The following is a 70,477-nucleotide window of genomic DNA, read 5'->3' as shown; positions in this document are numbered from 1 at the left end:
CATGTGCTGCTTTGTTTTCAAGGTCATACATGTAATCCTTGTCCTGAGAAGTGGCTACAGTATGGAAACAACTGCTACTATTTTTCAAAGGAAAGGAAAACTTGGCAAGAAAGCAAGGCTCAGTGGTCTGATCTGGAGTCTAAATTTCTTAAGGTAGAGAGTAAGGAAGAGCTGGTAAAGATTCTTTTTTTTCTCTTTCTTTAACTATATGCTCTGCAATGTACTATGGCCTGAGCAGCCACTCCTTTTTTTCATGATATGGCATGTGTGCACTAGGCCAAGTGCCAAAAACCATCCATGCCCCATTGAAACCCTTCAGCCTGTATTGTAGCTTCACTTATCCCTGATGTATATTTACTGACTTCAGTGGAGTTAGACTGAGACACGCCAGCTTGGGCCTACATCTAGATCCTCACCCCATGTCAGGTCAAAAATACTCAAGCTAATTCTGGTTGGCATCCCCTTTGTTGTCTTGCTGGAACAAACGATCCAGCAACCTACAGAAGCCTGGATTTCAGTTTCCTGCCTTCTAGAATTAACAAGATAGCCAGCCTGGCCTGTTCCCTGACCTCTTATTCCACAAGATCGTAAGAGAAGTATTATCTTTTTCTGACTCCTAAATTGCAAATGAAGCAGTAGATAAAGCACTCAGAAGAGCTCTTCACTGTGAAGGACTATCTTCACAGGCCTGTAATGGCAATGAGGTTAAGTTTTGAAGTCTGTGGTTTTGTTGCCTGTATTTTGAATTGCCTGTGTGCAAATGATGCAAAAGACTTCCTGCCTGACTTATGTAACCAGAGTGTTAGAAAGAAGCGATTCTCTGACTCTCTGTTACACACAGTCTGTTACACACAGGTGTGAACAGCTCCCTTTCATTTGCTTCTGTTCTTTTCCAAATCATAACCCATAATGAAGCACAGGTATGATGCAGAGCTTTGCATTTATTTCCCTGCAGGACTTCAAAATGTGATCTACACAGTCTTACAGTTCTTACTCTTTCTGGACTGGGCTGTCTTGTGCTTGAGCTGAAGGGCCCTGGCTATGGGGAGGTGAATCAGCTTTCTCCTCTGACCTGTAAGTGAGTGCACAGATAGAAAGAGTTCAAGTACATGCATATTTCTTATGAGCCAGAAGCAGAAACCTTTGACCACCATCCCATTTACTTACCTTCCTTCTGCCCATTTGCCAGCAGACAAACCCATCACTCCCTCACTTATCAATGTAGACAAGCCTCCATCAGAGAGCTTATATGCTGTTATGGGTTAAATGCGTAGCAGTGGTTAGGAATTATTGTATTAGCTTATTGTACAAGCTTCATTTGACAATCTCTGCTTGGTTTTTTACAGGTTTTGTATTCAAGAAGCCTGCTCCAGTCCTTTCCTAGTCTGCGTGTGGCTTCAGGATGCAAATGTAAACACTGCAGGGTCTGGTGAGTATAGATGTTGCATTTGTGAGAAAATAGTGAATCCTGGGGTGATGGAGCAAGTGAGCTACCAGGCAGACAGTAGTGTGCAGAACTCTGAAGATATCCACATCCTGGAATATTCCACTACGTATGCTAGTTCTGTCCCAGGGCTTGTGATATGGAAAATGAGTCTGAATTCAGGATAAGGTATTGTTAGGGATCATCTAAGTTTAACTTGCTCTCTAGCGGCACACATAAGCCAGACTCATTCCTGTTTGTTTTGTTTTTTTTTTCAACAAATTAATTCTCTCATTTATCTTTCAGCCCTTGCATTCTTGTGTCACAACTTCTATCCACTTCTCATAAATTTCCTACTATATGAAACAAAATTAAGTATAGACTTTTAAAACTCCATTTTAAAGATTCATACATATTTCCTAGAAGCAGTAATTAATGACCATTAATGAAAGCAAGACATACTTGATTTCAAAATCCCTCCATTGGATATTCAGAGATGTCAGCTCCCTACTTACCATAAATTTCCAAATATTTGACTTAATTAATACCAATGACTGTTGGTATTTAGAAGGTGCAACAGAAGCTCAGCCTGCATTAAAAGACTAATAAAAAAGATTTCCAGTTCTCCTGGTTAGAAAGAAGAGCTTTCCAAAGGGATTGGATGTCGTGTAGGCTCAAAAAACAGAAGGCAAATACAGAACAGCCCTTTCTTAAGGAAAGTCACCAATTTGTAATGCCCAGGAGTGCCAGTCCAGCTGGTAGTAGGTTATTCTGCTGCATCTGGCCATTAGGGAGGGAGATGCATTCCTCTAAGACATCTCTCTTGATAACTAACCGTGCCATATCTGATCCAGTTCTTTGATTTCTCAGAACCATTTTCTATCCTGTTAAGGACTTTCAAATATTATATAATAATATTTATAATATATATAAAAATAATAATTATATAATAAAAATAAATATTTCTGCTGGTATTTCTTCTGTGTAGTGTCTCCTTAGTAGGGCCCTGTGCATAGTAGCCTCAGCAATCGGTAAATACAGGGCTTTTAGTGATGGAAAACCTACTGCCACTTGACTGCTGTTTAGAAGACTGTACAAAGATAAGATTGCATCATCAAATCTCTTTTCCATGGCACTAGCAGACAACAGAGATCTTTAAAATCTCTCAGGAAAAGGAAAGTTTATGGCACGGGACTTTTGTTCCTGTGTGTATTTCATACTATTTTGTGCCATTCAATGAAAACTAAACTGTAATTCAGGGGAAGTAGAACATAAATCTGTGTGTCAGAGCTCTACAGTAGCAGCAGCCAGCAAGCATGCTCCATCCCTCACTAAATGACTTTTTAGCCATATGGCAATTTTCTTAATTATGTGTATGAAGTGATTCAGAGGAGCAGGAACTACAGTGTCTTGCAGCACAGTTATCTCATAGCCTGTAAATGCTGCCAATTCTAAGCACGGTCCCTCAACAGCATTGGAGATACTACCTGGGATCCTACAGCTGACACAAGCATCCTGTGAATGATGGAAGGGGTAACCCATATGGGCCTGTTGTTCCAGCACATGGAGGACTTGGTGGGAGCCCCCATGTTACAACCCTTGCCAATAAAAGAGATTCTTAAGAATAACAGCATGAGGAAGCAGGAGAGCCCTCACCAAAGGGTCTAGCATGAGGAAGAGCCAGTGAAGGGCTCAGCCAGTGAGCAAAACTGATGTGATGGGCACTGGGAGGGCAGCAGTTTGAACTGGTGTGATGGGCATGGGGTCAGTGGGCCGGTAAGGGGAGCTCACGCAAATGTTTTCTGTCAGAGCAGTGGTTGATTGTAGAGGCCTGACTGAGGGAGAAGTGCAGCATGTGAAAAGCACTGGTATTATGGACTCTTGCTGGGAGTGAAATGCTGGAAAAAGTGAAGGAATGAAGTGCTGAGCAAAATGCTGTTCTGGACTGCACTGGTAAGGAGACTCCATTAATGTGTCTTATCCCCCTGTCTATGGCATGAAGACTGTTCCTGGTGTGGCCTGTTGCACAGCAGATTTCTACCTTGTGCAGAGGACTGCTCCCAGGCTTCCTGCCACACATGCCACACGTTGCCTCATAGTGCATCTGAGGCTGAGTAAACCCAGTGACTCCATGGCATACACACCATTTCCGCATGAACTCAAGAACAGCTATCCATGCGCCTGGATGGTGAGTTTTTGTAACTCAAGGAAAGTGTAAAAAAGAGGGATAAGTTGCTGATCTTCATTGCTGTCCAGCTTCTTTCGTGTTATACCACCTCTTTATGCCTTGATGTTTCATAATTGTAACAGCAACATTATGAGTCAAGCAGCACAAAAGAGAATATCACATGGTGTGCCAGTAATACAGTGCTGTGTGCCCTGAGATATACAGTGTACAACTTGTTGCTGTATTTATTTGAATAATGCATAATCCTGAATTTTGTTGATATATGGTATAAATCAATTCTTGAATTTTGACTTAAACCAGGAGAGAAAAATTTGCCCTTGTATGTAAAACAGTCACTCAACCATTATTTTAACAGATGTCAAGTCTTCACACTTGTTATATGCAGGAAAATACTCAGAACTTTCAAGCAATTTAGAATTAAGCAATTTCAAATACATATCTTCAGTGTCATGAAGCTGGCCATTCTGCACTTTCAGTCTTCCATATAGCCACCTTCACACATCAGATCATCGTCTGAATCATTGCATGCATTTTTCATGCAATACTTTTTACCTCTTATTGACATTTCCTCTTAAGAAATCTTTGTCAGATATTCCAGGATCCATTGAACTAATTGCCTCACAGAAGGTGTCTATTTCATGCTGCTGGGTAAACAGAATGATTTTAGTAAGCAATGAGTCAGAACAACAGTCTTTCAACTGAGCTTTGCAAATCCTGCTAACCACAGCATTTTGCACAGCTATCTGTGAAGACTTGTCCCTCAAAATTACCACAACAACAATCTTAATTTGCCTTAAGAGTGTTTTCATCTCTTCTGTCATTTCGCTGCAGAAAGCATCTAAAACTGACAAAGATCAAGAGGCAGCATCCAAACATACATTTAATCTACTGAACTGAGTCATTTCAAGTCTCATACAGTGCCCACAGGCAAGCCTTTAGGCTTTGCAGTATGTCGTGAAAAGACAAAGGGATGAAGATTTTTTTGATAGCCATCCCTGGAATATCAGTTGCTTGCTGTTTTGTGTTGCCATAAGGTTGTATTAGAACAGCCAGAGCCCCTGATTGGTCTGTATTCCTGATGTTATGTGGTTCATAATAATAATAATAATAATAATAATAATAATAAATCTTGAGTCTTTGTAGTTCAATACATTGTCTGTTAAAATCGAAATACGAGTATAGTACATGTCACATTGTCACAAAGCAAACCTTCAGCTCACAAGCCACTCTCAATGCTTCTTGGCAAATATTTTCTCTATTGCTCCCAACATAAGTTTCCATTTCAATAGATCTACCAAACTGATGAACATTTTTCTTCACAGTATCAATTCTTTTTAAGAAAATTATTTTGCTAATTCCATTTTCTTACATTGCTTTCAGTTGCTTCATATTGACGTACAGCAGCATAACTTTGATTCCTTGGCAAGCCTTAGAGGTGCAACCTTGAGGGTGGTGTCACAGCTTTACTTTTTACTGAGTTTTCTTCTCTGCACTGTCATTTACCCTTGGTGACAGGCAATTAATAAACCCTTTGCATCATAAAAATATAAACAAATCCAAATGGGAACAAATGTTCTTGCAGCAAGATCCCAGTACTCATGATTAGCCTAGAAACTGGATGTGTCTCTGATTTCATGCGCAGGTGGAAGCTGCTGTCTTTAAACAGCAGGCCCTACTGGATACAGTGTCATTTTCCAAATTGCACAGGAACGTAATATATAGAAAATGCTAATGAGGCATCTTTGATGAGGACTTCTGCAAAAACAAGGAATTAAGGAGAGAAGCACACAACTAATGCTCTATCCAGGCCTGAAACTCACAAACTTGTAACTGAGCTTGGTTCTTTGTGTCTTAACATGGGATGCAGAACTGCTTTTCTTTCTAGTTTTAAGGACTGGTATTTTAGTATTCTTGTGTCCAAGAAAAGCTTTTTTGATAGAGCTTATTTTTGCATTCCAAATAGAATTTTAAGTGTTATACGGAGAGCTTTGTATCTCGTATGTTTAAGTCATCTTTTAACACTGAAAACTACAAAAGCTAGCTTAATTATTTCCTGCTTCCCAGTGCAGACAAAGTTAGCCACCACTAAGTGATTTATTTAGGATAAGGACATGTAATGTGGAATATTACAGATAGTATGATATTCTGCCAATGCTTGATGATGCAGTAGGGAGTAAAAGTTTGTCATGGATTCGAAAGAGTATAAGAATAACTCAAGCATAAAAGGCTACTATTGCTAGCATTAATCATCTGAAAAAAACGAATAGATGATCCTCAAAGTCACTAAAATGAAGGCATCAGCCAGCTCAGCAAAAAAAAGACTAGACCTGGGAGAATTCAACAGAGATTTCTGGCTTCAATGGTTCATCAAATAACTAAAACATTCTGTATTTTTTCTATAAAGCTCATTTAACATTTTATTGAATGAAAGGACAACAATAATCCCTTGTAAAACAATCAGCATCTTTGACTACCCCTGACTGTTAGTCAGAAATTCTTGTGTGAACTAATATAGCCCAGCATTTTATTTTCCATCGGTCAGCTGGCATGAATCAGCCTAACTGCACAGACTTCTTTCAAAAGAATGGGAGGAGAAAGGAACTTAATTTTTAACCACAGAGATGATGGCACAGAGGAAGCAATACGTTTGTTAATGTTGGGTTAAAAGTTGGCTGGTTATAAACCAATCAACTTCTCTTGCAGTCAATGAAGCAAGGGTTCTGGCCTAGTACTTTTCAACCCTTTCTTGGTAAATATTGTGATTTTGATTCTCACTCAGTCAGTATGAATCAGATGTCACTATTCAGTTCACTGTCTTACACTAATAAAAAAACAAAATAAGATTTATATCAGGTCATATGAAGAGAAAACAAAATGTCTAATGTCTGATCCTCATAATTTTATCACTCACATTGTTTTCTCATTGGTAACTTGTACTTCTGTACTTCTGTACTTCTGATGTGCAGGAGTACAAGAAAAGTATGAGTAAATACAGTTGCAGTTGCAGCTGGTTGATTTTATTGTTCATTTGTTTCTATAGAAAACTCATTTTAGTGGAATTTTGAATGCTAAAATATTGGGTGCTCTGAGTAAAATATTTAAGTTTTCTGTTTCTGTTTAGAGTTACAAAATATCCTTTGGCAGAGAAAGACTATGCAAATCTGATTAAGCCAACAGCAGAAGAGGCAGCCTTTCCTCCCTGTCCAGAGTTCCTGTATTTTCTCTCTCTCTCAATCTTTAGATTTTTTTGACTTTTCCAGATGAGCATAGTGAGTAACAGCTGACACCCTAAACTAATAAACAGAAACACACAAATGGAACATGCAATTGGAGCACACAATTGGAACATGTTGAAATGCACAATGTGCACAATCAACCTTTTGTGGATAAGTGACCTCTCCTGGAGATGGCAGGTTAAATGTCCATGTTGAAATCATTCCAACTATTTGTTGCAATTTATAGTATCAGATTAAGTTGGAAGCTCATCACAGCACAAATTGTGGTGCAGCTATTTAATAGGAAATGTATAGCTGGAAAGAAGTATTTTGTAGGAGAAAGTAAATAGCTAACTGACATTAACATGCCCATATTGTGATGGAAGAAGTTTTCTGCACTTCAGAAGTCTGCATTTTGAAGAATGCTATTACAATTTGAGGGAAGAAAGCAGTTTCATCTGCTGTCCAGATAAGACTGTATCAGGATAATCACACATTCATAGAACAAGATGTGTCAAGCTGGTTGCAGCTGCATCCCTACACAATGTGGAAATGCACCAAATTCCTAGTGGACTTTGTGTATTAAGTGACATAAAAATACATCAAAATACTTCTTCCATCTCATCCAATCATCTCAATTTTCCAACATGAAGCAAAAATCTTAGAGTCACTTTCAAGCTTGGAGCACCAACAAAGGGAGTTCCATCATCAACGTTCCTACTCAAAAAATGCCATCACCAACAAACCCAGTTTAAATCTGTGCACTATTAAATTAAGCAACTCATTTGATCATAGTGATGTCAGTATCACACAGAGAGAGTATGAAGCTACATTCACTACTCTTTGCAAAATTTCAGCTCTTGAAAAAACACCAGATACAGTTATTTAGATTTAGAAAGCCATCCATCCCAACAGGCGGTTAAACAGAGTACCAAAAATATGTACAATTTCCCATACATTAGAAGACTCAGCTCCCGTTTCTCAGCAATTAATGGTTTTCTGAACCCCGCTCACATCATTCCAACTATTCATGCAGCCATTATTACAACATAACCTTTCATAAGATGCGATACATTAATTAAAAGGGTGGATATATTCTATGTTAGCTGAAGATTGATGGCATTTAGATGACATTCCTGGAAAAATGCAGTTATTATCCTCATTTTCCCTGTGTAACTGCAATAGTGATTGTGATAAGGAGAATAGTCTACTCTTACTTAAAACTCATTTAACACTGACTTCTATACCTTCTTGGAAGATCACATTACTGCATGCAAAGGGAAAGCATCATTATCTGGAAGTAAAATTTGAGTATATCTAAAATTCCTATACTATATCTGAGTCAAGAAGAGGACAAGGATGCTAAGAGATGCTTCACTGCTAAGCAGTGAACAAGGAAGCCACACATCTCTGATCAATAAACCTCCTCTTTGGAAAATCAAATATTCCTTATCCAGTCCTTCTTCTCATAATCTTCTTAGATCAGCTGAACTGCTGCCTTCTCATGGATCCAAGGATGCCTCTTATAACAATAGTAAATACAATTGTAAAGATATACAAAGTTTGATTAGATGACAAATCAATCCTAGAAAAAATTTCATCTTGTTACAACCTCTTACATACAAGTTTTCTAAGGAACTACTGGACTGTCATCCATTATTGTAAAAGTGGATTAGTTATGTTTATTTTTTTCTACAAAATCTTGAAGAACTTAGCAATTCATACAATTCAAGTCTAAAAGATCTTTCTCCCACTTGCCCTCAACCCAAAGATGGAAAAAAGAAAGCCTAGGTATGGAGCATCATCTAGGCAGAAAAGAACACTAATTCCTGCACCAATGATTATGTCACTCCAGCCTTTGCTTTATGCACTGGTAATTTGGGTGTGGAAACTGAAAGGCAGTGGCCTACCTGAACAGGAGACAGGTCATATTGTCCTATGTCTACTAGCCACAGGAAATGTAAGACTTTGCAAGGCAAAATGAATACACATTTCCAGTGAGGCACTGAAGAGTATGCACCCAAAGAACATTGGTCCTGCCTTCGGCAGCTCTCCAAAGCCTGAAGAGAATTCTCATATTAGTTACATCTAGTGATTACTTCAGAATAGAATGGGAATTCAGTGTTTTCCCCACAGTAAATTAAGGAGAAACACAGTAAGTAAGCTGATGATATTTTATAATATCATATATATATCACATATAAAAAGAAAACAGATTGTCTCTACTTAGGGTTGACTATTTTTTTTTGTGGTAAATCTTTCAAAATGTTGATGGAGGATAAAAGTGAATTTGGGACAATTGTGACTAAGTAGAAGAAGCAAGAGCAGGAGGGTTTTGCCCGAGGCATGTTATCTTGAATGAAGTGTGGATTACTTGTTATAGAATTGTGGGATGTTTTGTAAAATGAATGGGTCTAAACAGTGAGAGCAGTACTAGTTGGTTGTACTAGTTCATGGCCTCCTTCACTTTCTCTCAATTGCTCTAGTTTTCTGAGACCCTCTTTTTCTCTTTGCGGGGCCCATGCCTAAAAGCACATTTTAATTCCAAATATGTCTGGCTGTATTCTGCCTTGGTGCTTTGCCATTGCTGAGATTCTGGTCCCTTCCTCCCCCAGGACACAGGCAGGATGTTGTGCAAGAAGAAATTAAAAACTGCAAACACTCTAAGTTCAAAAAACTTACCAGTCTATTCTCTGTGCAGAAAGTTTTGTAACATCCACCTAAAACCAGCCATCAACTCCATATGATAATCCAGTCCAATGTGATTGTTTTTGTGATATTTGAGATAGGCTAATCTATGAAAAATACAAAACTTTTATCACCAAAGGAGTTTTGTTATCATTTATTTGTAACTGATACCTACTGTTGGGTGGAGCTAGTCAAAGAACCAAAGGAGGTAATTTAACAATGACTTTCCAAATGCCTCATCAGGACTTCATAACATAGTTTTCAAGAGGAAATATCTCTGCTTGTTTGACTTCCAAAGAGAAACGTTTTCTCTCTGGTCTCTCTACTAAATGTAAGATCAGTGCAACAATTGTCTCTAGAGCCCTTTCTATTAAAGTATTCAAAGATATTTCCTGAATGAAAGACTTGCTGCATATAACATTCACAGGATCCCAGACAGTCATGTATACTGTTTGTGTGAATAATATCCTGTGTTGCTAGCTTCCTCATTAGTACACGTTGATGATTAAATTCCATTCAGTCCTCATTCCCTCAGACCTTGGGGACAGTATGTCTATCAATAGCCTCAAGAGTTACTTGCTGACTGGTGAGAAGTTTTGAATAGCTGATACTAATGCAAAGCAGTACCAGTATGATAGGTACCATACCACCTTCTCTTTCCTTTTCAACATAAGGGAGAAATTCTGTGAGAAGCAAAACCCTTTACTTTTCTGCCATGTGACTTTCTCTTTTGAAAAGTAGAAATAGATGTTGCCTTCAACCTATTTAGAGTTTTTTGGGCAGAGCAAACATACTTGTCCTAGAATAGAAAGACCATTGGTCTCTTATTCTAAACAGCCAAGGAAGAGTAGAGAAGCCTACATCCATAAGCTTGAAAGGCAAAGAAATGTAGAGCTGAAATGTGTATGGCACTTTATGAGTCAAATCTACACTAATTCTTTTTTTTTTTTAACTCCTTATTTATTCCGATATAACCCATAGACTTCAGGCCACGTGAACAACAGTTCTATTTACCATTTTGCTTACTATTTGCATCTCCTCCAGGCACAGTATCTCTCTTAGTCCTCACAAGTTTTCAAGTGGTTCCACGGGTGTTTCAGAAACTCCTAAACTTAAAATTTATGACAATATTCTCCAGAGAGGCAAAGAAGTTATGATGCTACTGCATCGCATTTGCTTCATATATTGCAAAGTCATTTGTTGCAACTGCTTGCTCGTATGCAACTCTGATGCTACAATGTCATACATTGTGAGGAAATTAGCAGATGAGAAAAGGATAGATAAAAAGATTTACAATTTTTAGATGAAGCTTAATCACAGTGTAATTGCAGGTCACTTGGCAACTCAGTAACAAATGAAATCAACACAAAAGAATATGCCTACTAAGGAGTATCTCGAACTATTCATATCGGTTTTAAAGGAAGTCTTACAAGCCTTTAAAGAAATCTAAACTTCTGAACATAATTCAGGTTGTAAAACAATCTTTGATTCATAAAGGTTGGTAGAACTTCCCTGAAGAAAGTGGAAGGTTTTTTTTGTATCTTCCTCCAGAGTATTTAGATACTAGCTTTTGGTAGCAACAGGTCACAGTGACCATGCCCATGCTTTGTGATAGCAAGTTTAGATACAGCCATGTCATACATGATAAAAATGAATAAAAACATGGGAATCTTCAGTTCTCTTGCAAATCTCATATAAACTTGGATGACTGAGTGAAACAGAGCAGGTGAGATTTCCTCATGAATCTGAGTGCTAGAAGTATGTTCACATTTGACATATTAATGTGACCTAAATTAAGATAGTAGTCTACAAACATGAAAGTTTTATCAAAGGAAGGTGAAAGAGCTACTATTCCAATAGTAAAGAGAGACTTGAACAACAGGGAATGGGAGAAGGAAACACTAAACTGACTTCGGAAAGTCAATACTAGAATCACAGTGTAATTGCAGCTATGATTGTCCTTGTTGCAGTTAATCTGCCATCTTTTTTTCAATGATGTTATTCCCAAGGTGTTAATATTAACAAAGGAACACAGTACATACCAGAACTTACCTAGGACCATCACACCTACGATGATGGTGAGGCACAGTGCAAACAAAGTTAAGATAGTTGGCCACCATATACTAAATGGTAGAGATCACCCTTGGTGAAATCAATAATTTGATCCAAGTACTCTGTTCAGTAGTGGTCCCAGCCCTCCACCCCTGCATGAGGACCCATCTGGTGATTCTCAAAAGAGTTACTCTTCTTGTCTATAATGCATTTTAAGGATCAAGTCAAACACAGGTTGAGAAGAATATGTGGCTTCTGCTGGTGCTTGTGCTAAAGAGATTTGTTTGAAATAAGTCCCTGGAGTACATGGCTTAAACAGAACAGGTAGAGGTTTCCTAGCCTTTAACAAATGATGAAACTATGAAACTTTCTGACTTAGAAGGAGTAGGTAATGCTGCTGCTGTCCTTGGCAGTACCTTATCTTTCTGTTCTGTTGGAACAGAGAAGGGAAATACTTGCATATGATCGTACACTTTGCAGAGATTCTTTCTGATATCAGTGCACACAATTCACGGACTGCTTGCCAGCTACAAATTGAAGCCCAGTTCAGGAAAATTCTGGAGCTGAAAATACCCACTAAGGTTCTCATATGTTCAAAAGCTACTGGAAGTTAGCATCCCCTAATGGTCATTGTAATGCAGTATGATGGATCTTTCAGTAGCAGAAATATTTAACTCAAGATGAGGTCTTCCTGAAGTGCATGGTTTAGCTGAAAAAGAGCTATGGGACTTGAAGAAGTGTATCCAGGGAAATCACACAGACCCAGTTCTGCCTCATCCCTTCTGGCCTTAAAGCCAAGCTTAAGCACTTTCTGGAAAATGAAGCTTTACAGGGCAAAACATCAAAACTTTTTTCTATTATAGTCAAATTGTCCTGTCTCTGTGGCAATTCCCTGGGTGACAGTAACGAACAAAACTAATCACATCAGAGCTGATTCCTACGTGCCAGAGTTTGATCTTGAAACCACCCCTCTTTTTCTAGAGAGAAATAAGTTAGGGCAAGTTATGGCAGTAAATCCACTCTATATATTTTCACATCCACACATAATGACTTTTATCAGACAAGGCACTAGAAAGAAACATACAACCTGTAAGTACATATTTTATCATCTGCTGAACTGGACAAGAGAGGGTGTTCCTATTGTCATTGTGTACAGAAAGTTCAAATAGCAAGTACCAGTGGTATCTTCACTCATGTTCTGGGACATGATGTGGCTGGTTGGATGCTGTGGCCAGTGATTTAGAGTATCTGTCATCTTCCTCTGTATTGATATTCAGCATCTGAGAACTCATTCATGGTGCAATAATAAAAGAGAAAATGACAGGCTGAATATTTTGTGGAGGGGATGCAGAAAGAAAAGCAGAATGAAGGAAGAGATAGAAGAATGAATCAAAATTCAAATGCCCCAATAAAAGATTCATATTCAAGTAATATATGTGGCTCTTCCTTTTCCTCCCTTAGGGGAAGGACCCCCTTCTTCCCACTCATCCTGTCTCAGCCTGGGCCTTCATCCCCTAGTTTAGAGAGAAGCAGGGTGACATGAATTGTCAGAAACGTATGCTCCAGAAGGCCTGCTATTTTCCATTTAGCCTTTCCATGACTTTCATTTCCACTGAACTTTTCATATTTTAAAACAGAGCAAACATCTTTGATGATGGATTTCAAAGGAAGATTAACTTCATTTCTGTGTCTTTTTCATTATTCAGTGTGAAGGGCTAAAAATCTAGGTACATATATTCAATTCAGAGCAAAGTTCTCAGCTACAAAGAAGTGGAAGATCTGAGTTTGGAATAAAAGATACATGATTTAACAAATGGGAACAGTATGCTTTTGTGGCAAAGAAAACCAACCACATACTGGACTGAATTAGCAGGAGTAAATCTGGTAGGGCAAGGCAGGTGTTAATTCTTCTCTGTTCACCATTTGTGAATATGCAGTTGGACTACCATGCCCAGTTTTGGCCTACCCAGTACAAAACTACACTATAATTCTTAGGGGAGAATGTCCAAGGGAACAATAGTAGACCACCGGAAATAGCATCAGCTGTCCCCCTTTCTTACAGTTTGGAGAGAGGAAAAATTAGAAAGAGAGGAATGGGCTGGATACTACTTTCTTTATGTCTCAACTTCTCTGCACCATCCAACTTGTAGGAAGCCATTCCTCTCTTTGCAAAGGTGTGGCTAACTGTGTGCTGGCCCTTCTGCACAGTGCAGTGCACTCTCCACTTTTTTTCTCTAGAACTTCTCTTACCAAGGGGACAGGAAGTTGCTATAGGATGTATTGAAATCATGATGCCAAGAAAGAAGGTTCTGAAAGGTTGGGAACATTGCACCTCACCTACTAAAATGTCTCAGATCAGTAAAGGTTTATTTAATTTAATGCATAGCAAATGCCAAAGCTGACCAAGTGGAGGCAGGAACAGAGTTGAAAGACCCCGTTCCAGGAACAAGATGTTGACAGTTGTAAGACACTTTTAAGGAGAGAAGATGCTATGTGATAAATGAGGTGGGCTTAGAGCAATGTGGATCTGTAGGGTGCTAGTGAGATTCTGTAGCTGGAAACTTGACATGAGAGATGCATTAGCCAGAACACAGCCCTGTGCAGAGGAGTTTGGACACTGCCAGGAAAAGATGCACAATATTAAAAAATATAGATAGAATTACGAAGTCTTAAGTACCTTTAGTTGGAAGAAACCCCTGGAAGTTGTCTGGTTCAAGCTCCTTTTCAAAACTTGGCCAGCTTTGAACTCTGATTAAGTTGCTTAGGGACTTGTCTAGTCAAGTTTGTACAGTCTCCAAGGATGGAGATCACCCAGGCTGTCTGGATACCTGTTCCTGTATTTGGCCACCATCATAGTGAATAATTTTCTCCTTCTGTCTAACTGGAATTTGCCTTATTACAGTTTCTGTTAGTTGCTTCTTGTTGCAACTTGCCACTATGCACTTGGTATGTCACAGCAGGAGCAAGTATAGAGAGAGACTTGGAAAGAAATCATTGTAATGAGGTCATTCTGGGTACCAAACTCACTCATCTCAACTCAGTGGAAGTCTGTTTTTGCCCTTTGAGAGTCGAATTCAAAATCTAGTATATAATAATCCTCCTGAAATAGGCATAGGGTGGACTTCACATCTTTGGCACCATTCCACTCTGTTGCTTTGCTCCTGTTGGTCCATGCTACTTGACCACGTGACAAGACCTTTGGACTTCCCACTGCCGTGGAAGGTTTGCAGACCTTCCCTGTCTGTGCTGAGCAGCTGCTGTACAGCCTCTAGTCTTCTCATACAGAGAAATTAAAATATTTATGCTCATTATTGTGTGTACCACCACTGGCCTCTCAATTTCAATTTCTTATCAGTTGAATGACACTCAAACTGCATAGTTTTTTTTGGCAGGTTTGTTATTTCCCTCTGTGTCTGTGTATTGGCTGACACAGCAGATTTAACCTGCTATGACTGTGACACCTGGATGCTATAGCAACATAAATTAGAAACAAAATGAAAGCTAAAATTAAGGCTTATGAGGGCTAGAGCAATCTACCTAGGGGCATGGCAGATTCACTTTTTCTTCAGCTATATCTTGGACTCCATACATGTGTAGGCAGGAGAGGTGTGACAGACTGACATAGAAGCCAGACTGGATAATATAATGGCTCTGTTTGGATTTAAAATACAAGATACTGTAAATTCTTCCCTCTGAATCACACCACTTTTAAGAAGGGAAAAGGCCCTTTCCAAGCTCATGTGGCCAAGATTTGGTCTGGGACCAAATTAAATTTACCATGTGAAGGTATGGCAATAGTTTATAAAGGACACAGCATCCAGGTACAGAAACAAAAAAGTGTACTCCTCAAGTTATCACCACTGAACTGACCTTGCTGCATTGGTAGGGAATGCTCGCTTTAAAAGCCCCACCAAGCAGTTAGCAGGAAACCCAGAAGCTAACATCTGTTTGCACAAAGGAACCATCGAAGAGTTGCATATAGCAGATTACTAAAAAAAATGAAGAACTCTTCATAGATAGTTTATGGAAAGAAGAAGGGGTTAAATGTAGCAGCTCAATTGCCTGTTGTAAATAATATTTTTCAAGCTTAATGGATTGAAATATTTGAAGAGATGAAACACTCTAATTTACATTCACACACGCCCTTCCTACTGCAATAGTGAAGAATTCTAGATAGTTCTGCTAAGTAATTGTGCTGTTAAATAAAGCCTTGATTCTACTGAGTATTGTGAATCTATTCAGTTAACAAATATCTTTCAGTGCACGAAGGAAGTTTTTTGCTAAGGAACTGCTTCACTCTGAGATAATTTTCAAAGGAAATAATGAATACCACAGACATACAGAGTATTATTTTTAATTTATTTTAAGGAAAGACATGTTTTCAAGCATCAAGGCTTATACACATAAATACAAGGAACATATCTACAAGGACAGTATGCATGCACATCACAAAATGGGTGTCTATTGCCACATACAAAATTGCAAAGAATCCATGCAATGAAACTCCACCCAAAAATCTGGAGGTATGATTTTGTTCTAGGAAGTTTCTTTCTTTTCTTTTTGTTTTTTAATGACATCTACATTATTTGCACATGCAGCACCATATGTACCTTGGACTCCAGAGATCCCAGACAACGTCAATACAACCCAGGAACATAAGTAAGATATGGTAATAGATTCTGTGTTAGCTTGAGCAATTGCTGAGTGGAGCTCTGAATTTAGCACATTATTGCTATCCTCACTTTGCTTTGTGTAGCAATGGAAGTTATGATAGTACTGGAGTTAATCAGGTAATATTTTAATCCAGCCATGACATTCAACTCTACTTTTCACACAGATACCTTCCAGGGTTTCTCTGTACTCTTCTGACAAATGTTCTTTTGTTTCTATAAGTTCTTGTGTTCTTTCTGTATGCCCATACCTAGAACAGGGGGATAGCCGGAAGAATTATTTAGGAAAGAGGACATGACTAGGCAAACTGGCCTAAAAGAGGTGGACTGTATTTAGTATGTGCAGTGAGTAATCTGGTGAGTAAAATCGTAAAGGATGAAGTGGGACTGGTTTCTGACTGTGGCGGGTGTTAATGTAAAACACTGAGAAAAGGAGAAATTCTCACTGAAGCTCAAGAATTATCTTCCTAGAGATCTGTGAGACTATAGTTGTCTCCCCAGAGAGTCACTCGAGAATTGTTGCTTCACTGTAGCTAATTCTTCCAAGCTGCTTCTTAGGCTTGTGTTTCTTATTGTGAACCTAAGAGGGAAGATGGAGACAAAGAGGAGGTTTTAGTCTCTAATGACACATCCATTTCAATGAACATTTTGAGAAAGCTGCAAAGTAAACAAATAAAACTAAACATATATTTAAAACTTTTAACTGCTAAAGATTATATCTCACACTGACAGAGTCTGTGTCCTTTCTTGAAATACTTCTTCAGGTGAAATGAACAGTCGCTTTCTCACAGATCCAGAATTGCTTCATTGAACAGGAGTTACTGGTGTAAATTATCTGTCCATATAAGGAAGCACAGAAGATGTGTTCATATAACACAACCCTGGAAAATTAAAAGATACAACTTAATGATGTCCCAATGACATCATGTACTCTGAATTTAGGCCCTTTGTAATCAAAATGCTTTACCAATGAAACCTAGAGTCATTTACCCCTTGGAGCTATTTTATTTGTGCTAGGTGGTCCCTTATGTGCCTGTGATCCAGCTGTACTTTGCCACCTGTTGTTCCTTATACAGCACAGGAATTAGCAGCTGTCTAAAAGATACTATGACCTCAATCATAGCACAGGTAGCAAACATGGAAAAGTAAGCAGAATCATAAGTTTTATATGTTTTACTGGGGCCTATGGGATAAAACCACACTGGTCCTCAGTTACCAAGGCTTACCAAGTTGTGACTTCTCTCACAAGAGCTGTCCCATCCTCCCAGTACCAGCCATTCCTTTCAGAGATATATGATAATCCAATCCAGTAAAACTGCGGATCCCGTGGCAGAGAGACCTGTAGCTATGAGAAAATCATCACAATGATATTTAAAAATAAAACCCAGGTGTCTGTATCTCACAGCTGTGAAGGTTCAGCAACTAATGGAGGCAACTTGTAGAGAGTAGCCTATTGTCCATGCACGTGACAGTGATGACTGCTCTGATTATAGGATCATTCAAATGACGTTGCTTATTGAATGTCACAAGACAAATGTACTCCGGATCTACAAAAAAACTTTGGAGAGAGATTTATCTGGTCTACCTGTAGGTGTCTACATTTTGGTACATACATGGGAGCACTGCTTAAGCCCCACTTAGAGTTTGTGGACATCTGGCCAACAGAGCCCGTAGAGTCTGGAGTTTGATCACATCACCTACTGGCAATGCTGCTGAATAGTGAGCTGAATTGCTCCGGGGACTGACTTGGCTAGATTCCCATTGTCTGTAACAGAGCCTAAGCACCTCTGAAGTTGCTGACCACTTATACTGTGGATGCCCAAAGCTGAGTGAGATGAATCGCACCCTAGACAGCAGATTCAATTGCCTAAACATAGGCCTCTAGCACCATTTGAGATGCTCTGAGCTACCTGAGGCCTTCACGTATGTCTGGCAGACAAGAGCCAGGACCTATGGGAGAGCTGTGCCTTTCTGAAGCATTATTTGGAGGTCAAAAAAGGACACTCTAGGGCATCTCAGATGGCACTAGTCACGTATGCTTAGGCATCTGAACAATTCCCAGATATTTAAATGTAACCAAAGAGATCTTCACCCATTCAGATCTTCTATACATTCTGCTACTGCTTAGTAGCGTATTCAGAGATTCACACAAAATCTAAAACCCACAGGGTACTTAAACTGGTCTGGTCTCAGTGTACCTGCAGCTGCATATACCCAGCATGGAAGAATAAGCTATTACCCAGACATCTGGAATCAAACCATCCAGGGGTTTATACAGCATATTACAATCATCTCTTGAATTTGATATTGAAGGTGTGGTGTTCAGGTGTTGCTCAACAGTGCAAACTAGGATCCTGGTCTCAGGATGTTGTTATATATCCTGTGTATCTGTATGGAAAGTCAGTAATAAACCACTTCTCCACTTTCTCTCTTGTACCTGCCCATCTGATTTTCACTTTAAAAAATCCAAAGAACTAGCCTTTATGCCTTAAAATGAGAGATAATTGAGTACCCCTTTCTGAAACTAACTCCATTTGGTAAAATAGAGGTATTTTCAGGAATGTTTGTTTCCTTTTAAAGTTTTTGTGTAGCAAAAGGCAAATAAGGATGTCTGAGTTTTGTATATAAGCTTAATAGCTGTTGAAAAGGAGATTCCCAGGTATGTCTGTACAAAAAGGGAAAATATGTCTTTGCCAGCAAATCATAGATTATCATTAGTCTTAAAAAAAAATTAATAAGATAATTTAAAATTATTAGTTCCAAAAACCTTAATAAGTCGTCATAACATAACTGTCTGCTGTCTACCCTTTGTGCCATCATGAACAGCAGTTTATGAAGGCTATAACACAAGGTCAGAAAACAACCTTTGGCAGTCACTTGCCACTGCAGTCAGCATCTCCCAGGACCATGGTGAATGTGGTGCTCTCTAAATCTAGTGATCCAATATAAAAGCTAGGAACTTAGATGCTAGATTTGATGCTAGGAATCCTCAGTGAGAAAACTTGGGAAGAGAGGTAAGGCAAATATGCATTTCAGGTACTAAGTGTCTCCTCAGTGCTAATACTTGCAATTTATTGTTTCAAGACAAGCTGTTAAAACCGTACCATCTTTGTTCTGTCTTTTAGCACAAGCAGAGTGGAATTTCTCAAGGAACAGAACTCCTGGCTTTGCTCCCATGTTTTCTTCTGTTTTGAAATGTAGAAACAGTTGTCAGCTCCACTGTTTTGCCAGTTTGCTGGACAGAGAGCACATTTTGTTTCTAGAAATCAGAGAGACATTATTATGCAGATCAGCAAGGAATATAAGGGCTTTAGCTACTAGTTTGACTGAGAAAAGAAGATTAAGAGTAGCCATGAATCAGCTGAGATCTTCACAGGCCTGTGAGAAACAAGTCCCTGAATCACAGTTTGAGTGTTAGTGTACACATATCCACATCTTGAATACCACCACAGTTAAAAACAGGCAACAACTGATCAGACTTTTTCCCCATGGCTTTACAGTCTCTGTCAATGGGCTCTGAAGATGGGATGATTTGAGTTTATTTGCATAAACCATATTTACCATTAGTCTTATTGCTTTCCTTCCCTTCAAAACACAACATTTTCCTCATTTCTTGTAGCTTCTTTCCTTCCTCAGAATCCTTGGAAACCTGAAAAACTGAAACAAATGCTTAAAAACAAAAATGCTTATCAAAGTTCTTTTTCTTTTTAATAAATTTAAATTGTAGCTTTCAGGGTTCTTTAAATTTCTGTCTGCCTTATTTGCATGTCCAACACTGTGTGTACATCATCTGCATTTGGTTTTCTAAAAGGAACATCATGAAGAAGATAGATGGCTTTGGCAGGGGCAAATTAACTAGAATTAACCCTATCATCGTTGCCTGTCCTAATTCTGGAAATGGTGGAGAAGTGGAACAGCTGGTGGGTAGCCATCAGGGCTGCATTTATTCCTGCCATATAAGATGTCCAAACTAATCACATTCATGTTCTTGTGGCATATATGGATCTTTGTATTTGGGGGTGGTCAAAATCAGTTAATCAAAACTGGCTTTCAAAGAGACATTTGATTTTTGACCAGGTAGGATTTCTTACTGCAGTCTTCTTTCAATGCATGTGTCAGAAGGAGGGAAGGAGGGAAGGAAGGAAGGAGGAAGGAAGAAAGGAAACAATTCAGTCAAACACCAATTAATTGCAACTGGACTTTATAGCTGCCTACAACTGCTTAAAGGGCAGTTACAAAGATGAGGGAGCCAAACGCCTCTGAATTAGCAGCAGATGGTATAACAATGGGTGACAGCCACAGAGTGGGTTTGGGATATTCGGGTTGGACACTAGGAAAAGTTCCCCACTAGGAGGGTAGTGCAGCACTGGAAAAGGTCACCTAGGGCAGTAGTGGCGTCTACATCCCTGGAGATATCCACAACTCATCTAGACAAGGCTACAGGTGATTTTTATCTAGGGTCAGTGGCAGTCTCATTTTGCATGGGGTTGTGGTAGTGGTGTGAGGGATGTTGGATGAGAAGCCTGCAGAGCTGGCTTTGAGCTAACATTTCCGAGATGCTATGGATCTCCACCTGGTGTTCTTTCTGGTCGTTTGCAATTACTTCCGCCCTTCTCCATTCCCGAAAAAGAATAGGGACTCTTGTTATCTCTGCTTCCAGATGTAAAGTGGAATGATCTTCAACATACCAATTTTTAATTTGAAATGTTTCTAAGGAAAACATGCTGTAACAGATGGGAAAATGCACAAAGTACTATGATTTGATGCCAAGATTTCCCTCACTGTAGAAAAGGTTACAATCCAAGAAAAAGACCATATGTTGATGATGAAACATGCTAGTATCAGTCACAGTGGGGCACTGTTGGTCATGTAGCGTAGTTAACAAGTTGGCGCTCGTATACTTCTAACAGTGAAACAGGAATGTTTGAGAAATGTAATAGAGCTTTTCACTTCTCAGTTACTCCTGTAAGTGCAGCTTAAGTTGCTGGTAGGTGAATATTGTTACAATTGGTAGTTTATCTGATGCTGAATGTGGAATGGACTAGAGGCTGTAAATACAGATATAAGGGATCCAGAGTGACTCAGGCTGATGCACAATGAAAGGGGGTATTGCTTGTAGGAGGGCTGCACTGTTTGTATTCTTCCTGTATTATTTCCATAGGTATTTGCAGGGTCAGTCTGCAGGGGAAGATAAAGCAGCCATACTGCTGGAACTCACTGATATAAAATGAACTCAGAAGATCACAGTACTTACACAAGGCCAGCAGGGTTACTAGTCCCATTAGCAGCACCAGACACAAAGCAAGGAAAATGAAGGCCACTGGTCGCCATATGGAAGCTGAGGCAGAGACTCCTAGGACAAACAAAAAAAACCTGTTCAGCAATAAAGAGCACCACTCCTCACAATGCAGTGATATTAACTCCTCTTTGGCATCACCAGTCCACCTTTATCACATTCTGCAGAGCCTCTTTTTTTCTTTATTGAGAAGAGTTTGTTATCATTGTTCTGAATCTCCTGGAGGTTTTTTAGGGTAGAAGAAATATCAGTTTATCCACTGAGAATATTTATCAGCCGAGGCTCTGGTGTTTTAGAATCATCCCTCTGTTCATGAGACAGGCAACCAGATTAGATTTTGAAGTTCCCACATTCCTGGAAATAACAAAATAAAATTGAAGATTTCTCAGCCTCAAAGGGGAAAAATTGCTATCTAGTGTCAGAACACTCTTGACCATATATAAAATTAATTATTGACTCTGTGATTGGCATTTGTAAATGTTTACAGTGTTTGAACATTAAACTCTTCATCTTTCTTCAGGTTCCTTCTTCAAATTTCCATTGTCGTCCAATGTCTTATCAGGAATATAGTTCTCCAAAATTTCACAGCTGTCTATACCTAGTTAAAATATTTTCTTTCTTTTTTTTTCTTTTTTTCTTTTGTGGAGCAGTACTCTGCTGTAATTTCTGTAAAAGTATTTCTGTAATACTCTCTTATAGCTATCCTCCACTGTTCAGGTCAACTGAATATTATTATAGGCATCAAGTACTATTATACTATTACCTGAGTCAAGTGCCTCAGAGCAAACACCTCCAGAGGCCAAACCTTTTGTAAGGTACAAAGAATCACCCAGCAGAGGTGCCCCAGATTGCTCCAGACGGACTGGGCAGCTAAAACTTACATAACCAGAGTTAAGGGTGATGCCCCTAGCCCTTGTCACTTAAGGTAATTGCAAGGGAGTGCAAATGACACCACGCTGGGGAGTAATGATTTGATGTGCTGGAGCCTAAGACTGCCATGTAAAGGGACCGAAATATCTTAGGAATGAGCTGTAAGGGCAACAGAGCTCAAGAACAAAAAAATGCTAAGTCCTGCACTTGGAACAGTACGATTCCATACAGCAATACAAGTGAGGGCTGACTGACTAGAACTTCAGCGTCTTGATGGAGAAGTTGAACATGAGCCACCAGTGTGCCCTTGTGACAGTGAAGTCTAAGCAACACTGGGCTGCACTGGCAAGAGCATAGCCAGCAAGTTGAGAGGCTTGATTCCATTCTACTTGACAGTCATGAAAACACATCTGGAGTACCAGGTCCAATGCTGGGCATCCCAGTTGAAGAGAGATGTCAGCTAACTTGAGAGAGTCCAGCAGAGGGTCACTAAGGTGGCTGGGGCCTGGAGAGAGAGGCTGAAGGACCTGGGTTTGTTTAACCAGGGCAAGAGGAGGTTGAGGATCTATTTTCAGTCTTCCACTACCTAAAAGGAAATTATAGAGAAGATGGGACCAGACTCTTCTCAGAGACACACAGCAACAGGACACAATGTGACAGTCACAAGTTACATCCAGGGAACTTCTGGTAAGACATGGAATAGGTGAGGAGAAAAGAAATCTTTCTGCTGAGAGTGGTTCAGCACTGGAATGAGTGTCCAGAGAGGCTGTGGGTTCTCCATCCCCGGAGATTTCCAAAACTCACGTGGATAAAGTCCTGAACAACTGGATGATACTTTGAAGCTATCTCTTTTGAGAAAAAGTTTGGAATAGATTAACTCTAGAGGTCCCTTTCAACTTAAATTTTTCTGAGTTAATGAGTCTATCTACTTTGCCTGATCTCTGTGTATATCAAGAAACCATTCAAGAATTTCCCCAGAATACCACACTTTTTCTATCTGGGAGACTCTACTCTTAGGGTCTCAGTCTGTAATACTTCACCCTTGGTTTTCTGGCTGCTGCTTCTCAACAGCTTCCCTATCCTCCTTTTTGAGCCATCATTCTTCCTGGATAGCCCTAGATCTTTTTCAAACAACACCAGAGTGATGTGTTTGTCTACTTTAACCAAGCTGTGAATAGCAACAGTGGATACTTATTTCACACATAAGCAACCTGCTAAATTTCTGAGCAGCAGCAACAGTACTCAAGTCATCATTTTATAAGCTTAAGCATTCCACAGGCACAATCCAACACATTAGTTAACAGTCCATTTAAAGAAAAGCTTTGAGTATAAACAAATAAAAATATACTTCTGACAGAGTTTGAAGTCACTATTATGACTCATAACCAAGGCAGCTTTCTATTCACCACGGTTGAGCAAACAGCTTCAATTTCCAAGGCAAACAATATCAGATAAAATTATAGTACTTTTCTCTCCATTGCCTTACTGTTACTAAAGAGTCTGACCAAAATAATAAAATCCATATCAAAGGCAGTGTTTATCATAACCTATAATGCACAAGATTCCATTATGATCATTCCCACCACTGTTTCTATAAACATTTATGTAAGAATATATTATAAAGTTTAGAAGGATTCTAGATCAATCAACATGAGCATGCAAATCAAAGTTAAGTCCCAATTTAGATAAAGAAGTTAAGTACTTACTGTGTACTGTAACAAAACTGGCTGGAGTATTAAATGCAGAACATTTGTTGTTACTTGAATATCTATGTGTAATAACTGAAGTTGAAGGTTGCAAATTTAAAGTGGTGTAGCCTTCTTCATCCTGCATCTATGCTTTGTTACACCTCTTTCATGAGATAGCAGTATTTTGGTAGTAAGGGCACACTGCAGCAAGACCAATGCGGAGGCAGTGAGAATGGTTGACATTTCAGTGCTTCTAGTGAAACCACAAAGGAAGCTGTCTCTGTGCTGATTACTGTATCATAGTAATATTTTAAAAGCATTTTTAGGAGTTAAAGTGGTAGTGTGAGGGATGGACATTTGCTTGAATGTGAAGACCAGGGAATCTTGATTCCTGGCTGGAACCTAAGGCTGTTTCATTTATACCCACCTGATCTGATTATAAATATAGAGCAAACATTAGGCTTTTCTACTTCCTTAAAGTAAGATGCTCTAGAAATATTTGTTATTTTGAGTTAACGTATGAAAGATATCTATTCAAGGGTCAAGACAAAATGCAACACCACAGGTGCACTGAAAACAATGGGATGCATCTCCATACACTATTATGAAAGAAATGAAAAATGACATTATTTTACAAAAATTCACTGAAATAAATGCTACAAATACCATTACCTCTATTTCAAGCCATGCTCCTCTATCTTCCTCAGTGCAGTTTTTTGTCTGTGAGTTAGTTAGGAAGATGTAGGGAGAGGACTGTTTGTGGAAAATCCGCATCTCTCTGAATCTGGTAATATAATCAAATAGGATCTATAAGGCATGTAGCAAGTGTAGAGGATCAGAGTATTTGATTAGTGAAGAAAGACTGACAGGGCTGTCTATCCAGTTTAGCACTGAGTTCTGTGGAATCAAAATAGATGGTATTTGTTTTCATAGGTAATGAAGGTTTGTACTCACAGCAAGTGAGGAAAATAGGCAAGTAGGAAGTCTGTCAGTTTATATTTATGTCCTATGAAGTCAATGCTGTAGGGTATTTCAGAAGGAAAAGGCTTTGTTCCTCCCTGAAAAGAGTGGACCAATGTTTGGGCAAAGAAGTCCTTTCGGGACCAGGTATTTCTTTTCTTGGGAGTGGGGGATTGTCAGGTAGGATGAGGTCGAAAGAAACCCTTGGGCAGGAAAGGGGGTGAAGGGATAGGGTACCGAGACAAGAAAGAAAGAAAGGAAGGTTCAAAGTGAGGAGGGTGAGGAGAAAAGCTGAGCTGAAAGGATGATGAGACCAGGAATTTGGCAGGATTCACATGGTTACTCAACCTGCATCAGAGAAAGACCAGGCAACACTGAAGATCCCTCTGCTGTTGCACAAATGCTCATGGGCAGACACTACAGTTCAGACACGGCTTATCTATCCTCACTTTCCAGCTCTTGCTGTTTGAAGTGCCTTGCTCCAATGCTGAACTGTAGTTCTTAAAAGCCTTAAAATAGTGGCTGACACTCCTTAACAGAGCATTTGCCCAGACATGATGAGTCATGGCATGGTGAGGCAGAGGGAAAGCAAGAGAAGAATTTCCCTGGTAGCTGCTCCTCTTCCCATGCGTAGAGTTCAGAGCCTCCCATTTAAAAAGTAGTATCAGCAGAATGAAAAGACACAATCATGACAAAGGTAAAAGCCATTTTGGTGCATTATTTTAACAGCTCTGAATCCAATAAGCTAGTAAGTGTGGCTTTTCCTTTTCCTTTTCTTTTGTTTTTGCTTTGCTTTTGTTTTTGTTTTGGAGTCACCTTTTGAAACAGATCCTGAATTGATTACTTTTTTTTTTTGAGTGTTTAAGTTATTGTTTATCACAGAGAAAAATCTAACTCCTTCTGTCTCAGTAGCACAGTGTACACTGCAAGTGTTCTTTAATCCTATTCGTCTTTAGAGTTACAAATACAGTTACTGTACCACAGATTGGTTATGGCATAGTAGGGAGTTGACTAGAAAGATGAAGGCCACAGCAAGATATGGTACAGCCTTGTGAGTGCATGTCACCTTGGGGATCTGTCAATCTCAACGCATGTTTGTCTTCAACCAACCGTGCAGAAACACCTCGGATTCTCCCATCTGTTCTTAGGCCTGTCTCATTAGTGAAGAAATATCCTAGCCACTCTAATGTAAGAAAAAACAACACTGGGCTTCCCCCCCCCCCCCCCAGCAAATTAGGGCGAAGTCCTTTGTTATTGTAGCAATTTGTAGGCCTTTCACTTAGATCAAGGCATTATTATAGGTCTGAGATTTTTTATTTCAATCTCACTTCCATTGCTCTATGGAGATGTGGATGGAGATATTTTGTGCATTAACAGTGCTTGGGGCATTTTCACTATGTTTACATTTGTAGACCCTTGCTCAGCATTATATTAGTAGTATGGCATTCCAAAAAATATCCTAAAAAAAATCTAAAAGGAGATTCTGTTCATGCTACTGACTGAATCTGGGTATAACTCTTGCAATAGATCACAGTGGGAATCTGGGTTTAGTAACGGTAGGAAAAAAAAAGAGCAGAATAATTACTAGAAACAAAACAAAACAAAATGAAAAGAAAAACAAAAAAGAGAACCAACAGTGCCGGGAAGAAGGATGGAGCCTGGAAGAGGGCTAGAGGTTCACAGCTGAAGAATATCTTCTGCTGTGGCACGTGAACAAATCCTATCAAGGACTATGAATCTCTGTGCTCCAGAGCAAATATGATTATTAACACAGTTTGGGAACATCTTCGTCTACCTTCTGAGGATAACTCAGTTTGTGCACTGTGCGCTCTAGCACAGTAATATATTAAAGCAGTCAGATCAACAAGACATCAATAGAGTATTCTGAATGATTTAATCCATCACTTATGTTATGTTACATCTGTACAATTATGAACCAGCAAGGAGCAGTGCCTTTATGTGCTTGGACTGTAACGGTGCTTTTTTTTCCTTTGAAACAACTTCTGGCTATTTTGGCCATCACTTCTGCTGGCTGAAAATGAGCGATCGTTTGGCAGTTTTGAACCTGTAGTGACAGACTTGGGTCACTCTTAAGAGGCAACACCATCCATGTTTCCTTAGTGAAACATTTTTGCATATGTCTGAAAGAGAATGAAAACGGAATTATATTAAGTCTGATCCAACACAATTAAATTCTCATTTGATAATTCTGAAAAACAAAAGAAAAAATACCAACCTTGCTGAACATCTTCCACCTTCTAATAATCATTTTGGTCTGACAAACCAGTCCTCCCTCTGATGGTTGTTACCTCGCTCTAACTGGATGGCGAGCTTTTCACATACATAGTATTTCTTTTCTTTACATTGTTGGCAGTAAAAGTCTTTATAATAAAGATATGCACAGCAGGGGGTAGAGTAGCGATTCCTTGCCCTAGGAAAGAAAAATCTTTATTATTACATCCTGCCTAATTCAAATTATGCATCTCACTCCTATCAAACAGCCATCTTTGCAAGAATTCCTTGAGTGTCTTTTACAAAAAGCATATACCTCCCCCACCAAAGAAATAAAGAATTCAGCAGAATTGTGCACCAACTCCTACAGGGCTGACCCTATCCTGAATATGCCAACAAGTATGTTAAATCAACTCTAAGGATGGAATCTAACCCATTCCCTGTACACAGAGTTAAGAAACAATGACTCATTGGTACTGAGCGGGGCATTGCCAGTGGCTAATTTAACAGCTATATTAAGAGAAGATAGCCCAATAATGAAAAGGAAAATTGGAAAAACACTTTTTAAAGCAATATGAAAAATGCTTTATATTTCTGAGATATCATTTTAAACAGAAGTGAAGTGACCCTAGAGAATAAATGGTGCTTTATATAAAAAAAAAAGATTTTGAAAACATGAAATAAACACCTTTCTGTTGGAGTTTTTCCATATGTTCTCACTAAAACAAGATACCAAATACAACAGAAATGTATGATGCTTATAGTCAGCCTGAAACTAGATTTCCAAAAGAAACTTTCAGGCAACTTTTTTTTGCCCAGTAATAGTGCCTAGATCAGCCTTCAAGTACTCTTGCATGAGGCCAAGTAAAACCTCAAATGGAAAAGTGAGATCCAGAGTACCCAGAAAGCTGCATAAAACATAGCTGCCCAAAGTTCCCTTGGTGTCTAGCATATGGACTAGGACCAACTTTATGTACTGTGGAAAATCTCTGCCCATGTTATTAAAACTTACCAAAACCTTTGTTCTTCTTTAAGAGCTGTGTTGTCTGCCCAAAACCAGCCATTCTGTTCAGTTCTAAATGATAATCCAAGCCAGTATGATGTTTTATCAAACTGTTTTACCAATTCCTATGCAGAGTAAAGATAGTTTAAAACAAGTATTTAGGTCATAGGATCAGAAGTTGAAAGTGTTTGATGGAAATTGCTAAAAGAACATAAATTCCACAAATTGCTAACTCATCTTTGCAAGTTCTGCACTTACAGAAAAAGCCTAGTATCAAAGGAAAAATGATAGTAGAGCTGTTTTTAGTCTGAAAGAAGATATACTTACAGCACTAGAGAGCAATGTCACCTTTATCAATCTGATTTAAACTGAGCAAAACATTGGATCATCCCTTCCCCTTTAGACTTGAATTATTCCCCCGCACCTTACCTTGTTCTTAACATTTGTCAAAAGTGCAGAGGAAGCCTCTGACATGGTAGGGAACTGTTGGGTGTGATTTGCTGAACTTTACACTAGCTTTACTATCATTTACTTTTTGCAAAAGCTGAACAATGACAAGTGGAGGAGGTTTTATACTTAAGCATTTAGCAATATTCTTTTTTTAAAAGATGCTCTGAACAGAAGAGAGAAGGTAAATTCAAATGATTCTGCCTTTCTTACTGCTGCTTGGTGGAAATCTCTAAAGATCTGAATTCAAGTTTTCTGTTCTTCTCCTCCTTCACTTATTGTCACTTTCAGTGTGCTTCTCTGTTTGCTATTCTTCCTCATACCTGTTAAGGCCCTGATTAAGACAACGAAAACAAACTGCACCTCACAACCTTTGCTATAACCAGTTTGGGAAGCTGAAAATAAGGCTCAAGTCCCTTACTTTCTGGGGAAAATTTATATCCTGCAACTTAGCCAGAGGGGAAGCGGAGCAGGCAATGGTCAAGTGATGGAGTGCAGATAGGCCCAGCTGTGACTGCTGGCTCTTGGGTAATATTTTTGGCCTTCAGTCTTCCAATACTTATGTCAGAATCCAGAGGCAAAAGCATTATTTTACTCTCTACATCTGTCATTTTCTCTTCCCACCCCAGCTGGTCTTCATTTTGTTCTGCCTTGCTAAAAGATTAGGCTAGATTTCAGCAACTCGATCCCAAGCATTTTTGTTTTGGTGGAAACATAACACCAACTTTTGTAGAAAGACCTTCCTCTTTAAAGTGCTCTGACGAAGGGGAGGACAGGATAAAAGAGGTTTTCACACTGACATCTTACCAAATGCTTATATGTATTTGTAATAATTGTTAAATTAATGAAATCCGTTCCCATTACAAAACAGGAGTAAATATCTTTTACTATTCCATCTAGCAATAAAAGAGTAGTCAGCCACAGTAAGCCATGGTCAGATGGGCTGTCTCACACCATCAGCAGCCAGAAGGATAGTGCTTTGTATAGCAATGACCAGTCCCATGCCTTAGCACTGTCCAAAACAGTGTAATCACTGTAGAAAATCTCTTGCTCACAGTCCAAGTGAAGTAAATTATGCACCCTTGTTTGCATGAAGTAAGTGGCTGATAAGAAACTGCTGAATTTGTAATATCTCTGTTCTGCATTGAAAGAACTGGGGCTGTGTTAACTTATGCAGTCTACGCCCTTTACCAAACTCCTAAGAATAGCATAGCCATTCTCACTATATAGGAACTTCCTTCATGTTAAACAGAATCAGAAACTGGGCCCTACCCACTTCGCTTTCTCTTTTATCAGAAGAAGAGTGGAGTTTTGTGAAGAACAAAACTTGTCACTCTGTTCCCATGTCTTCTCTTCTGTAGAAAAGTAGTAACAGGTATCACCACCTTCCCACCGCCAGTTTGCAGGGCAGAGTACACAATTCTGACCTGGAAAAGGAATATCGTCACTTCATTTCTATTTCTAAGCTGTGTCTTAGAAAATAGAGCTGTTGACCTTTGATGAGAAAATCCTTAGGGAGTCTATAACAGTCCTAATTCAGTCAAAATCCAGCTGTGGTCCCAGAAAGGTCATGAAATGAAACAGATGAAAACTTAATCCCCCTATCCCATCTCTTGCACCTCTTTGGGGTTTCAGGGAGATTCAGGTGCTGCAGGTGGGACTTATTTTGCCTAATTTTACAAGTCTACAATGCTGACATGTCTGTGAATCCATCTGAATTGCCTTTTTATTCAATGAATAGAAATAGAAGTTTCTGGAACATGCTTTTTCAGGTATTTCAAGTGCCTGTCTTGGGAGGAAATTAACTGTACTCTTGCACTGTCAGTTTCTCTTCATTAACTAAAAGGAGACCTAAGCAGTTAGCTTGAATGCAGTCAGATGTCCAGACAATGAAAGCCCCTCTTCCAACAGTCACAATAGGATTCCTTAGCCTGAAGCTCTTTATTCTCAGAATATAATTTCTGAAGAGAACTGCTTCTGAAGTTCTGAAGGTTTTTTGTTTGTTTGTTTGTTTGTTTGTTTGTTTTTTCTGAAGAGAACTGCTGGCTCATTGTTGGATGCCAATTAAATAACCAGGTTGTGGAAAAGTGATTTCAGAAACAGTCCTGCACTGGACACAGTCAGGAAACAGAGGGTGAACAAAGAATAAACTCTCAGGTTGATTTAGCTGATGCTCTGCTGCACATTAGCTCTGACTTAACAACACTCCTGTCTTATCTGGGGACAGCAGTGGCACCCTGTCCTATGTGTGTAGTGCTGTTCCATACAAAGTGAAATAAGGTGTTTAATGTTCAGGTACCACTGTAAACATCTCTAACTGAGCTTCTCTAGAATATGTAGCTGAGCGTGTTCTAGAGAACCATCAACTAGCGCTGACTAGAGCTGGCATGTCAACAAGGCATTCCAGAAAACCCTTTTCCTATGCAAAGTAAATCCTGAAAATGCCAAGCCCAGTGTCAGTGCACAGTCGGCCAAGCTGGGAATCTCTGCAGACACTGCATGAGGCAGATGTGCTCATTGCCTGTTTTGTAGGTAGTCATATCTGAGAAGACACAAGTTCATCTGAGAAGACACAGAAGACACATTGCATTTCCTTCCCTGCCAACTTGAAAGGTAAGCCCTTGTGAAAACATATTAGTTTACCATTATTTTTAAGAGTTTTATCCCCTTCCAAGCATAGCTGATTTCCTATTGCTTGCAGCATATCTGAGAAATTTGCATGAAGATCATTCTTGGTCATGTTGAGTTCTCTAATCTGTGTCCTGTATTCCTTGGAACACTGGAAAACTGAAATAACAATAAAACATTTTCCCATGCTGTCTTTTAGAAAGGGAGGGATGGAGAGAGGGAATGACTTAGCAGACCATGAGGGATAAATAGACCATTTGGCATAAATGCTATTCCCCTCTGAACAGCTACTTTTAAACACTACTGAGATTTTTCTTCTGCCTGCTAATGATTAAGAAATGAAGAACGTTTGCACAGTGGATTTCTTATTATTTGACTGTAAGTCAACAATGAAATAAAATGAGCCACTTTTTATCATATATTTCCATTTTGTATCATTCCACTATGTTGGTTTCTGGGTTGTGTTTTTTTCACAAAAATGTGAAGTTTAGCTCTGGATCACAGTGGACTTGTTGGGGCAGCAGGTGATGGGCATAGACTACTGTAACACAAAGCTTTCCATCTTTTCTTTCAGATCCAGCATCCCTGCTGTTGCCTGGGTTTGACTGTTCTCAGTGGAACCAGAAATTTCATCAAAAAGAGCTGTCAGCCTGGTATCATTCAATAGCTTGACCCCCCAACAAACAGAAATGCATTAGTACTTACATAAAACTGTCAGAGTCACCAGCCCCATCAGCAATGCCAGGAACAGTGTGAACAAAATCAGGACAACTGACCACCAAGAGCACGATGAAGTGTGATGCCCTGGGAGAAATTCAGCTATGAAATGGAGATGAGGTACTAAAGGAGTGGTGAACACATTAGCTTCATTAAATCTTATTAGTCTTTGGGATATGTTAGCCAAAAAATAATTGCTTTCTGTTTTTAAGCTGTATTTGTCCAGCTCGCAGTCTCTTTCACACAGCAAAAGATGCTCAAAGTAAGAGAGCAAGAGACCATTGAGAATGTAGGCCTGAGTCCTTTGGAATGAAGACTACAAAACTGTGAAAGCTAGATTTTTCAAAAGCTTGCAAGTTAATTGCTGAAAACTGAAAACAAATGTACAGTGTATTTTGTGGTAATTTGTGATGTGCAACATTTTTCTGTGGTTAATTTGAGAGCTATAGTATACTCTTGTGGTAATTTATGGTAGTTTGAGACTTCTACCTAGGATTTTACAGGGAATCTATCCATATTATGGGTTACCACTTAGATACAGAAATGAGCACTCACCAAGAAGGAAAAAAAGAAACCACGTTTTCCTATCCAAAGAAAACTTTAGAGATATGGTCCATCCAAAATGGTATATAGAAACTGGAGACTTTCATGGGTTAAGATGCACTGAGGGAGGGAGCAACAGCATTCACAGTTTGTTGGGGTGGCACTAAATCCAAGGCAGATACTAAAGCTGCCAAAATACAGCATTTTGGAGAGTTGCAACCAATTTGATTTAGTCAAGTAAAGGCAGTAAAAAGGTTACTTGGAGAATAAATTGCTAATCTAGAAAAGGAAAAGGTGGATTTAAAATTGGAAGGAGACTTAAATTGGAAGGGGATTTAATTGGAAGGATTTAAAATTGAAGGAATGGGAACTGAAACTTAATATGTTGAGTGGAAGGAACAGGAACCGAAAAAATGCTGAGAAGTAGTCAGCATCTGTGGTGAAGCAAGCCCAGGGAGAATATGATGAAAGTTGTTCAAGACCTCATACTACAGAAATTCAAGGTAACAAAGTTTACCAGCTGAAAGAATCTTGAGCAGCTGACACTGTCTTGAGCTGGGGCCCAAAACTGGGTGAAATTCTCCAAGTATGAACTTGCTAGTGCTAGGTAGAAGGGGATAAAAACTTCCTTCAATGTGCTGGCCATGATCTTGCTAATGTAGCCCAATAGGCAGTTTGCAATGAAAGCATGCTTGCAATGATAGCTCACTGCTGGCTCCTCTACAAGCCACCATACACCATAACCCTCAGGTACTTTTCAGCAGAGCTCTATGCAGCCATCCTGTTCCCAGTCTGTACCACTGCCTATGGTCAATACAACCTGGGTGCAGACTTTGTGTTTCTTCTTGTGAAATTTCATGGGGTTCTTGCTCTTTCAGTCCTCATGTTTCTCAAGGTTCCTCTGTGTTGAAACTCTACCATTTGGTAGTGCCAGCCACTACCCCTAATTTATTATCAGCTGTAAATTTGCTTAAGACACACTTGGTATCATCATTCAGGTCATTAATGAAGATTTTGAACAGTATTAGCCTCAGTATCAGCCCCTGGGGTACTCTGCTTCTTACTATCCACCAAACAGATGTGGAACCATTGGTTACTCCTCTTTGAGCCTGGTAGCCCAGACAGTTTTCAACCTATGTAACAGTCCACCATCCAGCCCATACGGCTGCAGCTTTAAAATGACAGTGCAGTGAAAGACACTGACAAAAGCTGTGCTGAAGATATGTTGCAGCTACCACTCTTCTTTCACCTGCATTTCATCATAGAATACAATCCCATTCTATAGAAGTGTTCTAATGAGTTGGTATTGCACAAAAGAGAAATAACCAGGGTATTTATGAAAAGAAAGAACATCTCCCTTCTGCAATTTTTCCGGTCTGAGCTCATAAGCATATGGCAGATACACTCAGAGATAAGTACACTTCTCACACCATAGGCATATGGCAGGTACACTCAGAGATAAGATCTATAAGATAAGTGATTTTTCTGTACAGGAGAATCACGTAGCTTATAGATCCTAACAAGAGTTAAGGATGTATTATCTCCTGCACGCTTCCATTTTTCAAGGTCAAGGTGCTTCTGTACATGCACTGAAGCTGAATTTTAGGCATCTGGGAAACTTAAGTAATATAATTTGGCTCCATGAGTCCAGACTCGTTAGTTTTGGCACCTCTTGGATTAGACAGCAGGACTGTGATTTTGGTCTTGGGCACTTGAATCCTACTGGCATTTGTAAGTGCTTACAATTTGCTTCTGTCCCCTAAGAAACATAAAAGAAACAAAGACTGAAACCAATATGAAGCTGCTAGAGACTGGTTTTCTTAATGCTGCTTTTCACTTCACAGTGAAAAGTTTTGTAAGGGCTTACAAGCTTCTGGACACAAGCTTGGCACTGTGGAGACAGACAGTTCTGAGAAGACAGACCAGCTTCCACAGGATGCAAAGCTTTCACCTCACTTACTGAATAGTATAATCTAGCTATGTCTGGGTTTCTACTCTGGCTGAGTTTCTCAGTTTTCCCATGATTAGAGAATTCCCAGGTGAAATGCCAGCCCTAGGAAAGACTGGCTGAGGAAGTAGGTACAACCAGTGTGTCTCTGTTTTCCTGCAGTCACCGGTCATGAAATAACCCAATGGTACTTGTTGCAATGTGGTGTAAAATATAGGCTGGTAAATTAAAATAGAAGAAGGACTATTTCCAGTTGGTTACAGGATCAAATAAAACCTGGTTAAAAATTCCTTCCCTTCTCAGCCACACTGAATAGAACATATTTTGTTCTCAGTTTCCTATTCACTCCCTGCTGCCAGCACACCTGATATTTCTACCACTTTGGGCATAATCTTCCAAATATCTGGCAGCATACAAATATGTATGGCAGGTGAACATTTGGAGGTACCACACAGATAACCTCTGCACATGCTCAGAGGTACTCTGGAGCACTTAACCAATGTTTCCAGTGCATATGGAGCATGTCAGTTGCCCCACGTGGTGACTCTGAACATACACAATAGTTCCCTGGGGCAGTTCCTACTATTTTCAGAAGATGAAAGCTATGCATAAGGTGGTGGTGGGGAGGAGCTTTCATTTATTATGATTTATCCTCCAACATATTCTAGAATAAATCAGAAGCAATCCATTGAATAAAGTTGGACTGGATTTAAGAAACTTGAAGGCACAATCAACCAAGCTCCTAAAAGAAGGCACAATACTGTTGATGAAAATTTTCTCCTCTGAGAACTCCAAGGACATGGAATTTCACTTCTGGTCTCATCAGTATAAAAGTGTGTAAAATGTGTTATTCCCCTACATAAAGAGGATGTTAATCAACTCATTGTACTCACTATGTCAAGAAAGCATAGGGGACTTAGTAGTGGCATGCTCTTCAGGCCATGCTACTATTATTTTTCTCTCCTGAAGTGTTAGCGCAGGTCAATCAGAAACAAGGTTATTCTCCCCTCTTTTATTCTATTTCTTTTATCTTGTTTTGTTTCTTTATTCGATCTTTTCCTTTTTTTTCCACTTTGGATACTTGGAACTTTATAAAACTTCAGTGAAAGAGATTCTTTCCTATATTGCATTTCTTGCAAAAATGTTATCACTCTGCAAGGTAGTTTGTATAACACTTGCCCTTGCTATTAGAAGAATTTGCTTTTAACAATGATTACCTTTTCTCTTTTGAAGGATGAAACTAAATGCAAAATTCAGAGAAATCCAGTTTTAGCAAGAAAAATGAAGAGAGGAAAAGGGTATATTTTTTTCAGAAGAATGACATTTTGACTGGCATACTGATATTTTCAAAACAAAGTGTTCTGACTTTACATTTTAAAAAGCAAACAAAAATCTTTTGTTGGGTAACCTCCCCAAGTCTTCAAAAATAAAGGTGCTCAAAGTTTTAATAACTTAAAAATAAATGTGTTTGAGTTAAACAAAAGTTCCCAACATGTCCCAAAACCTAGTTTTCATTTGAAAATTTCATTTGGAAATTTCAAAACATTTTTATTCATCCAGATCTTTGCTTGTTTTGTTACTTTTCATTTCATCACTGAATGATCTTTTTTTAGTTCTGCACTGAGAAGCTGGTAGAAAGGGATGGCAGGAAGTCTGTGTCACAGATAAAGGAGTTAAAGTCACTAAAAGCTGGAATGAGTCAGTTTCCCTTGCATTATTTTTGTTAGAATCAAACCTGAAGCTGGCCTAAAACACCCACAACCGAAACTGTGGGTAGCCTAAAGGCAGTGGTAAGCCACTTCTACAGCCTGGGTATTCTTCCTCAGTGCTAAGAATCAGGGCTGGAATACATTGCTGCTGTCTGGCAGCTTCTTTAAAAATGACAAAGCTTCTGTGTATACTGTTGTGAATTGGAGCTAAGGGCAAAAATAAATCACTCCTTTCCCTACAAAGTCACTGCCCCAAGCTGAACAATGAAGGCATTATAATCCACATTCGATGGACAATTAGATGAGAAAAAGATTCTGTAGTTTGACAGTGAGATTTCATAAACAAATACAAAATATTTGCTGGAGAGTAATATGAATCAAGATGAAGCAATAGTTTTAACTTTGACTTCTTTATTTAAAGTATTGCCTCATGAGTTTCTTTAGGTAAATGTTCCATGACTTGAGCTTAGTAACCTCACAGTAACTCTGCTACATCTAGGTCAACCAAAGGGAAAAACAAAAGCAGTTTGGACAATCAAAGATCCAGTTCTTGTGTTTCTTCCCCACTCCCCTGTTACTTAACAGTTCGTAACTACTCTTTGTCTTCTTTAGCTAAAAGCTCTTTCTCCGAATAAGATTTTATCTTGGCTGTGCTTTTTGCCTCCCATGTAGACTCCGTAAGTCCTCCTTATCACATACTGGTGTTATCAGATATTACAAGATAATAAGCTCAGAGCTTAACCCCAACATGATTTAAATCCTTTTTTACCCATGAATTATACAATGGCAATGTTCAAAACCATACTTTAGGCAACACTGATAATTAGAGACAGAAATCCCCAAGGAATTCCTTCTGAATCACAAGCATGTCATCCTCTTGTCTGTAAAACTCTGCTCCACAACCCAACCCCATGAACAGCTAGTACCTTATATGTACTTTCTTCCCATTAGTTTCACCACTCGAATCAAGAGCTCATCTTCATAGAAACTCTTAAGCAATTTACTACAAATTAAGCAAAAGTTTTGGTTTAAACTAGTGTATTTAAACTGCATTCATCCCTTAATTCAGGCTAGAACTTCAGAAGTGAAATAAAATGTTAGTTAAAGCTAATTCACTTCTGAGTTTGTTTCTGCATTCGAATGTAAATGCATGGAGAAATTAAGCAGAACTGATCCATTTCAGAAATTATTTTAAGTTAATTCTTCTGAGTTTTAGACAGTTACAACCATTTATGGAACTTACTATAACTCTCAGTAGTATGTTTTTTCCATGAATTTGTGAGATCATTGTTCTAAACTTCGAAAAGTTCAGGCAGCTATGACAGCAATGAAAATCAGGACACATTCATAACCAGTATAACTCTTCTGAGAGTAATAAAGCTAATAAAGGCCCACTAGGCCTCCAATTAAATTAAAAATATTTCCCATCCCATCTACTTTAGCAAAAATAAAACACAAAAGCTTTACAGATACTACACCTTTTTCTTTAGTATCCTCAGGTTCTGTGATATTATCCATCACATGGCAGTTTTCAAATTTCAGATTGGCATATGTTACTTCTTCTGTCATAGCTGGTAGAAAGGAAAGCTTCTGCTTCAAAACAAAAAGCCAGAAGATGATCTAGCATTTGTAGCTAGTGAGCTAGGAATGAAAACTACCCCTTTGCGGGGTACCTTTTTTTATATTAGCATACACTAATGAGGTAGCAGAGACATCATGACAAAATACAGCTGAGCTTCCTCTATTGTGGTATTACAAAAAAAATGTTCCTCTTTCACTAATTGCTACATTCTCTTTCTTCCTCTTTACTACTTGTATCCTCTTTGACTATCATATATTTCTTTCTGCCACTTCTGAAGAAAACATAGTCAGTTCTGTATAACTCTTCAGGTTTTGAGAGAACTCTTCTGGTTTTGGAAAAATAATTTAATTCCAGGTAACTTCAGGGTCAGGCTTGAAGCATAGAATTGAATAAATTCTTTTATAACAATTTGTGGCTCTCTTTTGGTTTAGGCAGCTGTGTTCAAAAGCAGATTTGTGATCACATCTTAGTTTCTGTTTCCTACCAGAAAACTGAAAGCAAATCAGAAACTGGACCTGCAACTTAAAGCTGGCAAATTGTGCTGCCATCCAAAAGATTTAAGCACGTGTTCTGTGCTGGTACCTCAACTGTTATATTGTAATGCATTGTCTGTTGTCTTTAATGCCAAGTTCCCCAAGTGACCATTTGGCCTGGGAGGTCTAAGCCTCCAAATCAGAAAGACCTACTGACAAAGTGCGCTTGTCAGAAGATGTTTCCTTTTGCTCTGATATCTGGCACCGAAGTTTTATCTCCTTTTCCGGAATCCTACTTCCCCCGGTCTATGGCATGAAGCAAAGCATACACTAATGTTCAGATTTTGAGATTGTACATTAAAGTAAAAGGAGTTTTCAAGAAAAGATTATTGGCTAAAATATTGCTAATTCCCAAAGACTGGTCTAGGGCAAATTTTGAAACAGCTAGCATAACTGAGACCGTGAGATCGGATCTGCTAGAGCAACAGCCAAATATTGATTTGATGCTGAAATTTCAGTGATTCTACTTCAGATGGAAAGGCAGATAGGCACACTGCTTAATGAAAAACGGAGCAGAAGGATAGATAATTCAAGGAATTTTAAATCCCTCTTCATTAGGTTCTTTAACACTGTCGCAAGCACCATTTCAAGGTTGTGAAAACTTAATTATGACAAAAACAGGAAGTCTGGAGTTTCCGGTACAACTTGTGCAATGGAGCAAAAATGATGAATGGAACAGAAATAGATTACACACAAATGTCACCACCTGAGTGACTGGTAGTAATGGGCATGATGCTTACTTACTCTACTGTACTTTTGTGAAATTTAGGAGTGCAAAGAATTATGAAAATGAGCAAGAGTATTAATTAATCCCACTTTTTACTGCTGGTCCTGGTGAATAGATTTTAACATAATTGAGACTTAGACTTTCATGTTTCCTTTTGTATAACCTGAAATGAAAATGAAAAAAACCCCAACCTGTTCAGTGGACTATTTGCCCTCATGGTTTAAAGCCACAAGTACTGTGAGATGCCTGATAAACAAGGACTGGAGCCAGGCACCAGGCCATGCATGTGATTCCCTTTAAATACTCATCTGAACACTGAAACAACCTGTCAGAATACGAATCAGGCCAGGTTTTGTAGCTAGCTGAATACAGGGTGGGAAAGGCAGAAAGGAAAGAATAGTAACCCTTATAATGGCAGCCATCCAAAGCGAATGGTTATTACTATTGCATTTCAGATCCAAGGAACTCGTGGGATTCGTGACACACAAATGTAAAGAGTGAAGCCAAAATTCTTTATTTGCAGATTATTTTCTCTGGAAACGGAGGAAACAGAAGAGATGGAAAGAATCTGTTTAGAGAACATACATTATAGATCTAGATTAAAAATCCTGGAAAATCATTTAGTTTTCCCATTTAGTTCAAAATGCAGTAGGAACCACAGGAAAAGGTCAGAAGAGGTCTGGGACCTTGTAAGATTCAAGCAGGAATTTCTCTTCTATTCGTGCTTCCTTCATGGCAGTTTCTTCTGATAACAAACTACAGGATTTACAGTAAAGTCTCTGTTCAGTAGGAGGCTATTGCAACTTGTGGCTTCTTTTCTGTGTACCATACCTTTCAGGAGAGGAAGACTGAGTGGACATGGAGGGTGGGGAGGGAATAACCCCTGCCCAGTGCTGGAAGCCCTTCTGCATTTATCTGTAGCATGGGAGCACTGGATCTGGAGATTTAGTAGCGGAAACCTGAAGAACTGGACAGTGGGTGAAATTCAGTAGCACAAAATACAAGGTCATGAACTTGGAAGACTAATAGCTAAAAAGACTTATTAAAACATTAAGCTTATCTGTTGGCAATGACTGTGGAAGTTGATCACAGGATGTACACAGACCATTTTCATCCTGTGAGCAAGATAAACTTTGGAAGTTGCGTTCACAACCGAAATAAAGACAAGCTGTTTCTCAAGCCTGGCTTCATGTGGAACCCTCTTGTTGTTTAAGCATCTCTGGTCAGAAAAGACAAACCAAAATTAGAGTGCAGGAAAAGGCTGCTGCTGCTATGGGAATGTGAGGCTTCTCTTACAGGAGAAAAACTGAAAATCTTTTCTAGTTTAGTTTAACAGAACGCCGTCTGGAAGGGGATATTGTCAGCCTCCTGTATATAGAATAGGGGATAAACAGCAGTGGGAAAAGAGCTGTTTAGGCCTGCACAATCTGACATCTTCTATAAAGGCAGTTACCACAGCTAGAGGAGCAGGCAAGAATGCTCACAGTGCTTCTGCTTCCCCACTCCCTGCCCCCACGCCCCCCACCCCAAGGGGACTGCGATGGGAGATGAACAGTTTATTAGAGTAAATAGAGACACCATCATTTCAGGTTTGGTCCATTGTACGGAAAAGAACAAATGGGTTTTATCATTTAGGGAATTTCTGTCTTTTCAGCTAAGGATGGCCCTGTATTTGCTGAACACTGAAAAGAGCAAGAACATGTTTTCCTCTCTTCAGTCCAAGCAGACACCTAGGATCAGACCCCGGTGCAATTTAAAGTAACTTTACTGTAAATTACCAAGTAGTATTGCCAAGAAAAAAAATATGACTTTCCAGGTTCCAAAAAGCTTGACGCCACAGCTCTAAGGAGGCCTGAGCTAGAGAAAGGAAACAGCACTGAAGATTTAAGCTGGATGTGAATGCTGTAAAGTTCGGGGCTTCCAGCTCTGCTGATTGACCTATTGATCAACTGTTTCATTTGATATGTTCTCTTTTACATCTTCTTTTCCTTATCAGAAAACGCCAGTCTGCCCTCTGTTTCCTTATTTGTTCTGTTTCTCTTCTTCTTCTTCTTTTTGCTTCTGATTCTGTAATTCTGCTTCCCTTTGGCCTCTCAAGATTTCCTGTTTCACAGGACATGCCAGCATGCCTCCTAGTGTGCAATTGTTAAATGTGCCATGCTTTGTTAGGACCCTTCTCATTTATGCATTTCAGTTGAAGGAAGAACATAACGCAAGAAATGGTGTTTGACCCATGGTTCAGAGCAGCAGGATAGGATGAATTTCTGGTTGTCTGAGTGCTGAGGCATTTAAGCTGAAAAATTTGTTCAGGATATTATACTTCTCAGAGGAACAATGAGTTCCTGCAGCCCCTGACAGCTCTTCTTCAGGAGAGGAGTTGTTCTGTTGTAAGTTCCCTTTTTCCCTATAGAAAAAATGATTTGGGGGAGACAAAGATAACAAGCAACATTTTTTAGAACACTGTTTATTAATTGACTGTTATTATTGGTAGAGTCAAGCTGTTTCTATTAAGAGCAGGTCACTATTCTCAGAACACACTCACTAATTCCCTCACTCAGTCCACACCCTCACTTGTAGCTACCTGTCTGGAGCAACCACTGGGAGGCCACACCCAGCGGTACACTCAGAAGCAGAGGGCTGTCTTGATGCACCAGTGGCTTCTGGGTAGGTTCAGAAAGGCCTTCACGGGATTTCATCAGATGTATAAATAATTCAGCAGTCTTTGTCTGCAAACAGCAACCACTGCCTGAATATGGTCTGAGTTATTATACCCGTTGTTAATGCTGCTGTGTGCTAGTGGTCTTGTACAGATTCATCAGGCAGTTGGTGTTCTGAGTTTACCAGTTCCTGTGGCTTCAACAGAACTGCTAAGCTCTGGAGATTTTCAGTTCTTTGGAGACTTCCACATAGCACTTTTCAGTGTATACATTTTTTTCTCCTTTGCTTGCTGTTTCCTGGTAGCTTTTCCTCCATCAACACCAACCAGGACCTGTAGAACCCGTTTACACAAACTCACGCAGAGGGGCCCATTTCAACCATTCATTAAATTTGTGTCTCTTGCTTTATTCTTCTCCATTCTGTAATTTAAAAATTGAAACATGCAAGAATAATATGGGATGCTACGCAATATTCTCAGTAAATGTACAAGAGAATATTTGTTTCAGAGAACTACATGGCAGAGGGTGTTTTGATGCCAATGATGCAATAATAGGATGACCTGCTGCCTGTGGTCGAGTAACAGAGGTTATAGCTTCCCATCGGTTCCTATCTATCCAATCAAAAGGGACATTGGCTCCTTCACTCAAGCTTAAAGGTAGTCGCTATCACAGAAGAAGTCCGCGTCCAAGAGTGGTTTAAACCCACTTTACAAGGCTGCGGCATAATGTAAGCAAAGAAGGCAATTCATAGGTAAGAATGCCAGGCGGACAGAACTGAGCTTGTCACCAGAAAAAGGAAAATATTTAGGTAAATCAATCATGCTAGAGAAAGAAAATCAGGCAAGACAAGAAACACAAAAATATCAATACAAGATAAAGCAAATAGTATTAAAGAACACAATTTTACAAAATGCTGGAGAAGAAAGCAGAAGCTCTTGCCCTGACTGGCAAGGAAAGGCAAGGGCTGTCCTGCTTGCAAGACTCTTGCCAAATCCACCCCAGGAGGGCCGCTTGGCTCCCACTTGGCCCTGCGTGTCCCACGCGCACGGACCCACGGGGGACCGTGGGAGAGGCAGCAAGTATGCCAGCAGTGCAGCCACCTTTTCCCCTGGGTGGAAGAGGAGGGAAGAAAGCACTGGGCTCATCTCCGCAGCACCCGCCTTCGCACAGCTGACTGCCCATGCAGAGCCTGAGGGCCGGTGTTTATCACTGAGCCGTTTCTGTCGACGGCTCTCAGAGAGCCCTGAGGTTCCAGATGCAGCCAAAGCACACTGGCCGCCTTTCTTCTGGGCTGAAGAAAGGGACAAGGGACAGGCCCTCCAGCAGGAACTTCCCATCTGGCGTATGCCTGCAGGAGTCCCCGGGCGGGAAGGAAAGGCAAGAGCCACTTGTGGGTCTCCTTTGACAGGCTTTCACGGCCATCCCTTTCGCCACGAGACTCAGCAAAGCTTCAGCCAAAGAAGGCTGGCACGTCCCATGTGACCACTGCTCTGCGCCATGGTGTCCCGGTGCACAGCACCTCTTGGCCATAGCACAGAGACTGCTACTTGTGCCGGGAGAGGCACCACGCCCCAGGCAGGCAGCATGGCCCAGCTGCAGCCATCACGGGCACAGACCTGGCAGGGCCAGCATTAGAGCTGGCTTCCAAGCAGGGGTATCGGCTGGAGGTGCTGTGATGGAGCTGGTCCTGATCTCGGCAAGCAGGACAGAGGATGCCGCTGGGTCCGAGAGAGCCGTTTCTTGGTTAGCCAGAGAAGGCATTGGGGCTAGTGTGGGATTCCTCCCACCTGGGTCACTTTCCGCCTGGCCCTGCCCAACGGGAAAGGAGCGAGGAAGGGAAGAGGAAGAGGAAGGGGAAAGAGGAAGGAGGAAAGGAAGGGGGAAGGGGAACAGAAAAGGGGAGGGGAAGAGGAAGGGGAAAGGTAAAGAAAAGCAGAAGGGCAAGGGCAAGGCAAGGGGGAAGGGGGAAGAAGAAGGGAAAGGAGAAGGGAAAGGGGAAGTGGCTCTGGTCCCCAGGGCAGGTAAAGGTGGACTTTGGTTGGAGGGAAGAGTTACAGACTGACCTGAGAGCTCTGGCCAGGGCAGCTCCATGCAGAAGAGAGCGCCGTGCCTGGTAGCGGCCAGCCCAGAGAACTCCCTGCCCCAGCGGTGGCCACTGGAGACAGCTGGAGAGGTGCCCCTGTGTGCAGAGCAGAGGTGTTCCATGAGCTTACCCACAAAGGGCGGAGCCAGCGAGGACAGTGTCACAAGGGAGGCGGTGATGTCGCCGTCCCTGTCCCTGGGTGGGATCACAAAGGAGGTGCTTTCCTATTGGTTCCCTGCCACCCCAGGAGAGCCCCTTGGCTTCCGCTGAGTGGAGGAGGAAGGGCCCCGAGCCCCCCCCCCGCCCCCCCCCAGCACAGGGCAGAGGCCTGGCTGCTTCTTCCGAGGGACGCTTAGCCAAGAAAGCAGGCGGGGGTCTGGCCAGAGCACCTGGGGTCACCCCGCCGCAGCCAAGGCTCGGCCAGGCTGGCAAAGAAAGGCAGAGGCAAGCTGAGAGCAGAGACAGAGAACAGCAGCAAGCCCCAGCAAGGAAAGCGAGGCCAGGCAGGCGAGGCAGGGAGGGCACAGGAAGATCGGCCTCTGCAGCACAAGGAGACGTGCAGAAGCCAGCTGCGGGCAGGATGTCCAGAGCAGAGGAGGCATGCATGGTGCCTGAGCAGGAGAGTGAGCCTGCAGCAGCCTGTGCTGAGGGCCCTTCCGAAGACAGCAAAGCAAAGGGCAAAGTGAGCCGCTCCTCACGGGCTGGGCTGCTCTTCCCTGTGAGCCGCATAGACAGGCTGCTGCGCAGAGGCCGCTTTGCCAAGCGCGTTGGAGCCGCAGCCCCCATCTACCTGGCGGCCGCGCTGCAGTGTGTGACGCAGCACACTGTGGAGGTGGCTGGGAACATTTCCAAGGAGAGCAAGAGGCAGCGTATTTCTCCACGGCACTTGCAGCTGGCTGCGCAAAGCAGCCCCGAGCTCCAGCAGCTCCTGAGAGGTGCACACAGGTGCTGGGGGAGCGCTGTCCCCCACAGCCAGCTGGTGGCCTCACCTTGGAACAAGAAGAAGAGGAAGACCGAGAAGAGGTGGCTCGGGAAAAAGGCTGCGGCTGCCCGTGCCCGTGCCCCTGCCCCTGCCCCTGCCAGCAGCAAGTGAGAAGAGAGCAGGAGCTCTTGCTCCACCCCGGCAAGGAAAGGCAAGGGCTGTCGTCCTCTTTGCAAGGCTCTTGTTGAATCGAGCGCTACGGCCTGAGAGTCTGATAAAAGCACATGAAATGGCGTCTTGCACCTGGTGCGTTGCCCTTGCCCTCGTGACAGATTTGTCACATGGGCACCATGCATCGCTCCCTCAGGGGTGGGCCGGGTGGCGCTCCTGATGATGCAGGGCAGCTCTGGGAAAGGCCATGGTATTTCTCCTCAGCAGCCTTGCCCTCTGCTCCACCTCTTCTCTTTCCAGCTGGGTGAATGCCTGGGGGGGGCTGGCCACCTGCCCCTGGGATCACGTTGGAGGGCGCTTGGGAGTAGGCTGCTCAGGGAAGCTTCTCCCCAGAGGAGCTCCCGCATCTTTGTGCCCTCTTAGTCAACCGCTGCCTAGCAGGTCACATGCAGGGCTGAGCATTGGAGCCATAGCTGGCGTTTGTCTTCTTCTGGAGATGACTCCCCTGAGGCCTGTGAGGAAAGGGTCTGCTGACCCCCATGGCTACCAGTGCTGCACCTGGAGGTGGCACTGCTCTGACGATCAAGCAACATCTCCCTGTGGACAGGCCCCTCACCCTGTCTTCTCCTTGCCGAGCACCTGCCCGCACCCAGGGTTTGGAGCAAGGGTTGAAGCAGGGCTGAAGGCTGGAGGCCCATCACGGAAGCCAACCAAGCCGTCTTGGTCTCCTACAGGCCGTGCTGCCAGCTGGCAGGTTTTCTTTGGAGTCCTCTAAGTGGCAGCCTGGTCTCCTTGAGGTCACCTTTTGCCTTCTGGAGCACAGGAGTCGAGGCGCAGTGAGGCAGAGGCCCCGCTGTGCCCCGCAGCAAGCAACTGCCCTGAGCCTGGTGGGCAGGTGGGAGAAGGGAAGGCAGGATGGGAGATGTGGCCAGGAAAAGCCCTGCCAGGCCAAAGGTGGATGTCCCTCCTGTTGGGGGGGGGGGGAGGGGCACAGTCAAGCTTGCTAGCCACCTGTAGTCCAGCTGGAGGGTGTGAACAAGCTGATGCCATGGCCCTTCTGTGGTGGCCAGGGCAGCTGGCATTTTGTGCTGTGCAGTGGACCAGCGCCTCCTGGCTGGCCAAGGCCACGCAGCTGACCATGGGCAGAAAGCTTGGCACAGGCAGGCTGGAGCACAGCCCTTGCTGACAGGGAGCAGAGAAATCCTGCTGGAGGGGGCCTGGCCCTGGCAGCCAGTCCCTGCCTCCAGCTGGGGTTTTGCACTTGGCCCAGCAGGAGCTGATAGAAGGAGGGAGGGATCTGGGCCCTGGAAGATGGTCAGAGGTTGTGACAGATGGTAAGGGTGAGTGTTTGTGGAAGAACAAAGGGCCCTGCATGTCCCACTCGCACGGACCCACGGGAGACTGTGGGAGAGGCAGCAAGTATGCCAGCAGTGCAGCCGCCTTTTCCCCTGGGTGGAAGAGGAGGGAAGAAAGCACTGGGCTCATCTCCGCAGCACCCGCCTTCGCACAGCTGACTGCCCATGCAGAGCCTGAGGGCCGGTGTTTATCACTGAGCCGTTTCTGTCGACGGCTCTCAGAGAGCCCTGAGGTTCCAGATGCAGCCAAAGCACACTGGCCGCCTTTCTTCTGGGCTGAAGAAAGGGACAAGGGACAGGCCCTCCAGCAGGAACTTCCCATCTGGCGTATGCCTGCAGGAGTCCCCGGGCGGGAAGGAAAGGCAAGAGCCACTTGTGGGTCTCCTTTGACAGGCTTTCACGGCCATCCCTTTCGCCACGAGACTCAGCAAAGCTTCAGCCAAAGAAGGCTGGCATGTCCTCCCTGCCCCACATGCTGGGAAAGGCTCCCGGTGGCCACTGGAGACAGCTGGAGAGGTGCCCCTGTGTGCAGAGCAGAGGTGTTCCATAAGCTTGCCCACAAAGGGCGGAACCAGCGAGGATGGTGTCACAAGGGGGGGGTTGGTGATGTTGCCATCTCCTGTCCCGGGTTGGGATCACAAAGGAAGTGCTTTCCTATTAGTCCCTCGCCACCCCAGGAGAGCCCCTTGGCTCCTGCTGTGCAGAGGAGCAAAGGCCCTGAGCCCCCACCCCCCAGCACAGGGCAGAGGCCTGGCTGCTTCTTCCGAGGGGCACTTAGCCAAAAAAGCATGCTGGGGCCTTGCCCTGTTCTCCCCCTCTTCTCTTTCCAGCTGGGTGAATGCCTGGGGAGGGGGCTGGCCACCTGCCCGTGGGGTCTGCAGGGGTCCACTTGGGATTAGGCACCTCGGGGAGCTTTTTATCAGATCTCCCATCTATGTGGCTGCTGTGCTGAAGTGTGTGATACAGCCAACCATAGTCATGGCTGGAAAGGTTTCCAAGGGCAGTGAGATACTGTTTTTCTTTATGATACTCACCTGCTTGTGGTAAGTTTTGAGTCCGTAGGCCACAAATCTGCAGAAGCATTCTGAGGGCAGTGTGGCCAGAGGTCTGAACAGTGCCTGAGTGAGTGAGGGAATCCTGTGGGTCTTCTAGTACAGACGAAGTGTGCAAACTGTCATGTTGTGGAGTGAGGTGGAAGTGGAAAGCAACATACTGGTGCATCTCAGAGCAGGTTCTGGGCTGCATTTTGTTTGTGTGGGTGGTTTAGCTGAAAGAGGAGGGGAAAATGTACCTGAAGCCCTTGTAGTTGTCACTTGGTTTCTTTCTCACTGATTGCCCACCCTAGGATCTCTAAGGGAACTAAAAAGGGAAGTTATTACCGCATGCCATCCTGTGAATGTAGTTAAAAACAAACCCAGCATTGCTTCTAGGCTTTTTCTTCTTTGGTCTTACAGAAAACAACAGATTTTGCCACTAGCCTTTCTGTGCATTTGGAATGAATAGCTACTTCTCTGGAGCTATTCAAAACCCACCTGGATGCGATCCTGTGCAACATGCTCTAGGTGACCCTGCTTGAGCCAGGAGGTTGGATTAGATGATCTCCAACCTCAACCATTCTGTGATTCTGTGAGTGCAAGGCAGGCTGCTGAGTGTGTGGTGATTTCTGGCTTGAGAATGGACTTTTGTGGTTAGAAATTCAGAGATCTACAGAACAGAAATAACATTTTCATGTGCATTTACACTGAATATATACTGTCCAGTCACTAAAATGAAATTTTCAAATCTCTGACCTGAAGAAGGGCTATTAGTATGCTGTATGATCAATGCAGATGAGGATGACTGAGGTCCCTGAAAGTCACGTCAGCTTAGGTGATTTTCTTCAGGTTCCCAAAGCTGAATGGTTTTTTGACAGCACATTTAATTTCTTGAGTATCCTAGTCGGGTGCTTCTCAGATGCAAATCTTACTGTGCGTGAACTTTGAGCCTAACAAGATTCACAGAGGCAAGCATGATCATTCTGTAGCAGCAGCAGCTGAGGTGAAAGAACGGGCCTATCTCAAAGTCTGAGTTTTAGTTCAGGTATCCTCCCCCAAAATGATTTTTTCAGTTATCAAGTGTAATTACCAATAGATATGTTGTGCCTATCACAGTGATGCCTGGGCAGAATGTGCATATACCTATATATGTATGCATACATGCAAACATATTTCTGTGTGTGTGTGTCTGTGTCTGTGTCTGTGTCTGTGTCTGTTTCTGTACATGTATTACTTTCTGAATTAATCCCCAGTCATTCCTTGAGATACACAGTCCAGGGTTGGGAATATATATTTCCTTATTATCACTAAGCAAATGAAAACATGAAATGTGCGGATGCTTTCTCCTTCAATTTTACTGGGAGTTGGGTCTGGCCCCTGATATAGAAGATTCTGCTCTTTTCAGAACTTCATTCATACGGTTTATTTTCTGATGAACACAGCCTCCTCTGTCACTTTCCGCTTTATGCCTTCCCTGATTCCTAGACTTTCCACTTTAGACATTTTCCAGAGGTTTTCTCTACTGAGATACTAGCATCTGATAAATCCAACTGTTAGGAGTTGCCAAATCAAGTACCCTAATGGAAGTGATATTCCTGCAGGTCCATGTCCCCAGCTCCAGCCAAGTAGTGAATCTGAGCATGTTTTCCAGTTGGCACACATGCATGCATACACATACATATATACATGTCTGGCCACACAGTTCAGGACAGACTGAGAACACAGCACTCACACAAACAGCACAAATGTCCTGATCCTGTTCCCCTCTCTGGCTGATCAGGATGAAAGCCTATTAGTGGAAAATATATACATACGTACACACAAAAGCAGTATGGATCTGTTCAGTACCTGGCCTTAGACATTCAGAGTATCTGGCCCTTGGATCCCCTGGTTTCCCAGATGTCTTGTGCACACAGACACACAGTTGCAAAAGGGACTCTTCAGCAGCTGGTCCAGACCTATAATCTTCCCATTAGCTGAACCCAAGATCCCCTGGTCTCTCCAGTAGCTGGCATAGACCTCCTGGTCCTTCCTGTAGCCAACTCTTAGACCCTCTGGTCTCTCCAGTATCCAGCCCAGACATATGGCTGCTCTGATACCTGGCTCCCAAGCTTCTTATCCTACTTGCCAGCTTCTCCAGCTTGATGTTCGCTAGCGATCACACACACTGGCATAGGTACCCACGCAGTATGCACAGACTGTGACGTCTCCAGTTGCTGGTGCCTCAGGCCCACAGTCCCCTAAGACCCATGGAGGCTCTTATCCTCTCTCCAGTTGCTGGCACTTAGGCCTCCTCGCACACAGAATAAGGAGTCCCTTCACTCAGGAAAACAGAGATGGAGTTTAATAAGATGACAGGACAGACTGTGGTGATGTCAATGGCAAGTCAGAGTAAATGAAAAGCTGCAGTGGATCTGGCTACTGGGTTTTATTTACAAACCAACAAGACAAACCCTACCTGATGATTTCACACACCCACTCCCTTGCTTCCCCTCATCCAGCACTACAATACCTAGGTCTCATAGTGCACACAGCCAGTAGGGGTCAGTCCCGCAGCACTGGAACAAAGGGAGCAGAGCTGTCATGTTTGTTCCAGCGACGGTAACCAGGGTCAGGCACAGCCCAGTGATTGCTGGGCAGGTCCGTGGTGATGAGACAGGGCCACCTGTCAGGAAAGACAATCCGCAGGTCAGGGTCCAGATCAGCTGGGCCCTTGGCCAGGCACAAGCATGGATGTAGCTGAGATGGAGACCAGCACTCCTATGGTGTAGTTCAGGCAGGGACTGAAGGCCTTGGGCGGTGCTGAAATCAGGCTCCTGGGCCCATGGGCAGGGGGTGGTGTGAGGCCCCAGGTGAGGCTCATCAGGTCCTTTAAGGCATATGCTTTTAAGACATATTAGTACCCTGGCACTGGGTGTTCCAACAAGGAGAATGCAAGGAGAGTGCGAGTAGGAGCACCTTGGGGAAGAATCAGCTCAGAGCAGGGGCTCAAGAGCCTTTTGAGAAGCAAACTGCCTGTGTCTGAAGGAGACCCTGAAGCAAGAAGACCAAGCAAGAATGTGCATCAGTCCCTCCATTCCTTCTCCCTCAGGCCGGTGTAACGGGACCATTTCCTGCATTTCAGGAAATGCTCCAGAAAGCTCAGAGCAAGTTTCTGTCAGCTGTGGTTTGTGTCCTGCATCCAAATTTCAACACCATGGTCCTTGGGACTGTCACTGTGCTGTTGGCCCAGAGTCTGATATTCTGTCCTCACACCAGAGGAGGTGGGGACCAAGGAAGCCTGGGTTTGACTCACCATCGTGAACCACATGGCATTGCTGGTCTGAGCTCTGAGCATGAGCAAAACTGTGGAATCAAGGGATGCTCATGTGTTTGGAGGTTTTCTTGCTTCACAGAACCTAAAATGGCTGGGATCAGGGCAACAGATCAAAGCCAGACTTCATGCCTTTCATGAGAAACCGTAAGTAACATGAGGAGGAATGAAGGGTCAGGCTGAATGCAGTGCTGAGAAACTTGAAAAGCACAGGAGCAAGTGTCTGTCAGCTGTGGGGTTTGGGTCAGCAAGGTTTGGGTGGGGCAGAAAGTTGTGTTGGTTCCTGCTGTGCAGCTTCCCACAGTTACCCGTCTTGGGGTTTACCAGTCAAAGTCCCTGAACATCCCCCAGCATTCATCTCCACAAATTTCTGTGATCTCCAAGATCTTCCCCCACTTCCAGGGTGTTTTCTCCAGACAGAATCTTCACCTTCTTCTTTCTAGGTCCCCTTCTTGTTTTCAAGACCTCTTCTTCTTTTTGAGAACCCTTCTTTTCACCACAAAATCTTTCCAGAACCCCATACCCTTAGTTTTCCTGGTCTAAATAGTCTATGTGCAGAAGCACAGAGCATGATCAGCCTCCTAACTGGTCGTTCACTCATGTCTCTTTATTAATTGGAGGATTCAGGATGCACCACTTTTGCTTATTCCAGTTGTTTTCAAAATTTACAGCCAGAACAAACTGGTTGCAGCTAGCAAGTAGCAGGCTTCTGCTTGAGGGTTCAGAAGATCAATTTCAGACATTCACCCACACACACACACATATACCCAGTTATGTGTTGCCTGTTAGCATTCACAGTTTAAGTTATAGTTTCACCTAAAACAGGTGTTCAGGTGCATAGCATGGCCAGACAAGTGTGCTAACCAGCCACCTGTTTATACATGACCTCTCACTTTCATCCCTTTTTCCCTCTGTTTTCCCACACGTTTCTCCCTAAAGCACCTTGATCCCTCCCTTTCCTGCCTTTCATTCTTCCCCTAAATATCCCATAATAAGTCTTACACAATCCCAGAGCGCTCTTCCCAACATGTTGTAATGAGCCCCATACCCCTCTAGGCAGTAACACCCCCCCCTACCCCCCCGCCCCAGTCTGTAAGGTGTTGGAATGAGAGCCTCTCCTTGTTGACTCATCTGGTGATTCTCACACCCAGACAACCCACAGGGTTGATCCTTCTCCTATTATAGCCCTGGGAAGAGTCAGACTAAGGTGCTCTTTTTGCTCGCATTAGGTCATTGGTACTCTGCACTCCTTTGTGCTTACGGAGATGTGTCTTTAACCACATAACCTAACACCTAGAACACCAAAAAAAAAGAGAGGACAGAGAGGGTCTATTTTGAAGGTCCTCAGCTATAAAAAATGCTGTTTGTGAGTGACAGGAGAACTAGCCCACATGCTTGCTTCTGAGTTGCTCTGTAAGAAATAATGTGCAGTATGCCACGTTAAGAAGGCTGTGGCCAGGCTGTTTGACTTCCTTGTCCTGGCTGCAACACTCTGGGCCAGGGGCAATCCCCTGTAGAGTGAGGGGGAGGCTCATTCGTTATGAGCGACTGAGGATGCTCAGCAACTACTGCTTGAAGGGCCAAAGCAGGGCAGGCAGGCAGGGAGGGAAACACAGGAATGGGGGACCTGGGAGCATCAGGGCAGACTGGGAGATGTCTGAGAGATACAAGAATCCTGCAAGCAACAGGGAGGGGTTAGAGGATATTTGATTTGAGATCCTTTGTTTAACCCTTCCCTCAAGATCCAAATCTTCTCTAGTTACTGAGTTACCTTGCTCTCCAGTTTAACAGCCTGCCTCGAAGTAAAACCCACGAAGGAAAACCTTTGGGGTGGTCTCTGCAGGTTGGGAGGGGAGAAGGTTTGATTTCAAGGCTCTGGCCAGCTCACACTCCCATCGCAGTGTTGCCACAAGTGGGTTGAAGACATTCCATGTCCCTGTGGTGGATGAAACAAGACATCGCCAGATCATTGTGCAGAGGTGAAGATCCATGCTAGAGTCTTAGAAATCCATCTTCCTTGCTGTTACACAGACACTAATCCAGTGATAGAAATGTAGCTGCAATGGAGATGAAGTTGTCTAGGGTCTGTGCGACCTTCCAGGGTATTAAGTCCCGTTCTGTCCTCCTTCAATCTGCTACATTGTGCCTATAGCTCATTTTTACTCAGTCTTTGAAGTATCCTAGCTTTACCTCTGCCCTACAATTAGTGAACCTACTACTGAAAGACTCACCATCTGCTAAACTTTAGAGCTTCTCCACTCCCATTTTATGTTGGCATCACTCACACTAACAATATTTTTGTTTGTTTCAATCAGCTCCATTTTGGAGTATATAACTGAAGAGAAAATGCAATTTGCTAGAAATTTAACCAAGAGGTTACTACTGAAACCATGTCTAAGCTTACAGAGAAGACCAAGGTTATGAACTATCAAACAAGTCTAAATAACAAGGTCTGAGCTGTAGCATTTCTTCTGAACTCCTCAAGAACACCAGCAGAGTTAACTGACGGGCTTTCCCTATGGGTCAGAATGTCATCCTGTGTTTGGCTGACACATTGTTTTCCTGGCACAAGAGCTTGCCTCGGAACTTACAATTCCAATTTGCTCTAACAAGAATTTTCCACTTTATTGTACTTTGATATTTACACATAATTCCAAAGATTTGTTAATGTGTTCTTGAAGAATCTGCACTTATTTGGTTTATGCACTAGACTGTGTGGAAAAAATCTCCCCCAGACCCTGCTTGAAACTGAGCGTTTTCTGGTCATGGCGTTAAAAAAAGTCGCTCCAATTATTTTGAACAAAACTTCCTTTTGGGGGGGCGGTGGGAAGAGCTCTTAGTTGTATTCACATTGTAAATTTTCTTTCAATTGTTTACTTTCAGAATTAAAATTGTGAAGTTTGTAGTATTTTACTATGTCCCTTTGGTAGGGGGGATAGTAAACAGCATCCTGTTATCAGATAGTCCTAGGTTTTGATTTTCCACAAAGACTATGCCCCAGAGGTCTCATAGGAGGTATAAGCCCTCCAAACTTTGTAAAGCTGTAACTTCTTTGAGTTGCAGATATTCAGAAGACCTCTTCTATACCCTGCATTTCTAATAGCTAGTTTTTCTACTAATAGGAATGTAACTGTGACATCTACCCCCCTTTTTTTCTACTTCAGCCCTCACTCATTGTCAGAAAGACAAGGAGGGCTGTGACTGACATCTCAGGATAGAAATGATGGCAAGACTGAGCAACGTTAGCATCCAGCTGTGATTTTAGAGTTGTCATCAAAGATATACCTCTTTAGTTAGAAAATTCCAGCAGCTTCTGCAAGTCAACATTCAGAATTTCTGAAATTATACACATAGGTTGGCTGAACAGTATGGTGAGAACTGAGAACGACAGAAGTCCCAGTGATTTCTGGAGCAGTGTGACTAGCGTCAGTGATGAAGAATCTACACCTGTTTCTCTCTTTTACACTGTTATTGGTATGAATGCTACCATGCCCTGTTTTCACCTTTCCTCTTGTTTCACTCTGCATTGTGATGAAGCTGTTTATTATAGCCAGGTTTTATGTGAAACATTAAAATGTAGCTAAATGGGTTATAGAATCATGCCTTTAAGCCTGGCACTAATATTAAAACATCAGTTATAATACCAGACACAAAAACTTGAAGGAATTAATAGCTTGTTTTATCTGACATTACTACTTTTGAGTGTTGAACCTCTGAAAGAAAGGGCTTCTGTGTTGAAAAGCTTGCTGGATTTTATCTTGCAATGCTAGATGAACAGTGAAGATTTTCTCTAAGCATAAAACCACGTTTTCCTTTCCCTGTCCTTAAACTCACTGTTCTTAAAAATTGTTGCACTTGAAGACCCCTCTAGTCTCAGAATACTGAATTTCACTATGTAGCATGATAAACCATTGGAAATTCAGCCTCAGAATGCCCAAGTGATATTTTCTCCTGTATTTCCAGTATTGTTAAACTGAGCTGCTACTCTGACTTTAGCGTAAGATACTGAACTTGGTTTTCTTACTATTCTATTTCAGATTGAAGGAACAGCAAATAAATGTTTTATAATACTACTTTTCATAATATTCTTAAAGTAAAAGAAGAGCTTGCAAAAAGACCAGGAACTTAAAAGGAAATGAAACTCTCTTGCTTGTTGTTATTGTTGTTTCACTGTAGAAGTACTGTTCACTAGTGTCGAAGAAATACTGTTTATTGCTACACTGTGCTTTGGGGATTATGAGGGGGAAATGATTTGCTGACTTTCCTCACTGTTAATGTCAATTTCTTTTTGTCAGTTACCTCTTTCCAGATCAGACACTTTGTATGACTGAATCAAACCAGAGTGATGGAGTTCTTGGCTGGATTTACCAGGTTTCTGGAACTGCAGATCCCATTACCTGCCTTGATTTCCTTGACACCCCTGCTCATCCTTACTGGAAATATCCTGCAAATGACAATAGTCAGGCTTCACTGTAACCTTCACTTCCCCATGAATAGCTTCCTTCCCATTCTATCTTTTTCAGAAACCTGTTTTAGATTTGTTGTCATCCCAAAGATACTGGTAAATATAATAGCAGAAGAAAAGTCTATTTCCTTCACCGGATGGGCTATTCAGATGTTTTTCTTTATTGACTTTGAAGACACAAACTTCTTCTAACAGCAGTGGGGTATGACCAATGTGTGGCTATGTGTAAACCTCTACAATACCATGTCTTCCTGAAACACGGAGTCTGCAGTCAGCTGGTGGCCTTTGCAGCAGTGACTGGCTTTACCCTGTCCCAGGTAGATACCTATTCACATTGTCCTTCTGTAGAGAAAAGAATACCAGTTGCTTCTTTTTTGACATGATGCCTGTCAATCAGGTGGCCTGCAGACACAAGAACAGAATAGAAATAGTCATTTTTATTTTTTGCATTGTGCTTGTGTTTGGCTTCTCTTCTCTCCTACATTTTAATCTTCACTGCCATTCTAAAGATTCCCTCCATGGAGGGGAAACAAAAAGCCTTTTCCACCTGTGCCTCCCACCTCACTGTGATTGTTGTGCACTTTGGGTGTGCCTCCATCATCTATTTAAGGCCCAAGTCTGCTTATTCCCTAGATACGGACACTTTGATTTCTGTCACTTACATGGTGGTGACTCCCTTGCTGAACCTTCTGGTTTGTAGCCTGCGGAACAAGGATGAGCAACTGGCCCTTAGGAAAGAAAAACATGTGAATGGATGATGTGGGGAGCTTGCCAAAGTTCTGATGTGAATGGACTCTCCCCTTAGGAAGATGGCTTTTTCATACTTTGGTGCTGAAAAAGCAGGTGTGCAATTTAAATCAGAATAATGCTAGATGCCAACTTCATGTGCTGAAAAGCTTAGCCCTTTTTTAATTGAAGTCTCACTGTCTGCTCTCCCATTCCTGTGGTTATGTCTAACAGGAGAAATTAATTACTGAAAGCTGACTTGCAGACACCACTCACTGCCAATGGCGTTGCTTACTGTTTTGAGTTGGTCTGGTCACTCAGAGCAGCAGCAACCTTTTGTAAAGTCAGTTCTGTAGGTTGGTGCACCATTTCATTATGGGTGGGAGGGAAATGGTGAGGAAGCTGAATGGATCCTCACGATGTGCTGAAGAGTGCATCACAGATTAGCATGGTACCTAAAATATTTGGATATTGGGGGTCCAGCACCACTCCCCCCCCCTTTCAGAGCAGGGTGCACCCTGACACACGCTCCTTTGCACATCTGCATCATTCTTGCCATGCTGTGAAATCGCCAGTGCTGTTCCAAAGAACATTATTTGGTTCCTCGTTTCACGTCACCCTTTAGAGGGAAGAATAGTCTTGTCCTTACATCCTAGGTGGACTTCAATGAAGTACCAGCACCAATGAAGTGACTCTTCTGTCTTTGGCTGCTTGATGTGAGATTCATCAACACCTTGTTCATCTGGAGTATACCAATGCTCTGAATGCAGGGAGATAGACTGGCTCTGTTATGCCCTTCCTCTTCATATCTGTAGATTGTTTAGAGGGTTTGGGTAGTGGGCATTCAATCAATAAAACTGTGATTTAATCAGACCCACAGTATAGCTGGCAAAGATTGTGGGTCTTCTTTTAATGGCATGTGCCAATGCTCCTGTGCTTTTCAAGTTTCTTAGCACTGCATTCAGCCTGACCCTTCATTCCTCCTCATGTTACTTACGGTTTCTCATGAAAGGCATGAAGTCTGGCTTTGATCTTTGTCAGTGATAGTGTGGGTCTGATTAAATCCATTCTCCTTATTTCAGAGTAACGACACATATCTAAGTTCTCCACCCCATAGTGGAGATCACTGCCTATAGTTGCTTCCTGGCTGTGCTATGTCACGACACTTAGTGTCTAAGAACCCTTTAAGCGTACCTAGCTATGGCATACCATCCTTCTAGAGTGGTAAAGAAGAAGAACTGTTCTCTAAAGGAAATACGTATTTTCCTAGTTGCCATACCTTTAAAACGTCTGCTTACCAAAGTCTGATAGAAGCAGTGGCTTGTAACATGACTGTTATTCATTATTTCCCTTTATTCATATTTATTTCTGCACTGCAAGGTCTTCTTGATGTTTAGTATGTATCACATATGTCTAGGCTGTTATTTAAAACCCTAGGAATCACATATGTCTAGGCTGAGGTTTGTCTTTCCTGGAACTTCAAGGCAGGGGAGGGGGAGAGAGGGAAGAGAAAAAAGGTCATACTTGCAATAAGGAAGCATATTTTCTGGTTTCCATAAACTAATGCTCTCCATTCAAAACTGTTCAAAACTACAGGCAAACTTCAGATAATAACAGAGGTAAGATGCTATTTGGAAAGTGTTCTTGAATAAAGAGGGATGAGATCAATGTGCAGTTCACGTCTAAGAGAAAAATCAAAATCTGCAGACAAAAGTATGGCTATGTTTGTTTTTTTTCACTAGTATTGCTGCCAAGCAGAGCCAGAGCTGACCCAGCTCATCTCTGTTTTTTTTTTTAGAAACTCAGAGCAGTAAGCACTTTGGCTCACAGGCCGGTTAAAACACGCTCTTATTTGGATCTAATTCTACTAACATTCCAGAAGTGGTTTCCAATGGAGACAAGGGGAAAGTCATATCTGTCTCCCTTTGTTTTTAAGCCCTGGCTACAATATATAGCATATAAACATATTTCCAGGACACCAGGGAAATGATCTCAGTGGCTTCACAAACTTATTATTATTGATGCTGCTACCACAGGGAACATACAGCGGCAGTGTAGAGAGACCCTCAGGCTGTGGTGTAAGGAGAGAATTGGTAATGCTGGTTGCACATGGTGAAGGAAGAGAGAGAAGCAAAGATCATCATTCATCTTGGTCTTGGGGGAGGAACTGTGTATTGTTGCATTAATTTTGCTCACAGCTCTAGGGGTTTTATGAAGTGATACTTGGATATTCTACGTAGTTATGGCTTAACATCATCTCCAGCAGACATTTAAATGCTTTCTGAAACAAAAAGTTTTAACAAGCCCCACTGTGGTCTATCTGTCACAGCTCAACAGCCCTGAGGAGTTCAGCCTCAGGATCACTAGTGCAATTTCCAGAAGCCCCATCAGACTTGCCATTTAAACACTGATTCCTTTAATGATGCCTCATGTGGCTCACCTGCCAACAATGCTGCGACCTCTTCTGTGCCATTTGGGCACACAGATTCAAGGCTCCCGGGCTTGATTACCCTAAAGTATCGTGTAGGGCCAGGTGACCCCCTCATTCAATTCAAACCCTGGCAGTGTATTGTCTTTAGGTGAGGTCAGTCACATTAACCACTTCCATAGCATTTGTTGCCTGATTGCATTAAGACAGAAGTTGGGATTTCACCATTTACTTACCTCATTCTTCAGTTTGCCTTTTCAGCCATTTCCTTCTACATTCTTCCATACGCTTCATACTGTACAGCTGCTCTCTGGAAGAGAGCTGTTTTCATCCCCACCTCCCTTCTGTTTGTAGTTATTATGCTCTTGCGCTGTGCTTTCCTTGCCATTTCAGGGCTGAAGTGAATCTGATTTCCTGCCAGATACCCACTGCCAGCTGCTTCACCAAACTCCAGAGATTATCACCTAAGGAACATGACAAACTAACGGAGATCACTACTGAGAAAACAGCCAAAGACTGAAGGGAAGTGGAAATGAAGACATGTTTTTCTAAGCACCTCATTGTACAACATATCAAATATTCACTGTAATTCAGGTGCTTAGATGCCTTGGTGGACCTGGCCTTTGTTGAACTGTGAAAGATGAAGCTGCTGCAGTTTTGGCCCATGATGGTAGTAATGCCTTGTGATTTGAAGGAAGGTCTGGGAAGGAAGACATTTGATTCTTGTGCACTTGGTTTGGATGAGCCATAGGGAGTCCAGAAAATTTCCTGGTAGTGATTCCTATCTCTCTCCTAGTGATTCAGTGTTAGGCAGTGCAGCAGTCTTTAAAAACAAATGGGGAGAATCCTGGAGGATGCTTGGAACACGTTGCAAACGTGCATGCCCCGAGTGAGAGGTTATTATAATGTGGTTTGCTATGTGGTTAGAGAGAAGGTGATTTTGACAGGACTTGCTTTGTGTGTGTTCAGGAAGGGACAACATGAGATTTAAACAGCACCATTTTCCAGTGGGAAAGAGGTACTTACACAGGCACCAAGGGATTTGGTGTTTGCTTCTGATCATGCTGAATCTGACAAGAGTGGAAGGCCTTGAGGGAGGGAAATGTAAGCAAACCTTTGGCATGAGTAGAGAAAGCCCCAGTCCCTGAGCTGAAGGCAGCAAGAAACTGGGTCAGAATACTGGAGATATAGACCCTTCCCTTAAGCCCTAGCATGGATGTGTGCAACCAGCCCAACCATTAGGTAGGATGATTTTTTTCCTGTGCCTAAAAGCTTCTTGTTAATGCTGAAAACTGCTTGCTTCTTGTTCTACTGACCTTAAACAGCACCAGGTTCTGAAAAAGACATTCTTCATCATCATAGTCCTTGAAAAGAAACTTTGCTGGTGATGGAAACAGCGAGGCCTGAGCAAATTCAGAGCCAAACCCAGCATAAGATAGACTCTACCTCCAAGTGAGGAAGGTTGAAGGGGTAACACTGTGGGAACCTCACTCAGGTGAGACTGAGAAGAATCAAAAGGAAAGGTGTCCCAGAACTGGGACAGGGATGTATTGTCACAGCATACACCAATGACCTAAGCCTCACTGCTGCTAACCTTCTTGCATACTCTGGGTGACGTAACTAAGGGAGATACCTTCTGATGGAGGAGAATCAGAGAGTGATTCTGTCCTTAGCTGGACTTAAAAACAGCTCTGTTCCTCTCCCACCAAGACAACAGGCTCAAGTCACAATACTGAAAGCAAAATGATGTCACTGTTGTCCTTTTCTCCTGCAGTGTTACAGTTTTATTGATTGAATGCCCTCTACCCAAACCCTCTAAACAATCTACAGATATGAAGAGGAAGGGCGTAATCTCCCTGCACAAGCAGGTGAGTATCATAAAGAAAAACAGTATCTCACTGCCCTTGGAAACCTTTCCAGCCATGACTATGGTTGGCTGTATCACACACTTCAGCACAGCAGCCACATAGATGGGAGATCTGATAAAAAGCTCCCCGAGGTGCCTAATCCCAAGTGGACCCCTGCAGACCCCACGGGCAGGTGGCCAGCCCCCTCCCCAGGCATTCACCCAGCTGGAAAGAGAAGAGGGGGAGAACAGGGCAAGGCCCCAGCATGCTTTTTTGGCTAAGTGCCCCTCGGAAGAAGCAGCCAGGCCTCTGCCCTGTGCTGGGGGGTGGGGGCTCAGGGCCTTTGCTCCTCTGCACAGCAGGAGCCAAGGGGCTCTCCTGGGGTGGCGAGGGACTAATAGGAAAGCACTTCCTTTGTGATCCCAACCCGGGACAGGAGATGGCAACATCACCAACCCCCCCCTTGTGACACCATCCTCGCTGGTTCCGCCCTTTGTGGGCAAGCTTATGGAACACCTCTGCTCTGCACACAGGGGCACCTCTCCAGCTGTCTCCAGTGGCCACCGGGAGCCTTTCCCAGCATGTGGGGCAGGGAGGACATGTGTGTGCTGCGTCACACACTGCAGCGCGGCCGCCAGGTAGATGGGGGCTGCGGCTCCAACGCGCTTGGCAAAGCGGCCTCTGCGCAGCAGCCTGTCTATGCGGCTCACAGGGAAGAGCAGCCCAGCCCGTGAGGAGCGGCTCACTTTGCCCTTTGCTTTGCTGTCTTCGGAAGGGCCCTCAGCACAGGCTGCTGCAGGCTCACTCTCCTGCTCAGGCACCATGCATGCCTCCTCTGCTCTGGACATCCTGCCCGCAGCTGGCTTCTGCACGTCTCCTTGTGCTGCAGAGGCCGATCTTCCTGTGCCCTCCCTGCCTCGCCTGCCTGGCCTCGCTTTCCTTGCTGGGGCTTGCTGCTGTTCTCTGTCTCTGCTCTCAGCTTGCCTCTGCCTTTCTTTGCCAGCCTGGCCGAGCCTTGGCTGCGGCGGGGTGACCCCAGGTGCTCTGGCCAGACCCCCGCCTGCTTTCTTGGCTAAGCGTCCCTCGGAAGAAGCAGCCAGGCCTCTGCCCTGTGCTGGGGGGGGGCGGGGGGGGGGCTCGGGGCCCTTCCTCCTCCACTCAGCGGAAGCCAAGGGGCTCTCCTGGGGTGGCAGGGAACCAATAGGAAAGCACCTCCTTTGTGATCCCACCCAGGGACAGGGACGGCGACATCACCGCCTCCCTTGTGACACTGTCCTCGCTGGCTCCGCCCTTTGTGGGTAAGCTCATGGAACACCTCTGCTCTGCACACAGGGGCACCTCTCCAGCTGTCTCCAGTGGCCACCGCTGGGGCAGGGAGTTCTCTGGGCTGGCCGCTACCAGGCACGGCGCTCTCTTCTGCATGGAGCTGCCCTGGCCAGAGCTCTCAGGTCAGTCTGTAACTCTTCCCTCCAACCAAAGTCCACCTTTACCTGCCCTGGGGACCAGAGCCACTTCCCCTTTCCCTTCTCCTTTCCCTTCTTCTTCCCCCTTCCCCCTTGCCTTGCCCTTGCCCTTCTGCTTTTCTTTACCTTTCCCCTTCCTCTTCCCCTCCCCTTTTCTGTTCCCCTTCCCCCTTCCTTTCCTCCTTCCTCTTTCCCCTTCCTCTTCCTCTTCCCTTCCTCGCTCCTTTCCCGTTGGGCAGGGCCAGGCGGAAAGTGACCCAGGTGGGAGGAATCCCACACTAGCCCCAATGCCTTCTCTGGCTAACCAAGAAACGGCTCTCTCGGACCCAGCGGCATCCTCTGTCCTGCTTGCCGAGATCAGGACCAGCTCCATCACAGCACCTCCAGCCGATACCCCTGCTTGGAAGCCAGCTCTAATGCTGGCCCTGCCAGGTCTGTGCCCGTGATGGCTGCAGCTGGGCCATGCTGCCTGCCTGGGGCGTGGTGCCTCTCCCGGCACAAGTAGCAGTCTCTGTGCTATGGCCAAGAGGTGCTGTGCACCGGGACACCATGGCGCAGAGCAGTGGTCACATGGGACGTGCCAGCCTTCTTTGGCTGAAGCTTTGCTGAGTCTCGTGGCGAAAGGGATGGCCGTGAAAGCCTGTCAAAGGAGACCCACAAGTGGCTCTTGCCTTTCCTTCCCGCCCGGGGACTCCTGCAGGCATACGCCAGATGGGAAGTTCCTGCTGGAGGGCCTGTCCCTTGTCCCTTTCTTCAGCCCAGAAGAAAGGCGGCCAGTGTGCTTTGGCTGCATCTGGAACCTCAGGGCTCTCTGAGAGCCGTCGACAGAAACGGCTCAGTGATAAACACCGGCCCTCAGGCTCTGCATGGGCAGTCAGCTGTGCGAAGGCGGGTGCTGCGGAGATGAGCCCAGTGCTTTCTTCCCTCCTCTTCCACCCAGGGGAAAAGGTGGCTGCACTGCTGGCATACTTGCTGCCTCTCCCACGGTCCCCCGTGGGTCCGTGCGCGTGGGACACGCAGGGCCAAGTGGGAGCCAAGCGGCTCTCCTGGGGTGGATTTGGCAAGAGTCTTGCAAGCAGGACAGCCCTTGCCTTTCCTTGCCAGTCAGGGCAAGAGCTTCTGCTTTCTTCTCCAGCATTTTGTAAAATTGTGTTCTTTAATACTATTTGCTTTATCTTGTATTGATATTTTTGTGTTTCTTGTCTTGCCTGATTTTCTTTCTCTAGCATGATTGATTTACCTAAATATTTTCCTTTTTCTGGTGACAAGCTCAGTTCTGTCCGCCTGGCATTCTTACCTATGAATTGCCTTCTTTGCTTACATTATGCCGCAGCCTTGTAAAGTGGGTTTAAACCACTCTTGGACGCGGACTTCTTCTGTGATAGCGACTACCTTTAAGCTTGAGTGAAGGAGCCAATGTCCCTTTTGATTGGATAGATAGGAACCGATGGGAAGCTATAACCTCTGTTACTCGACCACAGGCAGCAGGTCATCCTATTATTGCATCATTGGCATCAAAACACCCTCTGCCATGTAGTTCTCTGAAACAAATATTCTCTTGTACATTTACTGAGAATATTGCGTAGCATCCCATATTATTCTTGCATGTTTCATTTTTTAAATTACAGAATGGAGAAGAATAAAGCAAGAGACACAAATTTAATGAATGGTTGAAATGGGCCCCTCTGCGTGAGTTTGTGTAAACGGGTTCTACAGGTCCTGGTTGGTGTTGATGGAGGAAAAGCTACCAGGAAACAGCAAGCAAAGGAGAAAAAAATGTATACACTGAAAAGTGCTATGTGGAAGTCTCCAAAGAACTGAAAATCTCCAGAGCTTAGCAGTTCTGTTGAAGCCACAGGAACTGGTAAACTCAGAACACCAACTGCCTGATGAATCTGTACAAGACCACTAGCACACAGCAGCATTAACAACGGGTATAATAACTCAGACCATATTCAGGCAGTGGTTGCTGTTTGCAGACAAAGACTGCTGAATTATTTATACATCTGATGAAATCCCGTGAAGGCCTTTCTGAACCTACCCAGAAGCCACTGGTGCATCAAGACAGCCCTCTGCTTCTGAGTGTACCGCTGGGTGTGGCCTCCCAGTGGTTGCTCCAGACAGGTAGCTACAAGTGAGGGTGTGGACTGAGTGAGGGAATTAGTGAGTGTGTTCTGAGAATAGTGACCTGCTCTTAATAGAAACAGCTTGACTCTACCAATAATAACAGTCAATTAATAAACAGTGTTCTAAAAAATGTTGCTTGTTATCTTTGTCTCCCCCAAATCATTTTTTCTATAGGGAAAAAGGGAACTTACAACAGAACAACTCCTCTCCTGAAGAAGAGCTGTCAGGGGCTGCAGGAACTCATTGTTCCTCTGAGAAGTATAATATCCTGAACAAATTTTTCAGCTTAAATGCCTCAGCACTCAGACAACCAGAAATTCATCCTATCCTGCTGCTCTGAACCATGGGTCAAACACCATTTCTTGCGTTATGTTCTTCCTTCAACTGAAATGCATAAATGAGAAGGGTCCTAACAAAGCATGGCACATTTAACAATTGCACACTAGGAGGCATGCTGGCATGTCCTGTGAAACAGGAAATCTTGAGAGGCCAAAGGGAAGCAGAATTACAGAATCAGAAGCAAAAAGAAGAAGAAGAAGAGAAACAGAACAAATAAGGAAACAGAGGGCAGACTGGCGTTTTCTGATAAGGAAAAGAAGATGTAAAAGAGAACATATCAAATGAAACAGTTGATCAATAGGTCAATCAGCAGAGCTGGAAGCCCCGAACTTTACAGCATTCACATCCAGCTTAAATCTTCAGTGCTGTTTCCTTTCTCTAGCTCAGGCCTCCTTAGAGCTGTGGCGTCAAGCTTTTTGGAACCTGGAAAGTCATATTTTTTTTCTTGGCAATACTACTTGGTAATTTACAGTAAAGTTACTTTAAATTGCACCGGGGTCTGATCCTAGGTGTCTGCTTGGACTGAAGAGAGGAAAACATGTTCTTGCTCTTTTCAGTGTTCAGCAAATACAGGGCCATCCTTAGCTGAAAAGACAGAAATTCCCTAAATGATAAAACCCATTTGTTCTTTTCCGTACAATGGACCAAACCTGAAATGATGGTGTCTCTATTTACTCTAATAAACTGTTCATCTCCCATCGCAGTCCCCTTGGGGTGGGGGGCGTGGGGGCAGGGAGTGGGGAAGCAGAAGCACTGTGAGCATTCTTGCCTGCTCCTCTAGCTGTGGTAACTGCCTTTATAGAAGATGTCAGATTGTGCAGGCCTAAACAGCTCTTTTCCCACTGCTGTTTATCCCCTATTCTATATACAGGAGGCTGACAATATCCCCTTCCAGACGGCGTTCTGTTAAACTAAACTAGAAAAGATTTTCAGTTTTTCTCCTGTAAGAGAAGCCTCACATTCCCATAGCAGCAGCAGCCTTTTCCTGCACTCTAATTTTGGTTTGTCTTTTCTGACCAGAGATGCTTAAACAACAAGAGGGTTCCACATGAAGCCAGGCTTGAGAAACAGCTTGTCTTTATTTCGGTTGTGAACGCAACTTCCAAAGTTTATCTTGCTCACAGGATGAAAATGGTCTGTGTACATCCTGTGATCAACTTCCACAGTCATTGCCAACAGATAAGCTTAATGTTTTAATAAGTCTTTTTAGCTATTAGTCTTCCAAGTTCATGACCTTGTATTTTGTGCTACTGAATTTCACCCACTGTCCAGTTCTTCAGGTTTCCGCTACTAAATCTCCAGATCCAGTGCTCCCATGCTACAGATAAATGCAGAAGGGCTTCCAGCACTGGGCAGGGGTTATTCCCTCCCCACCCTCCATGTCCACTCAGTCTTCCTCTCCTGAAAGGTATGGTACACAGAAAAGAAGCCACAAGTTGCAATAGCCTCCTACTGAACAGAGACTTTACTGTAAATCCTGTAGTTTGTTATCAGAAGAAACTGCCATGAAGGAAGCACGAATAGAAGAGAAATTCCTGCTTGAATCTTACAAGGTCCCAGACCTCTTCTGACCTTTTCCTGTGGTTCCTACTGCATTTTGAACTAAATGGGAAAACTAAATGATTTTCCAGGATTTTTAATCTAGATCTATAATGTATGTTCTCTAAACAGATTCTTTCCATCTCTTCTGTTTCCTCCGTTTCCAGAGAAAATAATCTGCAAATAAAGAATTTTGGCTTCACTCTTTACATTTGTGTGTCACGAATCCCACGAGTTCCTTGGATCTGAAATGCAATAGTAATAACCATTCGCTTTGGATGGCTGCCATTATAAGGGTTACTATTCTTTCCTTTCTGCCTTTCCCACCCTGTATTCAGCTAGCTACAAAACCTGGCCTGATTCGTATTCTGACAGGTTGTTTCAGTGTTCAGATGAGTATTTAAAGGGAATCACATGCATGGCCTGGTGCCTGGCTCCAGTCCTTGTTTATCAGGCATCTCACAGTACTTGTGGCTTTAAACCATGAGGGCAAATAGTCCACCGAACAGGTTGGGGTTTTTTCCATATTTTTTTCATTCACTCAGTTCTCATGATTATGTTGAAGACATTTCTGATCCTAAGGGATGGTGACAGCCATGGCTTATGAAACAATGGAGAGATTTATGAAAAACAGCAGTATGGAACAGCTCTAAAAGATCTGCGTATCTCAGAAACCACCACCACAACAGTCCTATTTTTCTCACCAAGGTAAAATGAACAAAGCACAGAGAGGTTGTTATATGCCTTATCTTTTCTACATTTCAGTGGTTTGGATCTTCTATGACTGTGGCTAAGACTTACAAGGTATCAGAACTATTCAAATTACAGAAGTGTGCATATCAGTATTTTTGTAGTAAATCTGACTGCTGAAAAAAATTTCAGATGAACAGTCTTGAAGGCAAAAAAGCTCTGTTTTTCTCCAAAATGTTCAGAGGCAAATGCTAACTTCTGTTATCCTCCTATATAAATGTTTCTCACATTGATTGATGATACAGAAGGCAGAGGTTTGTGCTATGGTATAGTATTGTAGAAACTGTTATTTATTAGATTAGAAATTTTTGCAGTAACTTTGTTGAGACCATAATAGGAGATAACAGTTCTCATAAGGTAATTATTTATATCATGTAGATATCATCATTCCTGGAACAAGTCAATACTACTACTGCTGCCCATACCATTTCCTGTGCTGCATTTGATATCATCTCTGCTACTACAGTGCTTCTTTTGCTGCTGCTTTGTTACTCTCATACATAGAGTAATACGTTAGGAGTAACTTAACTTCTTTACCAGTGTTCATTTCTTCCTACAAGGTTCCTACAGAACTGGAAATTCCCAATTTATTTCACATAAGGTACTGAAGGACCATCAGGCGAGAACAGGTTTCAGTCATTTACAGGATGGAACTATAGCAGAACTGGTGACCTAGAAATGGAGGAGGACCAGACTGCCAGCTACTGTAGATTGTAACAGATTCCATTTAACTGTGGATTTTGCCATGTTGAACAGTCTCATCATACTGATTGGTACCCTAACATGTTCCCCAAGAGATCTTTTACAGCTAGATCAGTCCTTACCAAACTTTGATGTCAATAAGACTGGAGGGAAATGAGGATCTGGGAGGTTCTACCTGATTTTCCCACCTTACAAGCAGTGGAAATTAGAAGTTAGTTTGGAAGGGGGATACATAACTGGAAAAAATATCTTGCATATTATGTCATTAGTACTGAGGAAGCTTGCAAAGCCTCAGAGCACAAAGTATTACCAGGACTTCAGTAACCCTGCTAAAAAAACTTCCCCTGCACTGCTACGATCTGAAATCATTGAAATGTCATTTGTTTCATTGATTACAAACCCAGACACAGGAACGTAAGATTAGAAAGGACCTTCTAGATCACTGAGACATGTACTTTTCTGTCACAGAACCACCCCATGTAGTCTCCACCGAAACTTCATCTGAAAATCCTCGTACTGTTCCAACTATAAGCTGGCTTTTTTTCCCCTCCAGAAGTCCCTTAAGACTCATGCTGAGCCAACAGGTGATCAAACCGTTAAAAGTTAACCAGCCTGCTAAGGGCTGCCCAAGCTTCGAAGTCCTAAGCTGTGAAGAAGCAAGGGTCCTATGGCAACTACAGATGACGATCTGAGCAGTAACAATGACATGGAGACCCTACCTTAGAGTAGGCTGCTTCTTTATAAGGAGATCACTAATAGGTAAATATGGTAAGAAGATACTTCAAATTTGATACCTTGTTTCTGAGCAGACGTTCAGCCTAGTTTTCTTCACAGAGTCATAGAATGTTTGAGGTTGGAAGAGGCCTCTAGAGATCATCTAGTCCAATCCTCCTGCTCAAACAGGGTCACCTAGAGCATGTTGCACAGGACCTTATCCAGACGGCTTTTGAATATCTCCAGAGAAGGAGACGCCATGACCTCTGTAGGCAACCTGTTCCAGTGCTCTGTCACTCTCATAGTAAAGAAGGAATGTTCAGATGGAATTTCCTGTGTTTCAGTTTGGCCCATCACCTCTTGTCCTGTTACTGGGCACCACTGAAAAGAGTCTGGCACCATCTTCTGTAGACCCTCCCTTCAGATATTTATACACATTGTTAAGCTCATTGATAGGTTCCCTCAGCCTTTTCTTCTCCAGTTTAAACAATCCCAACTCTCTCAGCCTTTTTTCATATCAAAGATGCTCTAGTCCCTTAACCATCTCAGCAGCCCTTCACTGGACTCACTCCAGTAGCTCCATATCTCTCTTGTATTGAGGAGCCCAGAACTGGATGCAATACTCCAGATGTGGCCTCCCCAGGGCTGAGTAGAGGGGGAGCATCACCTCCCTCAACCTGCTGGCAACACTCTTCCTAATGCACTCCAGGATACCACTTACATAATTCTTGGCCACAAGGGCACATTGCTGGCTCATGGCAAATTTGCTGTCCACCAGGACTCCCAGGTCCTTGTCTGCAGAGCTGCTTTCCAGTTCCATGCATGAATCAATGCAATACTTGCAACATGCTATTTTCAAAACAGTGTTTGAATCTGCAGAAGTTAGGGTATGAGGAATAAGTGTTGCTAATCAGCATGGCAGACCAGCAAGACCTGCAGAGGTATCAATCTACATCTAATGCTTTGATTTCAGTTTGAACGAGATGGGTCTGCCTCAAGAAAAACCTTCCAAACAGCAGTCTATGCACTCCAGGTTTGAGAAACTAAAACACCAACTGAAATACAATTTTTTCAGAAATCCTAGCTCCCAATTTCAAGTCAAATAGTGCCTCAGTTCCATCAGTCACTTGGAGAGGAGCTAATATATTTAGAATCAAAACACACCGGCACAAGAAATATCACAGATATGAACCTGGTATATACACTCCGTTGTTCCCTTTTCCGTATCTCAGCAATTACTCAAAACTGAAGACTCTATCAGTGCCCCCCAACAGCCAAACTTCAGTTCCACTGGGTTAGAAGAAAGTCCTTTTGAAATACTCCTTGTCAGAAGAGCAGAAGCAACTTGAGCTGATCACTGGGCCAGAACAAAGAGAAACAGTATTCGCTTTGTTGACATTGAAATTCAGTGCTGAAGTGGAAACATGGGGCTGTCTCACTCAGCATTCCACCCTCTGGGTGAGATGGAACAAAGCCTGTCCTCTCCATATTGAGACCAGGATAATAGAAATCTATCATTAAAAGAGGGGGGAAAAAAAACAAACAAAAGAACAACTATGCTCAGGCAGGCTTCCAACATGACCACTTGTCACTCAAGAAAAAAACATAGTCTCTTTCTATCATTACTGTTATGACTGTAGGTTTTCAAACCACCATGGAGTTTAGCAACAACAACAACAAAAATCACTGCAGGATCATTCTTCTCTCATTTGGTTCAAACTAGGTCAACTATTTCTCTTTCAGAAGAGGAGACTGCACAAGTCACTCTCAAAGTGACCAGACTTATGTCTGTAGGAAAACACGCAATGGTCAGTCTGGCACTTCATCCTGATGGCAACCATCTCCTGAAGTCTGGAGGTTCTCTGTTCACTAATGGGGTAGATCACACAGAGTCTGGTCTCAAATGTGAGACCCAGTTCCAAACCTCATCAGAGATTTTCTAGATAGCCCAAAGAGTAGAGCGTATCATAACAATGACCACCCAGCTCTTTGTAACAGGAAAATGCCACACTAAGAAGTTAAGCTGAGCTGCTGGCCTGCTATGGGCACTTTACCTGCAGCACTGTGGTTTCCACAATCTTATGGAAAAGGTGGGACTCGTTTACAAATACTGTCTCCTCCTTTAAAGGAAAAAAGGAGATTTTGCCATTTTCAAAACCCAATTTAATATATTACATGTTTTCAGAAGGGATAAAAGTGCACAAAATGACAAAATCTTCTAAAATATGAATCACTGATGCCTCAAAACAAACTCTGGGGAAGATTTTTTTTTCCAAATTTACTCTCAGCACTTCCAAAAACTGATGTTTCTCACAGTAAGAAATCCCATCAGCAGCCTTAGCCAGCTTACTACTCACTTTCTCTTCACTATCATTTGTGACCTGGAATTTGGTGCTGCTGAAGGTATTAGGCACTTACAGTGGCAAAGGTAAGAGAAGAGTTCAGTAGCACCTCCACCCATCCCACCCAGGGAAAAGCATTCACGCTGGCAGCATGAAATTCCTCACTTAATGAGCTGTGGCAATAGGCAGTCCATCAGGAGTTGTTACCATTGTTATATAACATATGGCTCTCCAATGAGTAAAACTGTCTCAAAGTGGGAGAAGCTTCAAGCACCTGAAGAAATATCTGGACAGGTTATCAGAACAGTAGAGCAACAGGCCAGCTATAGTGCCCTAAAGAAACACGTGATTTATTTTGCTTGGTTACTATTACTGCAAACA

General features: G+C 42.6%; 3 protein-coding genes and 2 long non-coding RNA genes across 8 annotated transcripts; 2 read left to right on the top strand and 3 right to left on the bottom strand.

The window, feature by feature from the left end:
• Positions 1-15,904: 15,904 nt before the first annotated feature.
• On the bottom strand, positions 15,905-24,300 carry LOC112994704 (natural killer cells antigen CD94-like). Of its 3 annotated transcripts, XM_064518667.1 has the most exons (8): positions 24,109-24,223; positions 22,822-22,988; positions 21,491-21,589; positions 19,798-19,893; positions 19,341-19,495; positions 17,463-17,581; positions 16,961-17,117; positions 15,905-16,816 (listed from the first exon to the last, which is right to left on the bottom strand). In XM_064518667.1, the coding sequence occupies exons 2-7, from the start codon at positions 22,838-22,840 to the stop codon at positions 16,997-16,999; spliced, it is 609 nt and encodes a 202-aa protein (XP_064374737.1). In that variant the 5' UTR covers positions 22,841-22,988; positions 24,109-24,223; the 3' UTR covers positions 15,905-16,816; positions 16,961-16,996. The 3 variants fall into 3 exon arrangements, with proteins under 3 accessions (XP_064374737.1, XP_025975015.1, XP_025975014.1); XM_026119230.2 differs by lacking the exon at positions 22,822-22,988 and having other exon boundaries at positions 16,967-17,117; positions 24,109-24,300; XM_026119229.2 differs by lacking the exon at positions 22,822-22,988 and having other exon boundaries at positions 24,109-24,299.
• A 2,625-nt stretch (positions 24,301-26,925) lies between these two features.
• LOC112994703 (C-type lectin domain family 1 member B-like) lies at positions 26,926-37,928 on the bottom strand. Of its 2 annotated transcripts, none has more exons than XR_010391185.1 (7): positions 37,756-37,927; positions 32,066-32,164; positions 31,376-31,519; positions 30,005-30,159; positions 28,295-28,410; positions 27,287-27,481; positions 26,926-27,191 (listed from the first exon to the last, which is right to left on the bottom strand). XR_010391185.1 is itself a non-coding variant. In XM_026119226.2 (7 exons), the coding sequence occupies exons 1-6, from the start codon at positions 37,844-37,846 to the stop codon at positions 27,316-27,318; spliced, it is 786 nt and encodes a 261-aa protein (XP_025975011.1). In that variant the 5' UTR covers positions 37,847-37,928; the 3' UTR covers positions 26,926-27,191; positions 27,287-27,315. The 2 variants fall into 2 exon arrangements, 1 of the variants encoding a protein (XP_025975011.1); XM_026119226.2 differs by having other exon boundaries at positions 32,066-32,179; positions 37,756-37,928.
• A 1,680-nt stretch (positions 37,929-39,608) lies between these two features.
• Positions 39,609-43,977, bottom strand: LOC135329642 (uncharacterized). Its single transcript, XR_010391183.1, has 2 exons — positions 43,840-43,977; positions 39,609-42,196 (listed from the first exon to the last, which is right to left on the bottom strand). It is a non-coding gene; the product is annotated as an uncharacterized LOC135329642 (long non-coding RNA).
• Positions 43,978-44,439: 462 nt separating this feature from the next.
• LOC135323694 (histone H2A-beta, sperm-like) lies at positions 44,440-44,952 on the top strand. Its single transcript, XM_064498098.1, has one exon. It carries the CDS (start codon positions 44,440-44,442, stop codon positions 44,950-44,952), a length of 513 nt encoding a protein of 170 aa, XP_064354168.1.
• A 16,478-nt stretch (positions 44,953-61,430) lies between these two features.
• Positions 61,431-65,799, top strand: LOC135329640 (uncharacterized). Its single transcript, XR_010391179.1, has 2 exons — positions 61,431-61,568; positions 63,212-65,799. It is a non-coding gene; the product is annotated as an uncharacterized LOC135329640 (long non-coding RNA).
• Positions 65,800-70,477: the final 4,678 nt, after the last annotated feature.

The sequence above is a fragment of the Dromaius novaehollandiae genome, chromosome 1, assembly GCF_036370855.1.
Source record: "Dromaius novaehollandiae isolate bDroNov1 chromosome 1, bDroNov1.hap1, whole genome shotgun sequence".
Lineage (NCBI taxonomy): Eukaryota > Metazoa > Chordata > Aves > Casuariiformes > Dromaiidae > Dromaius > Dromaius novaehollandiae.
The sequence above is the reverse complement of the archived record's forward strand: the minus strand, read 5'-3'. Positions and strand labels throughout refer to the sequence as shown.

Excerpts from the sequence above, each read along its gene's own strand:
- LOC112994704 (XM_026119230.2), bottom strand. The coding sequence starts at position 24,235 with ATGCAGGATGAAGAAGGCTACACCACTTTAAATTTGCAACCTTCAACT. Across the intron at positions 21,590-24,108 it reads CAGTTTTGTTACAGTACACA|GAGTCTCTGCCTCAGCTTCC; the intron begins GTAAGTACTTAA and ends TGTTTGTCCTAG. Across the intron at positions 19,894-21,490 it reads AGTAACCCTGCTGGCCTTGT|TTTTTCAGGTTTCCAAGGAT; the intron begins GTAAGTACTGTG and ends CATTTGTTTCAG.
- LOC112994703 (XM_026119226.2), bottom strand. The coding sequence starts at position 37,846 with ATGACAGAAGAAGTAACATATGCCAATCTGAAATTTGAAAACTGCCAT. Across the intron at positions 32,180-37,755 it reads TGAGGATACTAAAGAAAAAG|CTGAATTTCTCCCAGGGCAT; the intron begins GTGTAGTATCTG and ends TCCATTTCATAG. Across the intron at positions 31,520-32,065 it reads GGTGACTCTGACAGTTTTAT|TTTTCCAGTGTTCCAAGGAA; the intron begins GTAAGTACTAAT and ends TTGTTATTTCAG.
- LOC135323694 (XM_064498098.1), top strand. The coding sequence starts at position 44,440 with ATGTCCAGAGCAGAGGAGGCATGCATGGTGCCTGAGCAGGAGAGTGAG.